Consider the following 72089-nt stretch of genomic DNA (forward strand, 5'->3'; position numbering starts at 1 on the left):
ATTTTGTTTGATTGTCTGTTCATTCACTTCATGAAGTCTTCTGATTATTCAGAAGGTTATTTTTATGTGCAGTATATATTACTTTAATGGAATTCCATGGTGCACAGAGAAAAGAAAAGTTTATTACCTTGGGAAATTTATCAAAATGACCAGGAAATTATATATTTACATAGAAGATATCAATTCGTCATTTTGCAGGGAAATTTTTCACAAGTAACTTATTCCTGCTAATGTCAAAAAAAAAAATGCATTTGACTTTTTATCCCTTTTCACTCTGTCATGTTAGCATGGACAGAGTAGTTCATTGAGATTTTGAAAAAATTTCCTAACCTTTTTTAAGCCATGCCTTAAGTCTAAGAAACGACCTTCTGAAAAATTTCTGTCAGTCACTAAGTGGGCAGCATCTTCTTCCTGTTAGGGGTGAAGATCACAAGATATTTCATCCCTTCCAGCTGCAATTATCATTGAGTCTTGGAATTGGCATGTGTCCAGGACTAATTCTTGCTTAATTAATACACTGTGATTTTCCCCAACGTTTTAAAGGAAGTCTATATGTAAAGTTATTAATAGGCCAAATCACAAAATTAGTGTCAGAAAGGTGCAACGTGGACAAAGAGCTCCAGAATCATGAAATGACTACAAATCAAGAATGAAATATCAGCTCAGTCATTTAGCTTTAGTGAAATTATTTGTTATGTGTTTCCCTACCAGCCATAGCAAGATTGTTCCCTTTACAATATCCAATTTAATTATCTTAAATTTACTTTAATATATTATATAAAATATCCAAAAACACAATTGAATGTATTAAAATTTTATATATAGTAAATAATCCAATTATTAATTTTTCAAAAAGTTGATGATACCCACTTTTGACCAGCAACAATGCTATAAGTGAGGATACAAGAATTAATAAAATCAGGGGGAAATCATGTAAAAGTGTCCCCTGTGTGGATCTTATTTTGTTATAATAAAATCATATAAAAAAGGAGACAATTTTAAGAAAGAAGTTGCAGTTTCATTCCCTGCTTAAAAGACAAGAAGTGGGGTATAGTGACAGAAAATAAGAGGGAAAATTCAACTGTGGATAAAGTAATCCAACATGAGCTTTCTTAAGGTGATGCTCAAGCTGAGTTCGAAAGTATAGGAAGTGAGTTTCATCAGAGACACTGTTACAGAAATTATACAAATGACCTTATTTATGAAACAGAGCCTGGAAAATTCCATGGACAGAGGAGTATGGAGGGCTGCAGGCCATGGGACACGACCCACCACACACACAACATGCTCACAGACTCAGAGAATAAACTTATGCTTGTTAGGCTGGAAGAACTTGGGGAAGAGACAGTTAGGGATTTTGGAGTTGACATGTACACACTGCAACATTTAAATTCAATAATCTGCAAGGTCTTATTGTAGAGCACCAGGAACTCTGCACAGTGTTACGTGGTAACCTGGGTGAAAGGGGAGTCTGGTGGAGAATGGATGCTTGTGTACATAGGCTGAGCTCTTTGCTTTGCTATCACATGAAACTATCACAACATTGCTTATTGGCTACCCTCCAATATAAAAATAAGTTGTCGGGTTGTTTTAATAAACCCTGTTACAGCAATTGAAAGTATATAAAAATTAATAAAATTATTTCACTTCAGAGATGAGAGGAGCTATACTTAACACAACTTTAAAATTTTCACAGGAATTTTTATGGCAGTACTATGTTAAAAAGACTTGTGCCTTCTTGTCTATTCCAGATTTTAATGGGGCAGCTTTTAAACTTTCCATGTTGAGGATGATGTTAGCTGTGCATCTGTCATATTTGGACTTTATTATGTCAAGCTACATTCTTTCTATTTCCAGTTTGTTGAGGGATTTTTATGAAAAGATGTTGAACGTCTACACGATCATGAAAAACCCAAGAATAAATTAAGAAAATAATTAAACTTACAAGAACACCAAAAGGAATAAAATATTTAGGAATAAATTTAACCAAGGAGACAGTCTTGTAAACTGAAAACTACAAAATGTATCTGAGTGATATTATCAAATGCACACATACATGGAAAGATATTTATGATCTGCGATATTTAACAGTATTAAAATGTTGATAATACCTCTACATACTATTAAGATGTTAATAACACCTTCAGATTCAGTGCAATCCTTATCAAAATCCCAGAATCATTTTTATAGAAGCAGAATAATTCATACAGAATCTCAAGGACTCCAAATTGCTGAAATAATTTTGAAAGGAAATAAAAAGTTGTAGGTCTTACACTACCTGATCCTAAAACATATTATACAAAGTTATGGTAATCCCAGCATGACCATTGAAATAAAGATGGACAACATATTAATGGAATAAAATAGATGATCTAGAAATAAAGCTTTATATACATCCTAGATAATTTTCAACAAGAGTGTCAAGAGGATTTAATGGAGAAAGGATAGTATATTGATGCAAAGGAAAAAGGAAGTCACACAGAAAAACTAATTTTGTATGACTACATTTGATTGACGCACTTAACTAGTCAAGTTTATAGACAGAAAATAGAATGATAGTTGTATGGTGCTTGGTAAGTGGAAATGGGAAATTTTGTTTAATGGTTGTGAAATTGCAGTTTGACAAGTTGGAAACATTTTGGAGATGACAACCATAATGTTGGCACAACAATATGAATTAAGGTAGTGACACTTTAAAATGGTTAAAACTGTATATTTTGTTATGTGTATTTGACCACAATTTTTAAAAGAAATTGAAGAACTCAGGTGACCTCATTAATTGGTTTATGATATGAACATAAACTATAGCATGAAAGCCCAAACTGTCTGCAAATATTATTAGCTTTAGATGCACCTGGGCTTAAGAGGTAAATATGTCAATCTAATGACAAAACAACTAAATTAAAAGCTCTATTTTTAAATAATTTTATTTTTTGATTTATTTATTTACTTCAATTGGGGGACAATTCTTTTACAATATTGTGATAGCCTCTGCTGCATACTTGTGTCCCCTCCCTCCAGAACCCCCCACCCTCTCCCCCCCATCCATCCAGGTTCACACAGAGCACTGGCTTGGGTTCCCTGTGTCATACATTAGACTCCCTCTGGTTATCATTTTACATATGGTAAGGCATGTGTCTCAATGCTGTTCTCTCAAGTCATCCCGCTCTTTCCTTCTTCCACTGAGTCCAAACATCCGTTCTTTATGACTGTCTCCATTGCTGCCCTTCACACAGGACCATCAGTCCTATCTTTCTAGATTCCATATATACACTTTAATACACGATATCTATTTTGCCTTACGTCACTCTTATAATGGGTTCTAGGTTAATCCACCTCATTAGAACTGATTTAAATGTGTTCCTTTTTATAACTGAGTGATTACTCTGTTGGGCATATATACTACAACTTTCTTATCCATTCATCTGCCAATGGACATCTAGGAATCCAATGACAAAACTAGTAAATTAAAACTTCTGTTTTTTTAATAATTACTATCTATTTTATATTGGACCATAGCTGACTAACAATATCAGCTTCAGGTGGTCAGCAGAGTGAGGGAGCTGTATGTGTATGTGTGTCTATTCTCTTTCAATGCTTTTCCCAGTTAGGTTATTATAAGATGTTTAATAGAGTTCCCCGTGCTATATATGGTAGATCTTTGTTGGTTATCAATTTTAAACATACTAGTGTGTATTGTCAATACCCAAATATTAGGTAATCAACTCAACCAACATTGAGCATCTACCATAGGCCAGGCATTGTTCTAAATACTCAGGATTCACCAATAAACAAAGCACACCAGATAAAGAGAGTTTGGAGTCTCAAAATCAGATTTTAGGTGCAAGATAGGAAATATTTTTGAAGTATTTTGTGCTCCTCCAGAATAGTTCAGATTGACTGGTTATGGAAGGGAAGAGGGTATTTTATAATGTGAAACTTTCTCCCTACAAAGCAGTGGGAATATACACCCAGATTACACACCACAGATTGGACTTCGACTCCACTCTGCAGAGACACCAAAGTGACTGGTGAAACACTGGGTGAGATGGGTTTACGCTCAGAGTGGCAGGGAATAATTATGCGACATGGAAGCATGAAGACTTAAAAGAAACTGTAATGAGTCATAGTAAAATAAACGTTTGCATTTCAAAAAACTTTTAGAACTATGTTATAACAAACTCTTTTTTTCAATATTCCTTGCCTAGGTTTTTTGTTTACTTCTTTGTTTATTATTGGTGTGGCTTTTTATGTGTGTGCCTGTGTGGTGTATCCTGTGGGACTCTAGTTCGCCTAGCAGGGACTGAACACAGGCCCTTGGCAATGAAAGTATGTAGTCCCAACTTCTGGACTGGCAGGGAATTTCCAAACTCTAACTAATTCTGACAAGAAATAAAATTTAGCTACCAACTGGTAATATGTAAAACTAAGTACAATTTTATAATGGTAATAATTCTCTATCTGGAACTCGCCTCTGAGTGGCCATATGTCAAAATCAGCATGCTATTGCTAAGTAGTGTGCAGTTGTCTTCAATCATAAGATTCTATTTTCTCTTGTCCCATTTTAAAGACAAACTCAATTTTTACTACTATGATCTTTTCCCAAAGGCACTTTTTCCTCCCAGAACTTCCTCATAGCATTTTCAAGTCTAAATTTCTGAAGGTAAAGTGTAAGTTTAACAAGGGACTTATTATGATATAAAATGTAGCCAAGGCTTGCACACAAATGCATAAATAAGCAGGGCACAAACACTAAGGTGACCACAGAGATATGAGAGACACGGGTGGGGAGGACTCTGTATGGAGCAAACTGTTCTTAGCAGCACGGCTGTATAATAATGAACTGTAATTGCAATGATCATAAACTCTTGGAAGAAATAGGATTTTTTTTTCCTTTTAAAGAAAGAATTTACAACCCAAAGCCTATGGGACACTGTAAAAGCAGTGCTAAGGGGAAGGTTCATAGCATTACAGGCTTACATCAAGAAACAAGAAAAAGGCCAAATAAATAACTTAACTCTACACCTAACACAATTAGAGAAGGAAGAAATGAAGAATCACAGGGTTAGTAGAAGGAAAGTAATCTTAAAATTTAGGGCAGAAATAAATGCAAAAGAAACTAAAGAGACCATAGCAAAAATCAACAAAGCTAAAAGCTGGTTTTTTGAAAAAATAAACAAAATTGACAAACCATTAGCAAGACTCATTGAGAAACAAAGAGAGAAGAACCAAATTAACAAAATTAGAAATGAAAATGCAGAGATCACAGCAGACAACTCTGAAATAAAAAGGATCATAAGAGACTACTATGAGCAGCTCTATGCCAATAAAATGGACAACTTGGAAGAAATGGACAAATTTTTAGAAAAGTATAACTTTCCAAAACTGAACCAGGAAGAAATAGAAGACCTTAACAGACCCACCACAAGCAAGGAAATCGAATCTGTAATCAGAAATCTTCCAGCAAACAAAAGCCCAGGACCAGATGGCTTCACAGCTAAATTCTACCAAAAATTTAGAGAAGAGCTAACACCTATCTTCCTCAAACTCTTCCAGAAAATTGCAGAAGAAGGTAAACTTCCAAACTCATTCTATGAAGCCACCATCACCCTAATTCCAAAACCAGACAAAGATGCCACCAAAAAAGAAAACTACAACCAATATCACTGATGAACATAGACGCAAAAATTCTTAACAAAATTCTAGCAAACAGAATACAACAACACATGAAAAAAATCATACACCATGACCAAGTGAGCTTTATCCCAGAAATGCAAGGATTCTTTAATATCAGCAAATCAATCAATGTAATACACCACATTAACAAATTGAAAGGTAAAAACCATATGATTATCTCAATAGATGCAGAGAAAGTCTTTGACAGAATTCAACACTCATTTATGATTAAAAGTCTCCAGAAAACAAGAATAGAAGGAACATACCTCAACATAATAAAAGCTATATATGACAAACCCACAGCAAGCATTACCATCAATGGAGAAAAATTGAAAGCTTTTCTCCTAAAATCAGGAACAAGATAAGGGTGCCCACTCTCACCACTACTATTCAACATAGTGTTGGAAGTTTTGGCCACAGCAATCAGAGCAGAAAAAGAAGTAAAAGGAATCCAGATAGGAAAAGAAGAATTAAAACTCTTGCTGTGTGCAGATGACATGATCCTCTACACAGAAAACCCTAAAGACTACCAGAAAATTACTAGAGCTAATCAATCAATATAGCAAAGTTGCAGGATATAAAATTAACACACAGAAATCTCTTGGATTCCTATACGCTAACAATGAGAAAACAGAAAGAGAAATTAAGGAAGCAATACCATTCACCATTGCAACATAAAGAATAAAATATTTAAGAGTATATCTACCTAAAGAAACAAAAGACCTATACATAGAAAACTATAAAATACTGATGAAAGAAATCAAAGAGGACACAAACAGATGGAAAAACATACCGTGTTCATGGATTGGAAGAATCAATATTGTCAAAATGGCTATTCTACCCAAAGCAATCTATAGATTCAATGCAATCCCTATCAAGCTACCAACGGTATTTTTCACAGAACTAGAATAAATAATTTCACACTTTGTATGAAAATACAAAAAACTTCGAATAGCCAAAGCAGTCTTGAGAAAGAAGAATGGAACTGGAGGAATCAACCTGCCTGACTTCAGACCCTACTACAAAGCCACAGTCATCAAGACAGTATGGTACTAGCAAAAAGACAGAAATATAAATAAATGGAACAGAATAGAAAGCCCAGAGATAAATCCACGAACCTATGGACATCTTATCTTCGACAAAGGAGGCAAGGATATACAATGGAAAAAAGACAACCTCTTTAACAAGTGGTACTGGGAAAACTGGTCAACCACTTGTAAAAGAATGAAACTAGAACACTTTCTAACACCATACACAAAAATAAACTGAAAATGGATTAAAGATCTAAATGTAAGACCAGAAGTTATTAAACTCCTAGAGGAGAACATAGGCAAAACACTCTCTGACATGAATCACAGCAGGATCCTCTTTGACCCTCCTCCCAGAATTTTGGAAATAAAAACAAAAAGAAACAAATGGGGCCTAATGAAACTTAAAAGCTTCTACACAACAAAGGAAACTATAAGTAAGGTGAAAAGACAGCCCTCAGATTGGGAGAAAATAATAGCAAATGAAGCAACAGACAAATGATTAATCTCAAAAATATACAAGCAACTCCTGAAGCTCAAATCTAGAAAAATAAATGACCCAATCATAAAATGGGCCAAAGAACTAAACAGACTTGTCTCCAAAGAAGACATACAGATGGCTAACAAACACATGAAAAGATGCTCAACATCACTCATTATCAGAGAAAGGCAAATCAAAACCACAATGAGGTACCAATACACGCCAGTCAGGATGGCTGCTATCCAAAAGTCTACAAGCAATAAATGCTGCAGAGGGTGTGGAGAAAAGGGAACCCTCTTACACTGTTGGTGGCAAAGCAAACTAGGACAGCCACTATGGAAAACAGTGTGGAAATTTCTTAAAAAACTGGAAATAGAACTGCCTTATGACTGAGCAATCCCACTCCTGGGCATACACACTAGGAAACCAGATCTGAAAGAGACACATGCACCCCAATGTTCATCACAGCACTGTTTATAATAGCCAGGACATGGAAGCAACCTAGATACCCATCATCAGACGAATGGATAGGGAAGCTGTGGTACATATACACCATGGAATATTACTCAGCCGTTAAAAAGAATTCATTTGAATCAGTTCTAATGAGATGGATGAAACTGGAGCTCATTATACAGAGTGAAGTAAGCCAGAAAGATAAGGAATATTACAGCATGCTAACACATATATATGGAATTTAGAAAGATGGTAATGATAACCCTATATGCAAAACAGAAAAAGAGACACAGATGTACAGAACAGACTTTTGGACTTTGTGGGAGAAGGCGAGGGTGGGATGTTTCGAGAGAACAGCATGTATATTATCTACAGTGAAACAGATCACCAGCCCAGGTTGGATGCATGAGACAAGTGCTCAGGCCTGGTGCACTGGAAAGACCCAGAGGGATGGGGTGGAGAGCGAGGTGAGAGGGGGAATCGGGATGGGGAATACATGTAACTCCGTGTCTGATTCATGTCAATGTATGACAAAACCCACTGCAATGTTGTGAAGTAATTAGCCTCCAACTAATAAAAATAAATGGAAAAAAAAAAGGAAAGGGGAAAAAATAAAATAAAGAAAGAATTTAAAATCAGAATCAAATTTTAAAATGACTTCTGCACTCTAAGGAAATGAAACCTGCTGTCAAATGATTCCCTTCGTGCAAGATGATGCACTTATTTAATATGAGATATGATGTTTCTTCTCCACAGCTTCTTCATAGCATAAGTTAGCTCAGAACTTCTTAGACTGTAGATTAGTGGGTTCAGAATTGGGGTTATGACGGTGAAAAACACGCTCAATAATTTGTCGAGAGGGAACGTCTTAGCAGGTCTCACATACATGAAAATGCAGGGAACAAAGAAGCAGACAACCACAGTGATGTGGGAGCCACAGGTCTGGAGGGCTTTCCGCCTCCCTTCCTGACTCAGGTTCTTCAGAGAGTGTAGGATGACTCCGTAGGAGACGAGTAAGAGCAGAAACACAAGAGTGCAGATCAGTCCTCCATTGGCCAACACTAAGATGCCGATGATATAGGTGTCAGTACAGACGAGTTCCAATAAGGGGTACATATCACAGAGAAAGTGATCAATGATGTTGGGACCACAGAATGGGAGCCCGTAAATAGTAGTAAGTTGAATAATTGAGTGCAGAAAACCTCCAACCCAGGACAGCACCAGCAGTAAAACACACACCCTCTGCCTCATGATCACCAAATAATGCAAGGGCTTACAGATGGCCACATAGCGGTCATAGGCCATCACCAACAGAAGGAAGACCCCGGATCCAGCAAAAAAGTGCTCTGCAAACAGTTGGGTCATACAGGATTCAAATGATATGTTTTTCCCCCCAAATAACAACTCTGAAATCAATCTGGGAGTGATAGAAGTGGAGTAAGTGACATCCATACATGATAAGCTAGCAAGAAAAAAGTACATCGGTGAGTTCAGGGTCTTACTGACAGTTATAGTCACTATAATAAGAAGGTTGCCCACCAGAGTCAAAAAGTAGATGAACAGGAACAAAACAAAAAGGACTTTCTGCTCCTTTGGATTCTGTGTGAGACCCAGAAGGACAAAGTAGGTTACATTGTTTCTTGATTCCATCTAATCTGGACAGGAGCTGACTTCACATATTAAAGCAGTTTACTTAAAAAAAAAAAAAAAAAAAACAAGGGGGATAACACTTAAAGGGGAAAAATGCTCAAATGTATAAGAATTTTTTAAATTTATTCATTCATTGGAAGAACGTCAATAGAACATCTATTAGTGTCTAAATTGTCATAGAAATTTTGATTACCAAGTTGAATAAGGCTTAGTTTTTTTTGTTTGTTTGTTGTTTAACCTCAGTGATATGACACAGAACCAAAAAAAACCAAACAATTCCTGACACCTGTATGAAGTTAAATTCACACATTAAATTCACAGAGTCCTGAGGAGTCAGAATATAGGAGTATATCAAATGAGTATCACAGAAGACTTTCAAGAGGAAGTAATGCTTCAGCTGAGGGTAAAAAATAATTGAAAGTATAAAGAAATAAAGAAAGCTATGAAAAGGTGCAGCATTTATAGAGAAACAAATTATAATACATGAAACACTCAAGGTAATACACAAAATCAGTGTGGGTAGATGAATGTGTGAATAGATGAATTCCTTATCCTGAATTGTCTCTAACCTCCCTGACACTTCTTTGGTCTGTAGGTGGATATTTCCCTTTGTCGATCAATAAATTAGAATGCAGAAGTCTAATTTTGTATCTCCAGTCCTTACCTTTCCCCTAAAGTTCAAATGTTTATTTGCAATATCTCTAGTTTTGAAATCCAACTGAATAGCACTTTGATATTTATAAAACATAACTTCTAAACTTTCCACAATAAACATGTGCATTTTCTAAATAAAATTTAAAGAGCATTCCTTATTTATTTCATTAAATACTATAATTTAGAAAGATGGTAACGATGGTCCTATATGCAGGGCAGAAAAAGAGATGCAGAAGTACAGAACAGACTTTTGAACTCTGTGGGAGAAGGTGAGGGTGGGATGTTTCGAAAGAACAGCATGTATATTATCTGTGGTGAAACAGACCACCAGCCCAGGTGGGAGGCATGAGTCAAGTGCTCGGGCCTGGTGGGCTGGGAAGACCCAGAGGAATCGGGTGGAGAGGGAGGTGGGATGGGGGACCGGGATGGGGAATACGTGTAACTCTATGGCTGATTCATATCAATGTATGACAAAACCCACTGAAAAATAAAAAAATAAAAAATAAAATGTAAAAAAAAAAAAACTATAATTTTCATGTTAGTGTTCAGAAATAAAATTTCAGTGCTTTTTACTCATTTGTCACTCATGAAACTTACATAAATCCTACTAACTCTACTTTAAGAATATATCACAAATTTGATCATTCCCTACTTGTTCCTGTTCCACGCTAACAGCCTCCTGCTGTCTCTCCACATTTATACTGGCCTCAAAAGTCAGTTCTCTGCTCTAGCCCAAACTGTCCTTTTTAACCTTCTTCTGATAACATCACTCTACTTCTCCAAGCTCCTACAATATCCCAATCACTCACTCATAGTTTAATATAACACATTTTATATTTACAGTAGCAAGAGCCATAATCCTTATTTCACAAGTGAAGAACTTAAGGTTCAGATATCTAATTCATTTTCTCAAGTACACATTTTAAGTCATATACCTAGAATTGAATTTGTCTGATTGATTTTAAAGTCACTTATTTTCTTATATAATAAAGAAAGTCTCACAACTGTGAGCTTGGTACCAACTATTTAATGTTAGTCTTACCTTCTGGAGGCTTGTTCAGAACCTAAAGAATAACCTGAAGTTACTCATCAACACTTGGAATTATTTTTCATCCAGTTTGACAAAGAGGACAAAAGGCCACTTTATTACTTGAGCATATAGTTTATTTGACTGTCAGTCCATTTGCTTCATGGAGTCTTCTGATTATTCACGTAATTTTTAACTGCAATGTAGATTATTTGAAAGCAATGCCATGGTGCACACACTGAAAAAAAAGTTTGTTGCATTAGAAAATATATCAAAATGACCAGCCAATACTACATACACATAGAAGAAATCAACTAGTTATTTGGCAGGGAAATTTTTCACAGGTAACTTCTTTCCTCCTAACTTCAAAAATACAAATAGCATTTGACTGTCCAGTTCTTTTCACTCTGTCATATTAACATGACCAAACTAGTTGAGATTTTGAAAGATATTCCTGTGATTCTTTCTAAGTCATGCTATCAGTTTAAGAATGGACCTCCTGAAATTTTTATGGCAGCTGCTAAGTGAATAGCATCTTCTTCCTATTAGGGGTGAAGATCACAGGATACTTCATCCCTTCCAGCTGCAATTATCACTGGGTCTTGGAATGTGTCCAAGGCTGATTCTTGTTTAATTAATTCACTGGGGTATTCCACAAAGGTTTTAAAGAACATCTATAGGGGGTTCATCGAAAAAGCAAGAGAATTCCAGAAAAACTTCTATGTCTTCATTATTCACTATGCCAAAGCCATTGACTGTGTGGATCACAATAAACTGTGGAATATTCTGAAAGAGATGGGAATATCAGACCACCTGACCTGCTTCTTGAGAAACCTGGATGCAGGTCAGGATGCAACAGTTAGAACTGAACATGGAACAACAGACTGGTTCCAAATAGGAAAAGGAGTACGTCAAGGCTGTATATTGTCACCCTGGCTATTTAATTTATATGCAGAGTACATCATGAGAAACACCGGGCTGGATGAAGCATAAGATAGAATCAAGATTGCTGGGAGAAATATCAGTAACCTCACTATGCAGATGACACCACCCTTATGGCAAAAAGTGAAGAAGAACTAAAGAGCCTCTTGAAGAAAGTGAAAGAGGAGAGTGAAAAAGTTGGCTTAAAGCTGAACATTCAGAAAACTAAGATCATGGCATTTGGTCCCATCACTTCATGGCAAATAGAAGCAGAAACAGTGTCAGACTTTATTTTTCTGGCTCCAAAATCACTGCAGATGGTGTTTGCAGCCATGAAATTAAAAGATGCTTAATCCTTGGAAGGAAAATTATGACCAACCTAGACAGCATATTAAAAAGCAGAGACATTATTTGTCAACAAACGTCCATCTGGTTAAGGCTATGGTTTTCCAGTGGTCATGTATGGATTTGAGCATTGGACCATAAAGAAAGCTGACCACCGAAGAATTGATGCTTTTGAACTGTGGTGTTGGAGAAGACTCTTGAGAGTTCCTTGGGATGCAATGAGATCCAACCAGTTCATCCTAAAGGAGATCAGTCCTGGGTGTTCATTGAAAGGACTGATGCTGAAGCTAAAATTCCAATACTTTGGCCATGTGCTGTGAAGAGTTAACTCATTGGAAAAGACCCTGATGCTGGGAAAGATTGAGGGCAGGAGGAGAAGGGCAGGAGGAGAAGGGATGATAGAGGATGAGATGTTTGGATGACATCACCAACTCAGATGGACATGAGTTTGGGGGCCTCCGGGAGTTGGTGATGGACAGGGAGGCCTGGGGTGCTGCAGTTCATTGGGTCGCAAAGAGTCGGATGCCTGAGCGACTGAACTGAACTGAACTGATGGGGGCTTTCCTGTTGGCTCAGTGATGAAGAATTCACTTGCCAATGCATAAGGTGCAGGTTTGTCCCCTGGTGTGGTTTATGATATGAACATTAACTCTAGCATGATAGCCAAAATGTCTGCAACTATCATTAGCTTAATTACACCTGGGTTTAAGAGGTAAATATGTCAATCTAATGACAAAACAACTAAATTATAATCTTTATTTTTGGGTAAATTTATTTTTAAATTTATTTATTAACTTCAATTGGAGGATAATTCTTTTACACTATTGTGATAGCCTCTGCTGCATACTTGAATCCCGCAACCTCTCCCTTCCCATCCCACCCTTCCAGCTTGGCACAGAGCACTGGCTTGGGTTCCCTGTGTCTTACATCAAACTCCCTCTGGTCATCTGTTTTACATATGGTAAGGTATGTTTTTCAATGCTATTCTCTCAAATCATCCCACTCTCTCCTTCCACTGAGTCCAAGCATCTGTCCTCTTTGACTGTCTCCTTTACTGCCCTTCACATAGGATCATCAGTACTATCTTTCTAGATTCCATATATATACTTCAATACACGATATCTATTCTGCCTTACATCACACTTATAATCGACTGTAGGTTAATCCTCATCATTAGAACTGACTTAAATGTGTTCCTTTCTATAACTGAATAATTATTCCATTGGTCATATATACTACAATTTTCTATCCATTCATCTGCCAATGGACATCTAGGAATCCAATGACAAAACTAGTAAATTAAAACTTCTGTTTTTTAATAATTACTATCTATTTTGTGTTGGATTTTAGCTGACCAACAATATCAGCTTCAGGTGTTCAGCAGAGTGAGGGAGCTGTATGTGTATGTGTGCCTATTCTCTTTCAATGCTTTTCCCAGTTAGGTTATTATAAGATGCTGAATAGAGTTCCCTGTGCTATATATGGTAGATCTTTGTTGGTTACTAATTTTAAATATAGTAGTGTGTATTGTCAATACCCAAGTATTATGTAATCAACTCAACCAACATTGAGTATCTACCATAGGCCAGGCATTGTTCTAAATACTCACGATTCACCAATAAACAAAGCAGACCAGATAAAGGGAGAGTTTGGAGTCTCAAAATCAGATTTTAGGTGCAAGATAGCAAATATTTTTGAAGTATTTTGTGCTCCTCCAGAATAGTTCAGATTGACTGATTATGCAGGGGAAGAGACTATTTTATAATGTGAAACTTTCTCCCTACAAAGCAGTGGGAATATAAACCCAGATTACACACCACAAATTGGACTTCGGCTCCACTCTGCCGAGACACCAAAGTGACTGACGAAACACCGGGTGAGATAGGTTTACGCTCAGAGTAGCAGGGAATAATTATGCTACATGGAAGCGTGATGACTTAAATAGAAACTGTAATGAGTCATAGTAAAACAAACATTTGCATTTCAAAAAATTTTTAGAACTGTATTATCGCAAACTCTTTTTTTCAATATTCGTTGCCTAGGTTTTTTGTTTATTTGTTTGTTTGTTTTTGGTTTGTTTTTTTTTTTTTTTTTTCTATGTGTGACTGTGTGGTGTAGCCTGTGGACTCTAGTTCTCCTATCAGGGACTGAACACAGGCACTTGGAAATGAAATTATGTAGTCCCAATTTCTGGACTGGCAGGGAATTTCCAAACTCTAAATATTTCTGACAGGAAGTAAAATTTAACTACCAACTGGATAATACGTAAAACAAAGTACAATTTTATAATGGTAAATAATTCTCTATCTGGAACTTACCCCTGTGTGGCCATATGTCAAAATCAGCATGCTATTGTTAAGTAGTGTGCGGTTGTCTTCAATCATAAGATTCTATTTTCTCTCTTCCATTTTATTTTTTTCATTTATTTTTATTAGTTGGAGGCTAATTACTTTACAATACTGTAGTGGTTTTTGCCATAGATTGACATGAATCAGCTATGGATTTACATGTGCTCCCAATCCCGAACTCCACTCACGCCTCCCTCCCAATCCCATCCCTCTGGGTCTTCCCAGTGCACCAGCCCTGAGCACTTGTCTCAAGCATTTCAGCCTGGGTTGGTGATCTCTTTCACCCTTGATAGTATACTTGTTTCAGTGGTATTCTCTCAGAACATCCCACCCTTGCCTTCTCCCAGAGTCCCAAAGTCTGTTATGTACATCTGTGTCTCTTTTTCTGTTTTGCATATAGTGTTATTGTTACTATCTTTTTAAATTTCATATATATGCATTAGTATACTGTATTGGTCTTTATCTTTCTGGCTTATTTCACTCTGTATAAAGGGCTCCAGTTTCATCCACCTCATTACACCTGATTCAAATGAATTCTTTTTAAAGGCTGAGTAATATTCCATGGTGTATATGTACCACAGTTTCCTTATCCATTCATCTGCTGATGGGCATCTAGGTTGCTTCCATGTCCTGGCTATTATAAACAGTACTGAGATGAATATTGGGGTGCATGTGTCTCTTTCAGATCTGGTTCCTCGGTGTGTATGCCCAGGAGTGGGATTGCTCAGTCATAAGGCAGTTCTATTTCCAGTTTTTTAAGAAATTTCCACACTGTTTTCCATAGTGGCTGTACTAGTTTGCATTCCCACCAAAAGTGTAAGAGGGTTCCCTTTTCTCCACACCCTCTGCAGCATTTATTGCTTGTAGACTTTTGGATAGCAGCCATCCTGACTGGCGTGTAATGGTACCTCGTTGTAGTTTTGATTTGCATTTCTCTGATAATGAGTGATGTTGAGCATCTTTTCATGTGTTTGTTAGCCATCTGTATGTCTTCTTTGGAGACTAGTCTGTTTAGTTCTTTGGCCCATTTTATGATTGGGTCATTTATTTTTCTGGATTTGAGCTTCAGGAGTTGCTTGTATATTTTTGAGATTAATCATTTGTCTGTTGCTTCATTTGCTATTATTTTCTCCCAATCTGAGGGCTGTCTTTTCACCTTACTTATAGTTTCCTTTGTTGTGTAAAAACTTTTAAGTTTCATTAAGTCTCATTTGTTTCTTTTTGTTTTTATTTCCAAAATTCTGGGAGGAGGGTCAAAGAGGATCCTGCTGTGATACATGTCAGAGAGTGTTTTCCCTATGTTCTCCTCTAGGAGTTTAATAACTTCTGGTCTTACATTTAGATCTTTAATCCATTTTCAGTTTATTTTTGTGTATGGTGTTAGAAAGTGTTCTAGTTTCATTCTTTTACAAGTGGTTGACCAGTTTTCCCAGCACCACTTGTTAAAGAGGTTATCTTTTTTCCATTGTATATCCTTGCCTCCTTTGTCGAAGATAAGGTGTCCTTAGGTTCGTGGATTAATCTCTGGGCTTTCTATTTTGTTCCTTTGATCTATATTTCTGTCTTTGTGCCAGTACCATACTGTCTTGATGACTGTGGCTTTGTAGTAGAGTCTGAAGTCAGGCAGGTTGATTCCGTCAGTTCCATTCTTCTTTCTCAAGACTGCTTTGGCTATTCGAGGTTTTTTGTATTTCCATACAAATTGTGAAGTTATTTATTCTAGTTCTGTGATAAATACTGTTGGTAGCTTGATAGAGACTGCATTGAATCTATAGATTGCTTTGGGTAGAATAGCCATTTTGACAATATTGATTCTTCTTATTCATGAACAGGTATATTTCCCCATCTCTTTGTGTCCTCTTTGATTTCTTTCATCAGTGTTTTATAGTATTCTATATATAGGTCTTTTGTTTCTTTAGGTAGATATACTCCTAAGTGTTTTATTCTTTTTGTTGCAGCAGTGAATCGTATTGTTTCCTTAATTTCTCTTTCTGATTTCTCATTGTTAGCGTATAGGAATGCAAGGGATTTCTGTGTGTTAATTTTATATCCTGCAACATTACTGTATTCATTGATTATCTGTAGTAATTTTCTGGTAGAGTCTTTAGGGTTTTCTATGTAGAGGATCATGTCATCTGCAAACGGTGAGAGTTTTACTTCTTCTTTTCCTATCTGCATTCTTTTTATTTCTTTTTCTGCTCTGAACTTGCCTCTGTGTGGCTTTATGTCAATATCAGCTTACACTTTTGTTAAGTGCGGTTGTCTTCAATCATAAAATTCTATTTTCTCTTTTCCCTCTTACACTTTTGGTGGGCATGCAAACTATTACAGCCACTATGGAGAACAGTGTGGAGATTCCATTAAAAACTGGAAAAAGAACTGCCATATGACCCAGCAACCCCACTGCTGGGCATACACATCGAGGAATCCAGAATTGAAAGAGACACATGCACCCCAATATTCACCACAGCACTGTTTATAATAGCCAGGACATGGAAGCAACCTCGATGCTCAGCAGCAGACGAATAGATAAGGAAGATGTGGTACATATACACCCTGGAATATTTCTCAGCCATTAAAAAGAATACATTTGAATCGGTTCTAATGAGATGGATGAAACTGGAGCCTATTATACAGAGTGAAGTAAGCCAGAAAGAGAAACACCAATACAGTGTACTAATGCATATATATGGAATTTAGAAATATGGTAACAATAACCCTATATGCAAGACAGCAAAAGAGACACAAATGTATAGAACAGTCTTTTGGACTGTTTTGGAGAAGGCGAGGGTGGGATGATCTGAGATAATAGGATTAAAACATATATTATCTTATGTGAACCAGATCCTCAGTCCAGGTTCCATGCATGAGACAGGGTGCTCAGGGCTAGTGCACTGGGATGACGCAGAGGGATGGGATGGGGAACACAAGTACACCCATGGCTGACTCATGTCAATGTATGGCAAAACCACTACAGTATTGTAAAGTGATTAGTTTCCAACTAAAAAAATTAATTAAAAAAATTAAACACCAATATTCACTCTATTATATTTGGTTATTTCAGTGGGCCAAGAATTTGATCCATTCAGCTGAATACTTCTGTCTCCACCTCTCTCATGACTGCAATTAGAAATTGTCAGACTGAGGTCATCTAAAAAGTTTATTCACTCCTACGTCTTGTACCTAGGCTTGGAAACCTTGAAATGGGGGCTGAAATAGCTGGTACTTCTTGAGATCATAAGGGTGGGTCCTAATCTGATAGAACTGCCATCCTTATAAGAAGTGGAAGGGGCAAAGAGCTTTCTCTTGCACAAGTGCACAGAAGAAAGGCCATGCAAGAACAGAGTGAAAAGGTGACCAATGCAAGGGAGGAAGAGAGGATTCACTAGAAACCAACCTAGCTATCAGCTTGATCTTGGATATCAGCTTGCAGAACTCTGGGCAAATAAATGTCTGTTGTCTAAGCTCTGCAGTCTGTAGTATTTTGTTATGGCAACCCATGCAGACTACAGTGACAATGATAATGTTAAGAAAAAAAAAAAAAAATCTAGGTCTGGTGAACAGACTCCTGAAGTGAACAACCAGAATTCAGCTCAAGAAAATCATGTGACCTCATTCAATTACTAGATGCAAATATTTTTTCAAACCTAGAGATTTTTGAATTCACATATTCTTGAAAAAGATGTATGCAATATCACCACAAAGAGGTGGCATAAATCTTTATTCCAACCTTTCTCTGATGGATCTGATACCATTTAGTTTGTTGAAAGAAATTCTCAATTCTCTGAAGATACAAATGATTTCTAAATCAAATATTACTCAAAACACTAACTCAATGTAGTTTTTACCAGACTAGCTTATTGAAATTTAATTTTTAAATGCAGATATGCAAAAATAGATATAGTTCTGAAAAAATTAGCAATGAAGTAATCCTAGGCTTTTCAGACAGTAAAGTACATTCTATATCAAATGTACACAATTACATTGTGTGTTAAATAGTACATGAATAAAGACATTAATGGAAGCTAGTGGAGGAATGAATTTCATGCAAACACATGCCATATTTTGGAATACAAAGCTAGGATAACAAAGCCATGGGGAAAAATAATTATGCATCTACAATAATGACAATCTAGAAAAATAATTAAAATATAATCCCTAATTATCTCATTATATCAAAGGAAAATGTAAGCATACAATGTAAAGACAAAAAATTGAATGCTGAAAAACGTGAAGAACATTTTGATAACACTGAGTTAAACAAATTTAAGACATAGAAGTAAAAATTACTGATAGATAATTATGCAAATGTATAAATATTTTTACATGCCCCAAAATATTCTTCACTGTATTAAAAAAATTAAAAAATAAATCACAAGCAAGAAAAATAATAATTCAAACACAGGGTAATAGGGATAATTAGTGTATAATTCAATCATTAAAATCAGTATTGAAAAGTGTCAGCAACCAAATACACACAAAAATTCATTAATAGGCAGCTCATGATAAAGAACTACAAATCCTTTAAACATGGATGATACTCAAATTCAATTATGTTTATTGAATATCAACTAAAGTATACAAATGAAACAATTTGTTTAATCACATTTTCATATACCATAAGTGTTTATCAAGCCCTAGTCGTTCAGCATGTTGTCAAATGCATTTTCCAAAGTGAGGAGAGTAGTAAGTTTGTTCAAGCTCATAATGGCATTTTTGCAATAACTATGAATATCAACATTTTAAATACATACACCACTTAACTCAACAATTCCACTTCTAGAAACTCATACTGAGAAAATTTTAAAAAGACTTCTTTGCAGAATTATTTATTGTAGAAAAAGAGAACAAACTTGAGAAAAACTGGATACCTAAATTTTGGAGACTTTTAAAGAAGTTGAGCAGTATGAGAAAACTAGAATGAGTTAGATCTGTGAAGACTGTATGGAAAGATCTTCAGAAAACTGAGCTGCAAAATGCAAGTTTATACACAGAGACATACAGGCAAACACACATGAAAATATGCTTCTTTTGCAAAAATTATTATTTGAGTAATCTTAGAAACAGTATAGTGACTGCATCTGGAAAAACTGGGAAACTCTGATATTGGTTGGACAGGAGGGACATTTTGCACGATTCTATTTCTGTAGGGATTCTATTTTTTAGCATTTACTATTATCCATCATACATTCAATTTCCTATATAAAGGAAACTGTTACACTAAATTTTCATATGTAGCAAATAAAAGTAAATGAAGAGGATAGAACGTACAGTATAAAATATTTTAATTAGTACAATAACAAGTGAGGATAAAAGGTAAAAATCTGGTTACAAAAAATGAGAAAGTAATAAAAGTAATGCATATTAGTTAATTACTTTTGTAATTCTGACCAACACATTATATATGACTTATTGACTCTGTTTTAAATGCATTTCACCTTTCCAGTTGTAGTGATAAACTAGACATTGATGTTTACATTCAAGGAGGGAAACTACTATTAATAACATAAACAAATATTCTATTCTTTAATAAAACTCATGATAAATTCTTCAGAGAAAAGAAAAGTTTTCATCAAAACAATAAACTTTGATATTTGAAATAAATTCCTAGTGTTAAACTACTTTCTCTGTAAAGCACAATGCACTTATTTGCTACTTGATCTCACTTTTTTTGTCCAGAGCTTCTTTATAGCATTCATGATCTCAGAACTTCTTAGACTATAAATAAATGGGTTCAGCATGGGGCTTATGACTGTATAAAACACACTCAATGATTTGTCAATAGGGAAGGTCTTAGCAACTCTTGCATACATGAAAATGCAGGGAACAAAGAAGCAGACAACCACGGTGATGTGGGAGCCACAGGTCTGGAGGGCTTTCCGCCTCCCTTCCTGACTCAGGTTCTTCAGAGAGCGCAGGATGACTCCGTAGGAGACGAGTAAGAGCAGAAACAAAAGAGTGCAGATCAGTCCTCCATTGGCCACCTCTAAAATGCCGATGACAAAGATGTCAGTACAGACGAGTTTCAACAAGGGGAACATGTCACAGATAAAGTGGTCAATGACATTGGGGCAACAGAATGGGAGCCCATAAACAGTGCCAACTTGAATAATTGAGTGCAGAAAACCTCCAACAAAGGATGCCAGCAGCAGCGCAACACACACCCTCTGCCTCATGATCACCAGATAATGCAAGGGCTTACAGATGGCCACATAGCGGTCATAGGCCATCACCAGCAGAAGGGATATCTCAGATCCACCTAAAAAGTGCTCTGTAAACAGCTGGGTCATACAGGATTCAAAGGATATGGTATTCTCCCCAAAGAACAAGTCTGAAATCAATCTGGGGGAAGCAGAAAAGGAATAAACTAGATCTATAAATGATAAACTAGCAAGAAAAAAGTACATCGGTGAGTTCAGGGTCTTACTGACAGCTACAGTCGCAACGATGAGCAGGTTGCCCACTACAGTGAAGACGTAGAAGAACAAGAACAGAACAAAGAGGACTTTCTGCTCCTTCGGGTCCTGTGTGAGGCCCAAGAGGATGAAGTAAGTCACATTGCTCCTCGGTTCCATCTAGTCTGTGTAGGTGCCGTGTTCACATGTTAGAGGCAGTGAGCCTACAGAACAAGGGGGAGGTTTTTAAGTGAATTATAATTTTCATCCTTCGTTACAAATTCAATTATAAGAACGAGTGTGGAGAATCTTTTCATGTCCAATATGTTATTGAGATTTTAATTGCCAAGTTGAATAATGTAGAGTTCCTTGACCTCATGATATAACACACGACTAGGGATCAGATAATTCCAGACCCATGCATTAAGTTATAAGGATATTCACAGAAGTTAAGAGTCACATTACAGGGATATATCAATCAAAAGAGAATCAGAGAAGAATTTCCAGAAGAATTAATGCTTCAGCTGAATTTTTTTTAAGTGAATTAGCAAGAAAAGACAGAAATGGACTTCAGTGAAGTCACAAAGTGTAAAAGTGAGACTCACTCAAGGTAATTTACATGATCAATGTGAGTAGATCAAATCATGAAAAGAAGGTTTCTATCCTGAATTGCCCCAGACCTCACTGATACTTCTTAGGTCTTTAAGTGAATATTTCCCTTTTCCTGACCAATAAACACTGCAACAGTCTAATTTTGTGCCTCCAGACCCTGTGTCTCTCCTAATTTTCAAACTATATATCTCTAATTGTGGACATCCAATTGAACGCAATTTAATATTTGTAAACTCCAGGAGTTGGTGATGGACACGGAGGCCTGGCATGCTGTGGTTCTTGGGATCACAAAGAGTCTGAACTGAACTGAACTAATATTTATAAAACAAACTTTTTTATTTTCCACAATAAACATAGGCATTACCTATACAAAATTTAAAGAATTATTACCTATTTATCTTGCTAAATGGTATAATTTTCCATGTTATTGTTCAGATAAAAAATTTCAGTGCTCTTCACTTAATTTTCACTCATAAAAATTAAAAAAATCCTATTGATGCTACTTTCAAAATATATCACAAATTGCAATCCCTTCTATTTTTTTTCTGGTATACTTTTTTTTTCTGGTCCACTGTGATAACCTCCTACCAAATCTCTCCATGTTTATTCTGGCCTCCAAAATTGGTTCTCCTGAGCAGCCCAAATTGTCCTTTTCAGTCTTATTCTGAAGATATCACTCTGCTGCTCAAAAGAATTACAGTATATCCTAATCATGCAGTCATAGTTTAATGTATCACATTTAATATTAACAGTAACATAGACTATAATCCCTGTTTCATAACTGAAAAAACTAAAGCTGAGAACATCTATATCTTGTTCTCAAAGTCACACATTTTTAAGTGCTATATCTGCAATTGAATCTAAGTTTCATTTATTTCAAAGTAAGTTAATTTCTTCCATAATAAATAAAGTCACTCAATTGTTAAGCTGTCTCCCAGTATTCTCCATTAGTCTTACCTTGTGGAGGCTTGTCCACAATCTGAAGAATGAGGTCTAACTCAATGTAAGCCCTGGAATTCTTTCATCCAGTATGACAGTATAGGGCAAAGGATGCCTTTTTACTTTAGGATAAAATTATGTCATTTGACTGTCTATTTTCTAAATGGATTCTTCTCATTATTCAGAAGGTCATTTTTATATGAAGTGTAGATTGTTTGAAAAGAATTCCATGGTGTACACAGAAAAACAAAGGTTTATCACATTAGGAAATTTATCAGAATGGCCAACAAATCCTATATAAACATAGGAAGATAGCAACTAGTCATTTCCCAGGGAAATTTTTCATAAGCAACCTCTTTCCTAATAGCATTAAAAAGAAAAATAGCATTTGATTGCTTAGCCCTTCTCACTCTGTCACATTGACTTGGCCAGATTGTATTTTTTAAGCCTAAGAAAGGACCTCCTGAAGAGTTGATGCCAGTTACTAAGTGGGTAGCATTTTCTTCGACTTAAGAATGATGATCATGAAACACCCCATCCCTTCCAGGTGCAATTATTATTGAATCTTAGATTTGGAATGTGTCCAAGACTGATTCTTGCTTAATTAATTCAGTGGGATTTTCCACAAAATTTTTAAAGAACATCTATATGTAAATATATTAATAAGCCAAATCACACAATTCATGTCAGAAAAGTGCAACACGGGGGAAAAAAATAGTATTTTAGATCTCTATCAGACTGCTGCCAATCAAGAATAAAATATCAACCCAGTCATTTTGCTTCAGTGAACTTACTTGTTGTGTATCTCCCCACCTGCAATAGCAAGATTTTCTTTACTTTTATTTAATACTCAATTTAGTCACCATAAAATTTGGTACAAATATGAAAATCATATCAAAAGACACAATTAAATATATTAAAGCTAATAATTTCAACAATTAGTAATTTTTTTAAAAAAGTAGGGCACCTCTGTAAATGTCAGCAACTGTACTATAAGTAAGGACACAGCAATTAATAAACCTGGGCTAAATGAGGTAAAGATTTCTTTTTCCTGCATACCTTTATTATTTTCTCATAATAAAGTTAGACAATAAAGAAGGAGATATTAATTGTAGTTGTATTCATGGCGTGTAATATAAGAAATAGAGTACAGGATAGAAAATAAAAGAAAGAATTCTCCTGTGGGTAATGTAATCAGAGAAGTTCTTTCTTAAAAAGTGATGCTTAAAATGAGATTAAAAGGAAAGGAAATGGCTACCATTAGAAGCACTGCTACAGACAGCAAAACTAAATTAAAATTAATAACAAATTATCTCACTTCAGAAAACAGGAGCTATACTTAGGAAAATCTAAAATTTCCACAGGAATTTTTATGTTAACACTATGTTACAAAGGACTTGTGAGACTGTGATCATTTGTCTTCTTCCAGATTTTAATGTGGAAGCTTTAAAGCTTTAATGTTGAGGAAGATGTTAGCAATCGGTTTGTCACATGCTGACTTTATCATGTCAAGATACATTCCTTCTCATGACTTTATACAGGGGACAGTGATAAAGAGCATCCACAAGCAAAAGAAATGCAAAAAAGCAAAATGGCTGTCTGAGGAGGCCTTAAGAATAGCCGTGAATAAGTACCACAGCTTCCTTATCCACTCGTCTGTTGATGGGCATCTAGGTTGCTTCCATGTCCTGGCTATTATAAACAGTGCTGCGATGAACATTGGGGTGCACGTGTCTCTTTCAGATCTGGATTCCTCAGTGTGTATGCCCAGAAGTGGGATTGCTGGGTCATATGGCACTTCTATTTCCAGTTTTTTAAGGAATCTCCACACTGTTCTCCATAGTGGCTGTACTAGTTTGCATTCCCAACAACAATGTAAGAGGGTTCCATTTTCTCCACACCCTCTCCAGCATTTATTGCTTGTAGACTTTTGGATAGCAGCCATCCTGACTGGCGTGTAATGGTACCTCATTGTGGTTTTGATTTGCATTTCTCTGATAATGAGTGATGTTGAGCATCTTTTCATGTGTTTGTTAGCCATCTGTATGTCTTCTGTGGCAAAATGTCTGTTTAGTTCTTTGGCCCATTTTATGATTGGGTCATTTATTTTTCAGGAATTGAGCTGCAGGAATTGCTTATATATTTTGAAGCTGTGGTACATATATACCATGGAATATTACTCAGCCATTAAGAATACATTTGAATCAATTCTAATGAGATGGATGAAACTGGAGCCCATTATACAAAGTGAAGTAAGCCAGAAAGATAAAGACCAATACAGTATACTAATGCATATATATGGAATTTAGAAAGATGGTAACGATAACCCTATATGCAAAACAGAAAAAGAGACACAGATGTACAGAACAGACATTTGGACTCTGTGGGAGAAGGCGAAGGTGAGATGTTTTGAAAGAACAGCATCAAAACATGTATATTATCGAGGGTGAAACAGATCACCAGCCCAGGTTGGATGCATGAGACAAGTGCTCGGGCCTGGTGCACTGGGAAGACCCAGAGGGATCGGGTAGAGAGGGAGGTGGGAGGGGGGATTGGGATGGGGAACACATGTAAATCCATGGCTGATTCATGCCAATGTATGCCAAAAACCACTACAATATTGTAAAGTAATTTTTATTAGTTGGAGGCTAATTACTTTACAATATTGTAGTGGGTTTTGCCATACATTGACATGAATCAGCCATGGATTTACATGTGTTCCCCATCCCAATCCCCCCTCCCACTTCCCTCTCTACCCGATCCCTCTGGGTCTTCCCAGTGCACCAGCCCCGAGCACTTGTCTCATGCATCCAACCTGGGCTGGTGATCTGTTTCACCCTCGATAATATATTCGTGTAACTCTACGGCTGGTTCATATCAATGTATGACAAAACCCACTGAAAAATAAAAAATTTTTAAAAAAATAAATGGAAAAATAAAAAGAATAGCTGTGAAAAGAAGCGAAGCAAAAAGCAAAGGATAAAAGGAAGGATAATCCTATTTGAATGCAGAGTTCCAAAGAATGGCAAGAAGAGATAAGAAAGCCTTCCTCAGTGATCAGTGCAAAGAAATAGAGGAAAACAATAGAATGGGAAAGACTAGAGATCTCTTCAAGAAAATTAGAGATATCAAGGGCATCCTGGTATACATACAAAGATGAGCACAATAAAGGACAGAAATGGTATGGACCTAAGAGAAGCAGAAAATATTAAGAAGAGGTGGCAAGAATACACAGAAGAACTGTACAGAAAAGATCTTCATGACCCAGATAATCACGATGGTATGAACACTCAGCTAGAGCCAGATTTCCCAGAATGTGAAGTTAAGTGGGCCTTAGGAAGTATCACTACAAACAAAGCTAGTGGAGGTGATGAAATCCTAAAAGATGATGCTGTGAAAGTCCTGCACTTAATATGCCAGCAAATTTGGAATACTCAGGAGTGGCCACAGAACTGGAAAAGCTCAGTTTTCATTCCAATTCCAAAGAAAGGCAATGCCAAAGAATGCTCAAACTACCGCACAATTGCACTCATCTCACATGCTAGTAAAGTAAGGCTCAAAATTCTCCAAGCCAGGTTTCAGTGATACGTGAACCATAAACTTCCAGATGTTCAAGCTGGTTTTAGAAAGGGTAGACCTACCAGAGATCAAATTGTCAACATCTGCTGGATGATCAGAAAGGCAAGAGAGTTCCAGAAAAACATTTATCTATGTTTTATTGACTATGCCAAAGCCTTTGACTGTGTGGATCACAAAAAATTGTGGAAAATTCTTCAAGAGATGGGAATACCAGACCACCTGACCTGCCTCTTGAGAAACCTATATGCAGGTCAGGAAGCAACAGTTAGAACTGGACATGGAATAACAGACTGGTTCCAAATAGGAAAAGGAGTACGTCAAGGCTGTATATTGTCACCCTGCTTATTTAACTTATATGCAGAGTACATCACGAGAAATGCTGGGCTGGAGGAAGCACAAGCTGGAATCAAGATTGCTGGGGGAAATATCAATAACCTCAGATATACAGATGACACCACTCTTATGGCAGAATTAGAAGAAGAACTAAGGATCCTCTTGATGAAAGTGAAAGAGGAGAGTGAAAAAATTGACTTAAATCTCAACATTCAGAAAACTTAGCATCTGGTCCCATCATTCCATGGCAAATATATGGATAAACAGTGGAAATAGTGGCAGGCTTTAGTTTTTTATGCTCCCAAATCACTGTAGATGGCGATTACAGCCATGAAATAAAAGGAAATAAAAGGACGCTTACTCCTTGGAAGAAAAGCTATGACCAACCTACACAGCATATTAAAAAGCAGAAACATTATTTTGCCAACAAATTCCATCTAGTCAAAGCTATGGTTTTTCCAGTGGTCATGTATGGATGTGAGAGTTGAACTAAAAAGCAAGCTGAGTGCTGAAGAATTGAGGCTTTTGAACTGTGGTGTTGGAGAAGACTCTTGAGAGTCCCTTGGACTGCAAGGAGATCCAACCAGTCCCTCCTAAAGGACATCAGTCCTGGGTGTTCATTGGAAGGACTGATGTTGAAGCTGAAACTCCAATACTTTGGCCACCTGATGCGAATAACTGACTCATTGGAGAAGACCTTGATGCTGGAAGGGATTGACAGGAGGAGAAGGGGATGATAGAGGATGAGATGGTTGAATGGCATCACTGACTCGATGGACATGAGTTTGAGTAAGCTCTGGGAGTTGATGATGGACAGGGAGGCCTGGCGTGCTGCGATTCATGGGATCACAAACAGTAGGACATGACTGAGCAACTGAACTGGACTAACCTGACATCCCTTTTATTTCCAACTTGCTAAGAGTTGCTTTTGAAAAGATGTATAGTTTTTAAATGGTTGTAATCACATCAAGGAGAAATTAAGAAATTAATTTCAGTTAAAAATCACCAAAAAGAACAAAATATTAACAGCAAACTTAACCAATGAGGCAAAAGTCTTGTAAACTGAAAATCACAAAATGTTAAAGTATTTCTAGAACATGCACATATATGGGAAAACATTTAACAACTAGAATATTTAATAGTATTTAGATGTTAATATTACTTCAAGTGATCTAAAGATTCAGGACATTCTCTATCAAAACTCAAAAATGTTTTTTGCAGAAGTAAAAAATTCATGATAAAATTCATATGGAATATCAAGGACTTCAAAATTGTCAAAACAGTTTTGAAAATGAAGAAAGTTGGAGGTTTCATAATTCCTGATTCTAAAACATACTACAAAGCTACAGTAACACAGCACTAGTATTGGGATAAAGATGAACAACAGACTAATGGAGTAAAAAGAGTCTAGAAATAAGCTTTTGTATTTGTCCCAGATAATTTTCAATCACCAAGAGTATTTTATGGAAAAAGGATATAATATGACATTAAGTGAAAAAAAAAAGGCAGTCACAAAAAAACAAATATTGTATGATTCCACATGACCGAGACACTTAATCAAATCATCGACCAAAAGTCGAATGGTGGCCGCCCACAGGTCAGTGAGGGGAAATGGAGAATTTTCTTTAATGGTTTTAGCATTTCAGTTTGAGAAGTTGGAAAAGTTCTGGATATAGACAGTGGTAATAATTGCATAACAATGAGAATTAACTTAATGCCACTTTAAAATGATTAAAGTTATGAATTTATTATGGATATTCAGCCATAATTTAATAAGTAAATTTAAGAACTAAGATGACCTCATGACCTTATGATATGAACATAGAGTATATAGCATGATAGCCCAAAGTAAAGGCAAATATCATTGGCTTCAGATACATCTGGGTAATTTAAGAGGTAAATATGTCAATACAGTGGCAAAACTACTGAAGTAAAATTGTTACTTTTAAATTTTTATTTTAATTTGGAGCATGCCTGCTTGCGTGCTCAGTGGCTCAGTCATGTCCCACTCTTTGTAAACCTGTGGACTGCAGCCCGCTGACTCCTCTGTCCGTGGGATGCTCCTGACGAGGATACTGGATTGGGATGCGTGCCCCCCTCCATGGGATCTGCCCCATCCGGGGATCCAGCCCGCCTCTCCTGCAGCTCTTGCATGGCGGGCGGGTTCTCTCCCACAGAGCCAGCCGGAAGCCCTGTTAGAGTCCGGGGTTAACAGCGTGCTGGCTTGCGGTCTACAGCAGTGACTGGGTTAAGCACACGCATGTGACTACTCTCTCTCAATTTCTTTCCCATTTAGTTTATTACAAAATATTGGGTAGAGTTCCCTGTGCTACACAGTAGGACTTGTCATAATCTCTGTTAAATATGTGGTGATTCAGCTGCTCAGTCGTGTCTGACTCTTGGGGTATCATGGACTGCAGCCCGCTAGGCTCCTCTGTCCATGGGGTTTTCCAGGCAAGAATACTGAAGTGATTTGCCATTCCCTTCTCCAGGGGAACTTCCCGACTCAGGGATCGAACCCAGGTCTCCCGCATTGCAAGCAGACATTTTAACATCTGAGCCACCAAGGACGTCCGACCTCATTTAAATTTCTTTTAACTTAATTTTAACTTTAGTTTTAACCTACATCATTTATTTTAATTACATTAAATTTATCATTAATTTTTTAATAATTTTGAAATAGAAATATCTAAGTCTAGACATATCTGTGAGAAAGAACAGTAATGAGAGACTGCGAGTCTCCTCACAGATCAAGATATCTTACATATTATGGCGATTATGTGTCAGCCTGCACATGAATAGAGAGATTAGTGAAGCAGAAGAGTGTCAAGCTGGATCCAAATACGTTGGGATTTCAGGATATAATAATCATGATTTCAAATTAATGGCCAAAAGATAATCATGCAACTATTTTTTAAAAACCAAAAAATATAGAGAAACCACCAAAATTTCAATCCCCATTTAACTCCTAAACCAAAATAAATTTGAGAAGAATCAAAATTTTTAACATAAGATATAAAAATGCTTTTAAAATTAAACTCTGAAAAAAATTTAAGAATATTTGACACAAGTGGAATGGCGAAAATCTTTCTAAGCAAGGTAAAAAAATGTTAAAAATTGAATACCAAATGTAAAACAATTACATGCAAAAAGCATTCTACAGAGTTTAAAAACTTAAAAACATATAACCAGAAAATATTAACTATACACGCAGTGGTAAAAAGTGATCGTTTCTTTAGTATATAAATATTTCATAAAATTTAGTATGGAAAAGATTAACCATTGAGTGAAATAGATAAAATTTGAATGAATATATGTATATAATTCTGTATATTTATATACACATAAATTCACACAAAAATAATACAAATAAAAATAAACATATGGAAAGATAATCAAATTCAATTATATCAAAAGGGTTGTGGATAAAGTATGAGTTACTTTAATCAAATGTCATAAATACTTACCAGGTACTGGTCATTGAGATGTGGACAAAAGAATTCTCATAGAGTGGACAAGACTGTAACTATTTAAACAACCTCAAGTATGGTAGTTTGGCAAGAGCTATCAATATCAACATCTTAAATTCATATATTACCTGATCATTGGTTCAAATATCATAGGAACAATCCTATGCCTATGAACTCATACTTTCACATATATAAAGCTTGTATTTATTGGAATATTATTTGTTATAAAAACATTTAGCAACCACATGAAGAGAAATGTGCATGTTAATTTTTGTATAAATTTATAAGGAGAACTTTGTACCATAAGAAAATTAAGATATATATATATATATATGTTAAATAAGATATATATATATATATATTTGGACTTGGGCTTCCCAGGTGGCACATTGGTAAATGCAGGAGATGCAGAAGACACAAGTTTGATCCTGGATTGGGAAGATCACCGGGAGTAGGAAATGGCAACCCACTCCAAAATTCTTGCCTGGGAAATTCCGTGGACAGAGGGGCCTGGCAGTCTACAGTCCACGGTAACTCAAGCAGTCAGAAACTACAAGCAACTGAGCGTGCATGTATGAAATATATGGACTGAAATGGAAACATTTTCAAGACGTTGAATAGTAAAAGCAAGTGTTACATATATAGAAAGAAAAAAATACCTGTATGTTAATTACATTTGCATTTGCAAAGATTATTACCAGATGAAAAGAAACAGATTTAGGGCCAACAATTAGGGCTGGAAAATGCTGAGAAAAAAATAGCAAATTCATTTGACACTTCATGTCATATTGTTTGGTTTCCATCACTGCAGTTTATTAATACCTGTTTTACTTCAAATTTTCTTGTAAACAGGAAAAGCATTAAGTTAAAAATTTTGTGTATAATGCAACTGAAATTTAGTACAGAAGGCAATATATATAGACTTAAATACTTTAAATTATATAAATTAAAATTTCATTTACATGATAAGAATCTAAATAAAAATGGATCTGTCCTGAAAAAGAGTTGTTGTTGCTTTCAGTCTGTAAGTCGTGTCCAACTCTTTGCTACCCCATGAACTGCAGCATCATTTTTACTTTTTCTTTCATGAAAACGAGTAAAAAATATATATCCATAAATGGTTGGGCTTCCGAGGTGACTCTTTGCTATGTAGGCATTATATCATTCTAGGTACAGAGATGGACAAATAATTATAGACTTTACATTCTAGTAGGGAGAAAAGCTGTTATTGATAGCAGAGTTGTACAATTGTAATCTCTAATTATAATTATCATAAATTAGTTGAAGAAAGAGAAACAAGAATCAAACTGCAAAATGCCTTCACTGGTGGCTCAGATGGTAAAGAATCTGCCAGCAAAGTGGGGGACCTGGGTTTGATCCATGGGTTGGGAAGATCCCCTGGAGGAGGACATGGCAGCCCACTCTAGTGTTCTTCTCTGGAGAATCCCATGGACAGAGAAGCCTAGCGGGCTACAGTTCACGGGGTCGCAGATAGTTGGACACAACTGAGGGGCTAAACACAAAATGACTTTTGCATTCAAAGGAAATGGCCGCTGATGTCAAACGACTCCTTTCATAGTAACTGATGCACTTAGTTAAAATGAGCTATGATGTTCCTTCTCCAGACGTTCTTCATGGAATTACTTAACTCAGAATTTCTTAGACTGTAGGTTAATGGGTTCAGCATGGGACTGATGACTGTATAAAACACACTCAATGATTTGTCAATGGGGAAGGTCTTAGCAGGTCTTGCATTTACAAATATGCAGGGAACAAAGAAGCAGACAACCACAGTGATGTGGGAGCCACAGGTCTGGAGGGCTTTCCGCCTCCCTTCCTGACTCAGGTTCTTCAGAGAGTGCAGGATGACTCCGTAGGAGACGAGTAAGAGCAGAAACCCAACCGTGCAGATCAGTCCTCCATTGGCCAACACTAAGATGCCAGTGACATAGGTGTCAGTACAGACGAGTTTCAATAAAGGGAACATGTCACTGATGAAGTGATCAATGACATTGGGGCAACAGAATGGGAGCCCGTAAACAGTGCTGAGTTGAATCACTGAGTGCAGAAAACCTCCAACCCAGGACACCACCAGCAGTAAAACACACACCCTCTGCCTCATGATCACCAGATAATGCAAGGGCTTACAGATGGCCACATAGTGGTCATAGGCCATCACCAGCAGAAGCACAATCTCTGAAGCACCAAAGAAGTGCTCTGTAAAGAGTTGGGTCATGCAAGATTCAAATGATATGATTTTTTCCCCTAAGAACAAGTCTGAAATCATTCTAGGGGTAATACAAGAAGAATAAGTGACATCCATAAACGATAAGCTAGCAAGAAAAAAATACATTGGTGAGTTCAGGGTCTTACTGACAGTTATAGTCATAATAATGAGCAGGTTGCCTACCAGGGTCAAAATATAGAAGATCAAGAACATAACAGAAAGGACTTTCTGTTCCTTTGGATTCTGAGTGAGACCCAGGAGGACAAAGTAAGTTACATTGTTCCTTGGTTCCATCCAGTCTGGACAGAAGCTGAGTTCAGTTATTAGAAGCAGTTGATCTAAAAGACAAGGGAAAAACAAAAACACACTTAAACTGGGGGAAAAAAAAAAAAAACACTTGAAGGGGAAAACACTTCCATGTATAATTGTTTATTTACCCATTCATTAGAGGGATGTATATAGAACATCTATTTGTGTCTTATATGTCATGGCCATTTGATTACCAAGTTGAATAAGGTAGTTTCTTTCCCTCAATGATATGGTACATAACGAGGAATTAGGCAATTCCAAATCCAAGTTATAAGTGCCACTAATATTTGGCTTCTCTGGTGCTCAAATGGTAAAGAATCCGCCCACAGTGCAGGAGACCCAGGTTTGATTCCTGGGTTGTTAAGATCCATTGGAGGCAGGAAGGGCAACCCACTCTATTATTCTTGCCTGGAAAATTCCACAGAGTGAGGAGCCTGGTGAACTATAGTCCAAGCAGTCAGAGAGTTGGACACGGCTGAGAGACTGCTTCTTTAAAATGCATATTTACACAGTGCTTAGGGTCACAGTATAGGAGTACTGCAAACTATAATCAAAGAAGGTTTCCTGGAGGAAGAAATGCTATGGCTGAGATTAAAAAGAAAAATTGAAAGAATAAAAAAGATGGGAAGAGAACTCCATAAAAAGGTGCATCATTTACAGAGTCAGAAATCATAGTAAATGAAACCCAGTTAAGGTAATTTACATAATCAGTGTAGGGAGGTCAAACAGTGAATAGAAGATCCTTTCCCCTCTCTGTCTAGTCGCTCAGTCGTGTCCTACTCTTTGCAACCCATAGACTGTAGCCCGCCAGGCTCCTGTGTCCATGGGATTTTTCAGTGTAGGGAGATCAAACTGTGAACAGAAGATCCTTGTCCTGAATTGTCTCAAACCTCACTGACACTTCTTAGGTCTTTAGTTGGATATTTCCCTTCTCCTGACCAATAAATGCTACAGTCTCATTTTGTATCAGTCCCTATTTCTCCTCTAATTTTCAAACGCATATATGCAACATATCTAATTCTGACATACAATTTAATGACAGTGTAGTATTTATAAAACCAACTTTTAAAAGTTCTACTATAAACATTTCCTATACAAAACTTAAACAGGTGTTCCATGTTTATGTATTAAATCCTATTATTTTCCATGCTCTTATTCAGACAAAAAAAAAATTCAGTGCTCTTCACTCACTGATAGTCTCATAAAACTTTAATTCCTCTTTCCTCTACTTTCAAAATATATCACAAGTTTGATCATATCCTATTTCTTACTTTCTTCCTGGTCTACTGCAGTAGCCTACTGCCAAACCTCCCCATGTTTATTCTGGCCTCCAAAACCTGATTCTCCCAAAGCAACCCAAATTGTCCTTTCAAATTTTATTCTGATGACATCATGCTGCTGCTGAAAATTCTTAACCTTATACTGCAATCACACACTCATAATTTAATGTATCACATTAAATATTTAGAGTAACAAGAACTGGAATTCCCATTTTATAATGGAAGAAACTAGTACTCAGAATATCTCTTTCATTTTCCTCAAATAACAAATTTTAAGTGGTATATCTAGAATTGAACCTAAGTTTAATTGATTTCAAAGTAATATAGCTTCTTATACAACAAAGAAAGTCCCACACTTATGATTCTGGTTCCCACGACTGACCACTAGTCTTACCTTTGGAGACTTGTTCAAAATCTGAATGATGACTTTAAGTTACACATATACACTAGGAATTATTTTTCATCCAGTGTAATGACAGATGGCAAAAGGTTGCCTTATTATTTGAGAATATATTTTATTTCATTTGACTTTACATTTTCTTCATGGAGTCTTATAATTATTCAAGTCATTTTTACGTGCACTATAGATTATTTGAAAGGAATTTCAAATAAGGTACATACAGAAAAACAAAAGTTTATCATGTTAGGAAATTTATCAAAATGACCAAGAAATCCTATATATACATAGAAGATATCAAGTAGCCATTTCCCAGGGAGATTTTTTCACAAGTAATTTCTTTCTACTAACTTGAAAAAGAAAAATAGCATTTGGCTATTTAGCCTTTCTCACTCTGTCAAGTTAACATGGTCAGATTAGTTAATCTAAGATTTTGAAAGATATTGCCATGAATTGTCATACTTACAAGCTTTTGGAAAAATCAATGCCAGTTACTAAGCGATTATCATCTTCTTCTTAGGAGTGAAGATCACGGGATATTTTATCCCTTCCAGCTGCAATTATTATTGAGTTTTGGAACTGGAATGTTATTTAATTAGCTCACTTGGATTTTCCCCAAAGTTTTTAAAGGTCGTCTATATGTAAAGATGTAACACACCAAGTCACATAATTCATGTCAGAAAGGTCCAACTTGGGGGAAAAAAAAGGTCCAACATTCTCAAAAGTGATTTAGAATCCTTTTGAGACTAAAGGCAATCAAATTTTTCTCATTATCAGAGAAATGCAAATCAAAACCACAATGAGGTACCATTACACGCCAGTCAGGATGGCTGCTATTCAAAAGTCTACAAGCAATAAATGCTGGAGAGGGTGTGGAGAAAAGGGAACCCTCTTACACTGTTGGTGGGAATGCAAACTAGTACAGCCACTATGGAAAACAGTGTGGAGATTTCTTAAAAAACTGGAAACAGAACGGCCATATGACCCACCAATCCCACTCCTGGGCATACACACAGAGGAAACCAGATCTGAAAGAGACACGTGCACCCCAATGTTTATCGCAGCACTGTTTATAATAGCCGGGACATGGAAGCAACCTAGATGCCCATCCGCAGATGAATGGATAAGGAAGCTGTGGTATATACACCATGGAATATTACTCAGCCATTAAAAAGAATGCATTTGGATCAGTTCTAATGAGATGGATGAAAGTGGAGCCCATTATACAGAGTAAAGTAAGCCAGAAAGATAAAGACCAATACAGTATACTAATGCATATAGATGGAATTTAAAATGATGGTAACGATAACCCTATATGTGAGAGAGAAAAAGAGACACAGATGTACAGAACAGACTTTTGGACTCTGTGGGAGAAGGCGAGGGTGGGGTGTTCTGAGAGAACAGCATCGAAACATGTATATTATTAAGGGTGAAACAGATCACCAGCCCAGGTTGGATGCATGAGACAAGTGCTCAGGGCTGGTGCACTGGGAAGACCCAAAGGGATGGGGTGGAGAGGGAGGTGGGAGGGGGGATCGGGATGGGGAACACATTAAATCCATGGCTAATTCATGTCAACGTATGGCAAAAACCACTACAATATTGTAAAGTAATTAGCCTCCAACTAATAAAAATAAATGAAAAAAATAAAGAATTTCAAACAGTAAAAAAAATAAATAAATAAATAAATAAAGGCAATCAAGAATAATATATAAACCCAGTCATTTATCTTCAGTGAACTTGTCATGTATTTCCCCACCTGCTATAGCATCAATTTCTTTCCATTTATTTAATATGCAATTTAATCATGTTAAATTTTGTTTAGACATATAAAAGTTATATCAAAAAACAGAATTAAACACCTTAAAATAAAATAACTAATAGCTAATTATATATCCAGTTATTAATTTTTTAAATGTTAAGCCACCTCTTTCACGCCTGCAATTTTGCTATGCATAAGGATACAGCAATTAGCAAAACCTGGGGGAAAATCATGTAAAAATTTTTCTTGCAAGAATCTTATTTTCTTATATAGGAGTCAAAAAAAAAGAAGGAAACATTTAATAAAAAAATAAAGAAGGAGACATTTAATAAAATACTTGTGTTCTTATTTATGCCTTGCAATATAAGAACTAGAGTACTGCGACAAAACAGAGGAAGAATTTGACTGATGCTGAAGCTGAAACTCCAATACTTTCGCGACCTGATGCGAAGAACCGACTCATTGGAAAAAACCATGATGCTGGGAAATATTGAAGGCGGAAGGAGCAGGGGATGACAGAGGGTGAGACGGGTGGCATCACCGACGCATGGGCCTGAGTTTGAGTAGATTCTGGGAGTTGGTGATGGACAGGGAAGCCTGGCATGCTTGCAGTCCATGGGGTCGCAAAGAGGCGGACACGACTGAGCGACTGAACCGAACTGAAGTCCTCCCTTAGGAGAGGATATTTAATCTGTGATTTAAAGGAGAGGAAGTGGCTCTGTGGGAGAGCCACTTAGAGAGAGCCACTTAGAGAGCCATTAGAGAGAGTGTTACAGGACGGAAAGCTAAATAAAAATTAATAAATAAAATTATCTCACTTCGGAGGTGACAGTAGCTTTACATAGAAAGCCCTGAATTTTTCACAGGAATTTTTATGGCAGTACTGTGTTTAAAAAGCTTTCTCAGCATGAGCCCTCTTGTCCTCTTTCTGATATTAAAGGGAAGGTTTAAATCTTTCAATGGTGAGGATGATGTTAGCTGTGGATCTGTCAAACGTGGACTTCATTAGGTCGAGGTACTCTCCTTCTATTTCAAACTTGCTGAGAGTTTTTGTAAATGTTGAATTTTCGTATGATCATGAACCAACCAAGGAGAAATTAAGAAAATAATTCCATTCCATTTACAACAGCACCAAAATGAATAAAATAATTAAGAATAAACACCACCATAGAACAATAGTCGTATAAACTAAAAACAGCAAAACATTAGTCAGAGATATTGCAGAATGCACACATATATGGGAAGATATTTATAAGCTAGAATATTTAATAATATTAAGATGTTAATGCTACCTCCAGTGATCTACAGGTTTAGTACAAACCCTGTCAAACTTCCAACCTATTTTTCCCTGAAATAGAATAATTCATGACAAAATTCATAAGAATCTCAAGACTCCAAATTGTCAAAACAATTTTGAAAAATAAGAAGGTTTGAAGTCTCATACTTCCAGATTGCAAAGCATACTACAAAGCTATAGTAATCAACACTAGTGTTAGAATAAATATGGACAACAGACTAATGGAGTAAAACACAGAGTCTAGAAATAAACCTTTGCATGTGTCTTTAGGATATTATATGACATTAAGTGACAAAATCAGTCACAAAAAATCTAAATATTGTTTGATTCCACTTGACTGAGACACTTAGAAAGGCAAATCATAAACAGAAAGTAGAAACGTGTTTGCCTGGGGCTCAGTGACTGAAATTGGAAAGTTTTGTTTGATGATTGCAGAATTTTAGTCTGAGAAGCTGGAAAAGTTCTGGATACAGACATGGTAATGCTTGCATAACATTGTGAATTAAACTAATGCTGCTTTAATATGGTTAAAATTGTACATTTTATTATGCACATTTGATCATAAATTAAAAAATAAATTTAAAAACTAAGGTGACTTCATTAATAGGTTTATGATGCAGACATAAACTATGTAGCATGATAGTCCAAAATATATGCAAATATCATGGGATTAGGATTGTTCTGGTTCAGTCTCTGAGTCGTGTCCAACTCTTTGTGACCCCATGGACAGCAGCATGTCAGGCTTCCCTGTCTTTCAGTATCTCCTGGAGTTTGTTCAAACTCATGTCCATTGAGTTGGTGATGCCATCCAATCATCTCATCCTCTACTGCCCTCTTCTACTCTTTTCCTCAATCTTTCTCAGCATCAAGATTTTTTCAATGAGTTGGTTCTTTGCATGAAGTGACCAAAGTATTGAGCTTCAGCTTCAGCATTAGTCCTTCCAAAGAATATTCAGAGTTGAATATTCCTTTAGGATTTCCATTAGGATTGACTGATTTGATCTCCTTGCAGTCTGAGGGCTTCTCAGGAGTTTTCTCCAACACCACATTTCAAAAGCATCAATTCTTCAACACTCAACCTTCTTTGTGGTCCCAATCTCACAACAGTCCATGACTACTGGAAAATCCATAGCTTTCACTATATAGACCTTTGTCAGCAAAGTGATGTCTCTGCTTTTAAATAAATTGTCTAGGTTTGTAATTGTCTTTCTTCCAAGGAGTAAGTATCTTTTAATTTGATGGATGCAGTCACAGGCCACAGCAGTTTTGAAGACCAAGAAAATTAAGGAAAATTAGTGGTAAAGAACCCACCTGCCGACACAGGAGACATAAGAAATGCAGTTTCAATCCCTGGGTTAGGAAGATCCCCTGGAGGAGATGATGACAATCTTGCCTGGAGAATCCCATGGATGGAGGAGCCTGGCAGGCTACAGTCCCTGGGGTCAAAAAGGGTCAGGCACAACTGAAGTGAATTAACATGCACACAAGAAAATTAAATCTGCCACTGTTTCCACCTGTCCCCCTTTTAATTGCCAGGAAGTGACAGAATTGGATTCCATTATCTTATTTTTTCCTGAATGTTGAGTTTTAAGCCAGCTTTTTCACTCTCATCTTTCACCTCCATCAAGAGGTTCTTTAATTCCTTTTTACTTTCTGCCTTTAAGGTTGTGTCATCTGCATACCTGAGATTGTTATTTCTACTGGCAATCTTGACTCCAGCTTGCGAGTCATCTAGCTCAGCATTTAGCATCATGTACTCTGTGGAGTGAAGGAGGAGAGTGAAAGAGCTGGCTTAAGACCAAATATCAAAAGAAACTAAGATCATGGGATCTGGCCCCATTACTGCATGGCAAATAGAAGGGGAGAAGTTGGAAAGTAGTGACAGATTTCCCCTTCCTGGGCTTCAAAATCACTGCAGATGGTGACTGCTGCCATGGTGAGGGCTGATGATTGCTTCTTGGCAGGAAAGTGATGATAAACCTATCCAGTGTGTTGAAATACAAAGACATTACTCTGCCAACAAAGGTCTGGATAGTCAAGACTACGGTCTTCCCAGTGGTTACATATGGTTGTGAAAGCTGGACAGTAAAGGATGCATAATGCCAAAGAATTGATCCCTTCAAACTGTGGTGCTGGAGAAGACTCCTGAAAGTCTGTTGGACAAGAAGAAGATCACCAGTCAGTCTAAGGGGAGATCAATCCTGAATATTCACTGGAAGGACTAATGCTGAAGCCGAAACCCCAGGATTTTGGTCATCTGATGCAAACAGACGACTCATTGGAAAGTCCCTGATGCTGGGAAAGATAGAGGGCAGAAGAAGAAATGGACATCAGAGGATGAGATTGCTGGATGGCATCACGGTTGCAATAAACATGAACTTGGGCAAACTCCAAGAGAATGTGAGGGACAGGGAGGCTTTAGCATGCTGCAGCCCACAGAGTCACAAAGAGCCGGACATGACTGGGTGACTGACAGCAACAACACCACTCTGCATAGAAGTTAAAAGGCAGGGTGACAATATGCAGTCTTTGCACACTCCTTGCCCAGTTTGGAGCCAGTCCACTGTTTCGTGTTCAATTCTAACTGCTGCTTCTTGACCTGCAAACAGCTTTCTCAGAAGACAGGTAAGGTGGCCTGGTATTCCCATCTCTTTAAGAATTTTCCATAGTTTGCTGTGATCTACACCATCAAAGGCTATAGTGTAGTCAATGAAGCAGATGTTTGCCTGAATTTCTTGCCTTTTCTATGATGGGATGTATGGAGGCAATTTGATCACTAGTTCTTTAGCCTTTTCTAAATCCATGTTGTGTTTCTGAAATTTCTTGTTTCACATACTGTTGAAGCCTAGCTTGAAGGATTTTGAGCATTGCCTTGCTAGAAGGTGAAATGAGTGCAATCATAAAGTAGCTTGAACATCTTTGGCACTGTCCTTCTTTGGGATTGAAATGAAAACTGACCCTTTCCAGTTCTGTGGCCATTGCTGAGTTTTCCAAATTTGTTGGCTTATTGAATACAGCACTTTAATACCATCATTTTTTAGGATGTGAAGTAGCTCAACTGGAATTTTATGACTTCCCCCAGCTCTGTTCATAGTAGAGCTTCCTAAGGCCCACTTGACTTCATACACCAGATATCTGCTTCTAGGTGAGTGACAAGACCATCATGGTTATCTGGGTCATGAAAATCTTTTATATATATATATATTTTTTTTTGCCACCTGTTTTAAAATCTTCTGCTTCTGTTAGGTCCATACCGTTTCTGTCCTTTATTGTGCCTGTGTTTGCATGCAATATTCCTTTGGTATCTCAAATTTTCTAGAAGAAATATCTAGTCTCTCCTACTCTATTGTTTTCATCTATTTCTTTGCATTGTTCACTTAAGAAGGCTTTCTTATCTCTTGTTGCTGTTCTCTAGAAATCTGCATTCAGGTGGTATATCTTTCCCTTTCTCCTTTGCTTTTCACTTCCCTTCTTCTCTCAGCTATTTATAAGGCCTCCTCAGACAACCATTTTGCTTTGTTGCATTCATTTTGGGGGGGACGGTTTTGGTCACCACCTCATGGACAATGTTACAAAGTTCTGTCCGCTTCAGACACTCTATCTATCAGATCTAATCCCTCGAATATATTTGCACCTCCACTGTATAATCATAAGTAATTTGACTTAGATCAAACCTGAATGGTCTAGTGGTATTTCCTACTTTCTTCATTTTAAGTATGAACTTTGCAATAAGGAGCTCATGATCTGAGCCACAGTCAGCTCCTGCTCTTTTTTTGCTGACTATATGGAGTGTTTCCATTGTTGGCTGCAAAGAATATAATCAATCTGATTTTGGTATTGACCATCAGGTGATGTCCATATTAGAGTCGTCTCTTGTATTGTTGAAGAGAGTGTTTGCTATTACCAATTGGTTCTCTTGGCAAAACTCTGCTGGCCTTTGCCCTGCTTCATTTTGTACTCAAAGATCAAACTTAACTGTTACTCCAGGTATCTCTTGACTTCCTACTTTTGCATTCCAATCCCCTATAATGAAAAAGAAATCTTTTTTTGTTTGTTTGTTTGTTTTTGGTGTTAATTCCAGAAGTTCTTGTAAGGCTTCATAGAGCCATTCAAACTCAACTTCTTCAGCATTAGTGGTTGGGGCATAGGTTTGGATTGTTGTGATATTGAATGGTTTGCCTTGGAAATGAACTGAGATCATTCTGTCTTTTTTGAGATTGCACTCAAATAGTTCATTTCAGACTCTTTTGATGACTATGAGAGCCACTCCATTTCCTCTAAGGAATTTTTGCCAATATTAGTAGATATAATGGTCATATTAATTAAATTTGTCCGTTCTCATCCATTTAGTTCACTGATTCCTAAGATGTCAGTGTTCACTCTTGTCACCTCCTGCTTGACCATGCCCAATTTGCCTTGATTCATGGACCTAACACTCCAGAATTTTATGGAATATGATACACCTGCGTAGTTTGTTTAAGAGGTAAATATGTCAATCCAATGACAGAATTAGCAAATTAAAATCTCTATATTTAAATTTTTATTTTATATTGAAGTATAGTGGTTAACAACATGTTAGTTTTAACTGTACAGCTGTCCTGAATCGTACACAGTATATGCATGTGTCTATTCTTTTTCAAATTCTTTTCACATTAATTTATTACAAAATATTGCATAGAGTTCCCTCTGTAATACCGTAGGCCTTGTTGATTATTTTAAATATACTAGTGCTATTTGTCAGTCTAAATATTTATGTAAACAGTTTAACAAATGTTGAGTACATACCATGGGCCAGGAATTGCTCTAAGTACTCAGAATGCATGAAGAAAACAAACAAACTAAAAGGAAAAAAAGGAATAAAAAAGGAGGGCAGGAGAAAGAAGGAACAAAACCCAAACTCTTTATTTTGGAGTTCAAAACTAGATTTTAAGTGCACGCTACTAAACACCTTAAAGCTCAACGTTCAGAAAGCTAAGATCATGGCATCTGGTCCCATCACCTCATGGGAAATAGATGGGGAAACAGTGGAAGCAGTGTCAGACTTTATTTTTGGGGGCTCCAAAATCACTGCAGATGGTGATTGCAGCCATGAAATTAAAAGACGCTTATTCCTTGGAAGGAAAGTTATGACGAACCTAGATAGCACATTAAAAAGCAGAGACATTACTTTGCCAACAAAGGTTCGTCTAGTCAAGGCTATGGTTTTCCCAGTGGTCATGTATGGATGTGAGATTTGGATGCTGAAGAAAGCTGAGCACCGAAGAATTGATGTTTTTGAACTGTGGTGTTGGAGAAGACTCTTGAGAGTCCCTTGGACTTCAAGGAGATCGAACCAGTCCATCCTAAAGGAGATCAGTCCTGGGTGTTCATTGGATGCTGAAGCTGAAACTCCAATATTTTGGCCACCTCAATCGAAGAGTTGACACATTTGAAAAGACCTTGATGTTGGGAGGGATTGGGGGCAGGAGGAGAAGGGGACGACAGAGGATGAGGTGGTTGGATGGCATCACCGACTCGATGGACATGAGTTTGAGTAGACCCCGGGAGTTGGTGATGGACAGGGAGGCCTGGCGTGCTGTGATTCATGGGGTCGCAAAGAGTCAGACACAACTGACCAACTGAACTGAACTGAAACACATTTGAACAATTTTGTTCTCTTCTGGACTACTCAGATTGCCTGGCTATGCAAGGGGAAGAGGGGCTTGATAATGTGACACTTTCCTCTCTGCAAATCAGTGTCAATATATAGCACACAGTTTACAAACCACAAACTGTACTACATCTCCACCTTCCAAAAGAGTCACCAAAATTACTGATGAACCCTAAGTGGGAAGAGCTTACTCTCAGAGCTACAGGGAATATCTATGTATGTGGCAGTGTCACAACATAAATAAAAAATTGTAATGAGTAATAATAAATACAAACATTTGCATTTCAAAAATTAAAAACAAAATCCCTAGAACTACATAATAACAACTGCTCTCTCGTTTGTTTGTTTTTAAATATTGTTAACTAGGTTCTGTTTGTTTGTCTGTTTTGTTGTTGGCGTTTGTTTTGGATGTGCCATGTGGATTGTGGTAAAGTAATGTTCAAAATGCTTCAAGCTAGGCTTCAACAGTATGTGAACTGAGAACTTCCAGATGTAAAATCTGTATTTAGAAAAGACTGAGGAATCAGAGATCCAATTGCCAACATCCTGCCTGACTTTAGTCTCTACTACAAAGACACAGTCATCAAGACAGTTGGTACTGGCACAAAGACAGAAATATAGATCAATGGAACAGAATAGAAAGCCCAGAGATAAATCCATGCACCTATGGACACCTTATCTTCGACAAAGGAGGCAAGAATATACAATGGAGAAAAGACAATCTCTTCAACAAGTGGTGCTGGGAAAACTGGTCAACCACTTGTATGAAACTAGAACACTTTCTAACACCATACACAAAAATAAATTCAAAATGGATTAAGATCTAAATGTAAGACCAGAAACTTTAAAATTCCTAGAGGAAAGCATAGGCAGAACAGTCTCTGACATAAATCACAGCAGGATCCTCTATGACATACCTCTCAGAGTAATGGAAATAAAGGGAAAAATAAACAAATGGAACCTAATTAAACTTAAAAGCTTTTGCACAATGAAGGAAACTATAAACAAGGTGAAAAGACAGCCTTAAGAATAGGAGAAAATAATAGCAAATGAAGCTATGGACAAAGAATTAATCTCAAAAGTATACAAACAGCTCATGCATCTCAATACCAGAAAAAAAATGACCTAATCAAAATTGGGCCAAAGAACTAAATAGACATTTCTCCAAAGAAGATATAAAAATGGCTAGCAAGCACATGAAAAGATGCACAATATCACTTATTATCAGAGGAAAGCAAATCAAAACCACAATGAGGTACCATCTCACATGGGTCAGAATGGCTGCTGTTAAAAGTCTACAAACAATAAATGCTGGAGAGGGTGTGGAGAAAAGGGAACCCTCTTACACTGTTTGTGGGAATGCAAACTAGTACAGACACTATGGAGAACAGTGTGGAGATTTCTTAAAAAACTGGAAATAGAACTGCCATATGACCCAGCAACCCCGCTGCTGGGCACACACACTGAGGAAATCAGATCTGAAAGAGACACGTGCACCCCAGTGTTCATCGCAGCACTGTTTATAATAGCCAGGACATGGAAGCAACCTAGATGTCCATTGGCAGACAAATGGATAAGGAGGTTGTGGTACGTATACACAATGGAATATTGTTCAGCCATTAAAAGGAATGCATTTGAATCAGTTCTAATGAGATGCAAGGAACCCATTATACAGAGCGAAGTAAGTCAGGAAGAAAAACACCAATATAGTATTTTAGAACATATAGATGGAATTTAGAAAGATGGTAATGACAACCCTAAAGTAAGACAGCAAAAGAGACACAGATATAAAGACAGACTCTTGGACTCTGTGGGAGAAGGTGAGGTGGGATGATTTGTGAGAACAGCATTGAAGCATGTTTATTACCATATGTGAAATAGATCGCCAGTCCAAGTGCCAGGCATGAGACAGGGCACTAAAGCTGGTGCACTGGGACAACCCAGAGGGATGGGATGGGGAGGGAGGTGAGAGGGGCGTTTGAGATGGGAGACCCACCTACACCTGTGGCTGACTTATGCCAATGTATGGCAAAAACCACCACAATATATTCTAAAGTAAGTAGCCTCCAATTAAAATAAATAAATAAATTTATTTTATAAAAAAAAAAAAAAAGATGCTTGCACCTTGGAAGAAAAACAATGACCAACCTAGACAGCATATTAAAAAGAAGAGACATTACTTTGCCTACAAAGTCCATACAGACAAAGCAGTGGTTTTTCCAGTAGTCATGTATGGATGTGAGAGCTGGACAATAAAAAAGACTGAGCACCAGCAAATTGATGCCTTTCAACTGCGCTGCTGGAAAAGACTCTTTAGAGCCCCTTGGACTGCAAGGAAACCAAACTGTCAATCCTAAAGGAAATCAACCCTCAATATTCACTGGGAGGACTGATGCTGAAGCTAAAGCTTCAATACTTTGGCCAGCTGATGTGAAGAGCTGAAATGACCCAAATTGGAAGGGGTCCTTGGAAAAGACCGTAACGCTGGGAGAGATTGAAGGCAGGAGGAAAAAGGACAACAGAGGATGAGATGGTTGGAGGGTATCACCTACTCAATGGACTTGAATCTGAGCAAACTCCGGGAGGTGGTGAAGGACAGGGAAGCCTGTTGTGTGGCAGTGCATGGGACCACAAAGGGTCAAACAAGTCTGAGTGAGTGAAAAACAACAATGTGGACTGTGGAATCCCAGTTCCTTTACAAGGGACTGAACCCTGGCCCTTGGCAATGGAACCACATAGCCCCGACCATTGAACTGCTGGAGAATTCTCAAACCCTAATTCTGACAACAAATTAAAGTTTAAATAACAACTGGGCAATACCTAAATATAAATATAGTTTTATAATGGTAAAGAATTCTCTACCTGGAATTTGCCTCTGAGTGCCTACATTTCAAAATAAACATACTATTAATAAGTAGTGAAACAGATCACCAGCCCAGGCTGGATGCATGAGACAAGTGCTCGGGCCTGGTGCACTGGGAAGACCCAGAGGGATGGGATGGGGAGGGACGTGGGAGGGGGGATCGGGATGGGGAATACGTGTAAATCCATGGCTGATTCATGTCAATGTATGACAAAATCCACTACAATGTTGTAAAGTAATTAGCCTCCAACTAATAAAAATAAATGAAAAAAAAAAAGTAGTATTATTTTATGTCCCCAAACCATAAAATTATGTTTCCTTTCTACATTTAAAAGACAAAGTTGTTTTATATTTTTATACTTATTTTCCATACTCTGTTTTTTCCAGAACTTCCTCGTAGCATTTCTTTGCCTCTAAATTTCTGAGTGTGCAAGCCTGAGAGATTTAGCAAATGGCTTTTCGAAGTATAAAATGCAGCCGTGGTCTGCTTGCTGCAAACAAGCAGGGTACAAAGACTGAGAGAGCCACATGATGTGGGAGACACGGATGGAGAGGAACTGCCGTCTCTCCTCCAACCTGTACGCCTTTGGGGAGCACAGATGACCGCATAGGAGACCATTAAGGGAAAATATTTCACAGGCAGAAGAACCCCCTGCTGGGAGCAGCAGAGGTCAAGGCTGTGACTGCGCACGCAAACGAGCTTCCACACAGGGTTTGCATCACACATGAGCGTCTACGGCTCTGTGGCCACGGGCAGGCGCCCGCACCATGAAGAGAGCCTGGGTGGCAGCGGGTCCAGCCCTCTAGCTCATGCCGCTTGAAGGAAGAAGCCTCATCCCTGCCACTCATGGTGGTTTTGCAGCCCAGGTTTTGCAAACGGCCGCATAGCGCTCACTGGCAACCAGTGTGGGCAGAATTAGCACCAGTAGACTCTCAGCAAACATTTGAGACCTGAACTTGCTGAAAAGAGAAGATTTTTTTTTTTTCTTACAGCAAAAGTCAGCTAGCATTTTAGGTGTCATAGCTGAAGAACAACAGCTAGCCACAAGGTGTCAGAAACACAGACAGGAAACTCGGCTCTGCCCAAGCCTACAACAGGTGACGTGTTGGCTGAAGACACCTCCAGTGACGGCAATAGGTTTATAAGCTCTTCCTAAAGTGGCCTTCTTAAAATGACTCTCATTGAAAATAACACCTGAAAATTGTTTTGTGACTAGACTCTTTAAATATATTTAACTTAATTTTCATTCTAAACTATATTATTTATCTGATTTATATTCAAACTATTGCTTATTTTTTAATAATTTTGAAATAGAACTATGAAGATCTAGGCATATTTCTGAAAAACAATAGGAATAAAGAACTACCAGTCTCCTCACAGATCAAAATGTGTTACATATCATAGCAATTCTATGTCAACCTGCACATGAATAAGGAGATCATTGAAACAGAAGATTGTCTTGAATTGGACCCAAATACACTGGGATATAATAGTCAGGTTTCAAATTAATGACAAAAACATAACTATGAGACTATTTTTAAAAACCTCAAAATATCGTGAAAGCACTAAAATTTCAGTCCCTTTTCAACTCTTATACCAAAAATAAATTCAAGATGGATCCAGCTTTTTAATATAAGAGATAAAGAGGCTTTAAAAATTAAATACTGAAAGAGAATTGAGGAATATTTCGCCCAAGTGGAATGGGAAAATAATTTCCAAGTAGGATACAAAAAACAAAAAAAAATTGAATATAAAATGTAAAAAAAAAAATTACATGCAAGAAGCATTCTACATAGTTCAAAAAGTTAAGAACATATAACCAGAAAGCATTAACTACATATGCAGTGGTAAAAAAGATTATTTCTTTAGTTCATAAATATCTCATAAAAATCAGTATGAATAAGAGAACGAATTGAATGAAATGGGTAAAAGAAATATTATTTTCACAAAAAAATCAAATTAAATATGTGGAAAGATGATCAAACTAAATTATATAAAAACAGTCATTGCTAAAGTACAACTTGAATCAAATGTCATATTTATCAGGTACTGCTCATTGAGATGTGGACAAAAGTATTCTCACAGACAGCGGATAGGACTGTAACTATTAGAAGATGCTCAAGAATGGTAGTTTGGCTACAACTATCAATATCAACATTTTAAATGCATATACTACCTGACCATTGATTCAAATATTATAGCAATGATTCTATGCCAATGAACTCATATTTACCTATTTATAAGACCATATATTTTTGAATAACTCTTTGTCATAGAAAGGTTTAGCAATCAACTGGAGAGGAATGTACACATTAATTCTAGTAAAAATTTATAAAGAGTATTGCCGACCATATGAAAAATTAAGGTTATATATAAGGACTGGGCTTCCTAGGTAGCAGAGTGGTCAGGAATCTACCTGCGTATTCAGGAGATGCAAGAGAGGGGTGTTTGTCCCTGGGTCAGGAAAATCCCCTGGAGGAGGAAATGACAGCCCACTCCAGTAATCTTGCCTGTAAAATGTACACAATATATGGACTGGAATGAAAACATTTTCAAGATTTTGCATAGTAAAAGCGAGTGTTAAATATATATATAGAAACAAATATCCATATGTTAAATACACTTGCATGTACCAAGATTATTACCAGATGAAAACAAGCCAATTTAAGGCCAACCTCTAGCATCACTGACTCAATGGGCATGAATCTGAGCAAACTCCAGGAGAGAGTGACGGATGGGGGAGCCTGGCATGCTGCCGTCCATGGGGTCGCAGAGTCGGACACGACTTAGTGACCGAACAGCAGCTGAGGACGAGGGCTGGGAAATGCTGAGAGAAATAGGAAATTCATTTGAAACTCTATCCCATATTGTTTGGTTTCATTCATTCTGCTTGCTAATGCATGCTAAGTCACTTCAGTCATGTCTGACTCTTTGCAACCCACGAGCTGTAGCCCACAAAACTCCTCTGACAATGGTGATTCAAGAGTGGGTAGCCACGCACTCCTCCAGGGGATCATCCTGACCCTGGTCTCCTCCATTGGTAGATGGATTCTTTACCACAAGCATCACCAGGAAAATCTTGATTATTAATATCTTAGTTCAACATTACTTACAAACAAAAACATATGAAATTAAAAATTTTGTGTATAATTTTCCCACTATAAGTTTCATCACCATATATTATTAATTCTCACTATATAGGCATTATGCCTTTCTAGTACAGTGATAAACAAGGAGTTATAGACCTTCCATTATAGTAGGGAGGGAAACTGTTAATAACAGCACAGTTCTATAATTACATTAGTTAAAAATAATTCATATATATTCATTGGAGAAAGTGAATCTAGAAACAAATTTTAAAATGACTTCGGCATTCTAGGAAAATGAACTCTAATGTCAAATGTCTCCCTTCATAGTAAATGATGCACTTCTTTAATATGAGATAAAAATGTTTCTTCTCCAGAGCTTCTTCATAGCATTAGTCAACTCAGAATTTCTTAGACTGTAGATTAGTGGGTTCAGCATGGGGCTTATGACAGTATAAAACACAGTCACTGATTTGTCAATGGGAAAAGTCTTAGCCGGTCTTGCATTTATGAAAATACAGGGAACAAAGAAGCAGACAACCACAGTGATGTGGGAGCCACAGGTCTGGAGGGCTTTCCGCCTCCCTTCCTGACTCAGGTTCTTCAGAGAGCGCAGGATGACTCCGTAGGAGACGAGTAAGAGCAGAAACACAGCAGTGCAGATCAGTCCTCCATTGGCCAACACTAAGATGCCGATGATATAGGTGTCAGTACAGACGAGTTCCAGTAGAGGGAACATGTCACACATATAGTGATCGATGACATTGGGGCCACAGAATGGGAGCCCATAAACAGTGCTGAGTTGAATCACTGAGTGCAGAAAACCTCCAACCCAGGACACCACCAGCAACACAACACACACCCTCTGCCTCATGATCACCAGATAATGCAAAGGCTTGCAGATGGCCACATAGCGGTCATAGGCCATCACCAGCAAAAGTACGATCTCTGATCCACCAAAAAAGTGCTCTGTAAATAGCTGGGTCATGCAAGATTTAAAGGATACGATTTTTTCCTCAAAGAACAAGTCTGAAATCAATCTAGGTGTAATACAAGAAGAGTACGTGACATCCATAAATGATAAGCTAGCAAGAAAAAAGTACATCGGTGAGTTCAGGTTCCTACTGACAGTTATAGTCACAACTATGAGCAGGTTTCCCACCACAGTCAAGATATAGAAGAGTAAGAATGTAACAAAAAGGACTTTCTGCTCCTTTGGATTCTGTGTGAGACCCAAGAGGATGAAGTAAGTTACATTGCTCCTTGTTTCCATCTAGTCAGTCTAAATTCTATGCTCACTTGTTAGAAGCAGTGTACCTACAAAACAAGGGGAAAACTTTTAAATGAATTAAATTTCCATCTACTGTTATATATTCAATTAAAAGAATGTATGTGGACAGTCTTTTCATGTCCAATGTGTCATTGATAGTGCATCTCCAAGTTGAATAAGGTAGAGTTACTTGCCCTCATGATATAATACAGGAATAGGGATAAGATAATTCCAGATCCGTATAATAAGCTATAAGAAAATTCACAAATCATGGTGAATCATGGTACAGTTATGTATCAATAATAATTAAATCAGAGAAGATTTTCCAGAGGAATTAGTGCTTTAGCTGAATTTTTTTTTAAGTGAAACAAGAACGGACTGGAAGGGAATTCAGTGAAGTCACAAAACTGTAAAAATGAGGTTCATGGTAATTTACATAATCAACGTGAGTAGATGGAAGCATGAATAGAAGGTTTCTCTCCTGAATTGTCCCAGATCTCACTGATACTTCTTAGGTCTTTAAGTGGATATTTACCTTTTCCTGACCAGTAAACAATGCAACAGTCTAATTGTGTGCCTCCAAACCCTGTGTTTCCCCTAATTTTAAAATATGTCTATGCAGCATCTCTAAATGTGGACAAGCAACTGAATGGCAATTTAGTATTTACAAAACTAACATTTTTATTTTCCACAATATGTAGCACTTCCTATACAAAATTTGACGTGTTGCCTTTTACCTTGCCAAATGATATAATTTTTCATGCTTTTGTGCAGACATAAAATTTCAGTGCTCTTCACTTATTTTTTACTCTTATATAAATTAAATATATCCTATTGACTCTACTTCCAAAATATATCACAAATTGGAATATTCTCATCTATTTTTTTCTGCTATACTTTTTTTTTTAAGTTTCTTCATAGTCCACTGTGATAGCCTCCTCCCAAGTCTCTCCGTGTTTATTCTGGCCTCCAAAAACTGGTTTTCCTGAAGCAGCTCAAATTGTCCTTCTCATTCTTATTCTGATGATATCACCACTCTGCTGCTCGAAAGGCTTACAGTATATTCCAATCATGCAGTCATAGTTTAATGTGTCACATTTAATATTTATAGTAACATATACTACAATCCCTGTTTCATCACTAACAAATACTAAGGCTCAGAACATCTATTTCATTTTCCCAAAGTCACACATTTTTGAGTGCTATACTTAGAATTGAATCTAAGTTTGGTTTATTTCAAAAGTAAGTTAATTTCTTTCATAACAAAGAAGGTCTCTCAATTGTTAACCTGTTTCCCCGTATTTTCCATTAGTCTTACCTTGCAGAGGCTTGTTCACAAATTGATGAATGAGTTTTAACACAATGTAAGTCCTGGAATTCTTTCATCCAATATGACAGTAGAGAGCAAAAGGGTGCCTTATTATCTGAGGATATAAATTTGTACAGTCATTTGACCATCCAGTTTCTAAATGAATTCTTCTCATTATTCAGAGGGTCATTTTTATGTGCTGGATTATTTGAAAGGAATTCCTTGGTGTACACAGAAAAGAAAAACCTTAATCACATTAGGAAATTTATCAAAATGGCCAACAAATTCTATATAAACATAGGAAGATAGCAACTAGTCATTTTCCAGGGAACTTTTTCATAAGTAACCTCTTCCCTAATAACATTAAAAAGAAAAATAGCATTGATTGTTTAGCCCATCTCACTCTGTCACGTTGACACGGCCAGACTAGTTCAAACTGAAATTTTGAAATATATTTCTATGATATTTTTTAAGTCTAAGAAAGGACCTCCTGAAAAGTTGGTGCAAGTTACTAAGTGGATAGCATTTTCTTCCTGTTAAGAATGAAGATCATGGAGTATTTCATCCCCTCTGGTTGCAATTATTATTGAATCTTAGAGTTGGAATGTGTCCAAGACTGATTCTTGCTTAATTAATTCAGTGGGATTTTCCACAAACTTTTTAAATAACATCTGTATGTAAAGATATTAATAGGCCAAATCACATAGTTCATGTCAGAACAAATAGTACTTTAGAATCTCTATAAGACTGCTGCCAATCAAGAATAAAATATCAACCCAGTCATTATGCTCCAGTGAACTTATTTGTTATATATTTCCCCACCTGAAATAGCAAGATTTTCTTTCCTTTTATTTCATACTCAGCTTAATCACCATAAAATTTGGTTAGAAATATGAAAATTATATCAAAAGACACAACTAAATATATCAAAATTGTAGATATAAGAGCTAATAGTTTAAACAATTAGCAACTTTTTAAAAAGTAGGATGCCTCTGTTAGGCCAGCAACTGTGCTATAAGTAAGGACACAACAATTAATAAAACCAGGGTTAAATCATGTAAAAATTTTTTTCTTGCATTCCTGTGTTATTTTCTCAGAATAAAGTCAGACAATAAAGAAGGAGACATTCAGTAATTGTAGTTGTATTAATGGCTTGTAATATAAGAAATAGTTTACTGTGACAGAAAATAAGAGGAAGTTCTACTGTGGATAATGTAATCAGAGAAGGCCTTTCTTAAAAAGTGATATTTAAACTCAGATTAAAAAGATAGGAAGTGACTACCATAGAGGTACTGTTACAGAAAGCAAAGCTAAGTAAAAATTTAAAAATGAAATTATTTCACTTCAGAGAATAGGCGCTACACTTAGAAAAAATCTGAGTAACATGGAAACTTCCATTACCATATGTAAGACAGATAGACAATGGGAATTTGCTGTGTGATTCAGGAAACTCAAACAGGGGCTCTGTATCACCCTAGAGGAGTGGGATGGGAGGGGATATGTGTATATTTATGGCTGATTCATGTTGGGGTTTGACAGTTCACAACAACATTCTGTACAGCAATTATCTTTCAATAAAAAATAAATTAATTTTTTATTAAGGACTTGTGAAAGTGTGCCCACTGTCTTCTTTCAGATTTTAACGTGGAAGTTTCAAGCTTTAGTGCTGAGGGTGATGTTTGCGGTGGAGCAGTCACATGTGGACTTTATTATGTCCAGGCACATTCCTTCTATTTCAAACTTGCTGAGAGTATTTTGTGAAATGTTGTTGAAGTTTTATGTGGTCATGAACAAGCCAAGCAGAAATTAAGAAAATAATTCCACTTACAAGAGCACCAAAACGAAGAAAATAGTTAAGAGAAAACTTAATCAATGAGACAAAAGCATTTTAAACTGAACATCACAAAACTTTATTCAGAGATATTATGGAACACATAGATATATGGGAAAACATTTATGAACTAGAATATTTAATAGTATTTAGATGTTACTATCGCTTCAAGTGATCTAAAGATTCTGTTCACTTCCTATCAAAACTATAAAAATGTTTTTTGCAGAAGTAGAAAAATTCATGATAAAATTCGTATGGACTATTAAGGACTTCAAAATTGCCAAAACAGTTTTGAAAAGGAGGAAAGTTGGAGGTCTCACACTTCCTTGCTCTAAAACATACTACAAAGCTACAGTAACCGCAGCACTAGTATTGAGATAAAGATGGACAACAGAATAATGGAGTAAACAGACTCTAGAAATAAACCTTTGTGTATGTCCCAGATAATTTTCAACAAGACTGCCAAGAGCATTTTATGGAAAAAAAAGATATAATATGGAATTAAGTGAAAAAAGACAGTCACAAAAAACAAATACTGTATGATTCCACTTGACTGAGACACTTAAAGAGTCAAATTATGGAGAAAATGTAGAATGGTGGCTGCCCACAGGTCAGTGAGGGAAAATGGGGAATTTTGTTTAACGGTTTTAGAATTTCAGCTTGAGATGTTGGGAAAGTTCTGGATATAGACAGTGGTCATAGTTGCATAACTTAATATCACTTTAAGATGATTAAAGTTATGAATTTTGTCATGTATACTTGGCCATAATTTTAAAAGTAAATATAAGATCTAAGGTGACCTCATTAATTGATTTATGACATGAATATAGAGTATAGCTTGGTAGCCCAAAGTAAAGGCAAATATCATCGGCTTCAGATACATCTGGGGAATTTAAGAGGCAAATATGTCTATCCAATGACAAAACTACTAAATTAAAATCTCTATCTTTAAGTTTTTATTTTAATTTGGAACGTGTATGCCTGTGTGCTGTGGTTTCAGTCGCGTCTGACTCTGTAAACGTGTGGACTGCAGCCCGCAGACTCCTCTGTCCATGGGATGATCCTGACAAGAGCAGTGGAGTGCAGCGCCTCGCCCCCCTCCATGGGGTCTTCCCGGCCCAAGCCTGCATCTGCTGTGGCCCCTGAGTTACAGGCGGATTACCACCGAGCCACCGGGAAACCCACAGTAGACTGCAGTGATTTACAGCGTGCCAGTTTCAGATCTACAGCAAAGGACTGAGTTATACAAATACACGCATCTACCTTTTCTCCATTTCTTTTCCCACTTAGTTTATTACAAAGTGTGAGCAGAGTTCCCTGTGCTGTACAGTAGGACTTGTTATAATCCATGTTAAACATGTGGTGCCTTAGTCCAACTCTTGCGGTACCAGGGACAGCAGCCTGCTAGGCTCCTCTGTCCATGGGATTTTCCTGCAAGAATACTGGAGAGGGATGCCATGCCCGCCTCCACGAGGTCTCCTGACCCAGGGATCCAGCCCACATCTCCTCTAGCTCTTGCCTTGCAGGTGGATTCTTTACCACAGAGCCAGCGGGAAAGCCATGTTAGAGTATAGTGATTAGCCTGTCTACATTGCTGCAATTGTCTACATTGCTAAAAAATGTCTACAGCAAAGTGACTGACTTACACATATACATGTATCTACTCTTTTTCAAATTCTGTTCCCATTTAGTTTATTACAAAATATGGAGCAGAGTTCCCTTGTGCTAGACACTAGGCCCTGCTATAATCTATTTTAAATATAGCAGTGCATATCGGTGGAGAAGGAAATGGCAGTCCACTCCAGTGCTCTTGCCTGGAGAATCCCAGGGACAGAGGAGCCTGGGGGGCGGCCGTCTATGGGGTCGCACAGAGTCGGACACGACTGAAGTGACTCAGCAGCAGCAGCAGTGTGTACTGGGCGCTTCTCTGGTGGGTCACTGGTCAGGAACCCACCTGTAACGCGGAAGACACCAGAGACCTGGGTTCCATCACTGGGTTGAGACGATCCCTGGAGGAGGGCATCGCAGCCCGCAAGCCTAGGTGTATTTCTGAGAAACAATAAGAAGGAGAGACTGCTAGTCTCCTCACAGACCAAAATGTGTTACATATAATGGCAATTATGTGTCAACCTGCACATGAAAAAAGAGATTAGTGAAGCAGAAGAGTGTCTTGAATTGGATCCAAATACACCGGGATTTCAGGAAACAAAAATCAGGATTTCAAGTTAATGGCAAAAAGATAGCTATGCAACTATTTTTAAAAACCATAAAATATAGAGAAACCACTAAAATTTCAATCCCTCTTTAACTCCTATAGCAAAATAAATTCAAGATTAATCAAAAGTTTTAATATAAGATATAAAAATGCTTTGTAAAAAAAAGCACTGGAAAAGAATTGAAGGCTATTTCGCACAAGTGGAATGGGAAAATGTATCTTTCTAAGCAAGATACACAAATGAAAAAAATTGAATATAAAATGTAAAAATAAAAAATTTACATGCAAAAATCATTTTACATAGTTTATAAGGTTAAAACCATGTAACCAGGAAATGGAGAAGAAAATGGCAACCCACTCCAGTAATCTTGCCTGGAAATCCCATGGACAGAGAAGCCTGGCGGGCTACAGTCCATAGGGTAGAAAAAGAGTCAGACACAACTTAGCAAGTAAAGAACAAGAAATATAATTTTTAAATCTAATTTGATGTCATATCGTGTGTGCATTTTTATCATCCCTTTTGAACTAATATTATATCATGCACTTTTTCTCATGTCTTCAAATTTTCTTTGAAAACACAAGTTTTAATAGCTGCATGATAATCCATCTTATGAATAGATTGCATTCATTTACTTGTCAAATATTTTTGGTTGTTTAGGTTTTTGCTTTTCACTGCAGTGAGTGGTACCGCAGTCCTGTGTTCTTATTCTATTTGTTTAGCAGCTGGTGGCTCAGACGGTAAAGAATCCACCTGCAATGCAGGAGACCTTGGTTCAGTCCCTGGGATGGGAAGATCCCCGGGAGAAGGGCATGGCTACCCACCTCAATCTTCTGGCCTGGAGAGTGCCATGGACAGAGAGCCTGGCAGGTCCCAGTCCTTGGGGTCACAACAAGCAGGACACAGCTGAGATACTTTCACACAACCAGAAAGCATAAACTACTCACGCAGTGGTGAAAGTGATTGTTTCTTACTATATAAACATCTCATAAAAATCAGTATGGAAAAGACTAACCATTAAATAGGTAAAATTTAAATGAATATATATATATAAATTTGTTTATTTTTATATACATATAAACTCACAGAAAATACAAATCAAATTGAACATGTGGAAAGATTATGGAAATCAATTATATCAAAAGGGTTGTGGTTAAAGAATAAGACTAACTTTAATCAGATGTCATATATATTTATCAGGTACTGATGATTGAATTGTGGACAAAAGAATTCTCATAGAGTGGACAGGACTATAACTACTTAACCTCAAGTGTGGTAATGTGGCAATAACTATCAATATCAACATTTAAATGCATATATTATCTGACCATTCATTCAAATATCATAGGAACAATGCTATCCCTATAAAATTATATTTATTATACATAAAACATATATTAATCAGACTATTATTTGCCTTATGAAAAGTTTAGCAATCACATTAATAGAAATGTACACATTAATTTCACTATAAATTTATAAGGAGAACTGTGCACCATAAGAAAAATTATATATGACTCGGCTTCTGACTGGGCTTCCCAGGTGGCACAGTGGGAATCTGGCTGCCAGTGCAGGAGACGCAGAAGACACGAGCTTGATCCTGGGTCAGGAAGATCCCCTGGAGTATGAAATGGCAACCCACTCCAGCATTCTTGCCTGGGAAATTCCTAGGACAGAGGGGACTGGCAGGCTATAATATATGGGATCTCAAAGAGTCAGAAACTACAAGCAACTGATCATGTATGTACAAAATATATGGACTTGTATGGAAACATCTTCAAGATGCTGCATAGTAAAAGCAAGTGTTACATATATAGAAAGAAGCAAATATATGTATGTTAATTACACTTGCTTTTGCAAAGATTATTACCAGATGAAAAGAAACAAATTTAGGGCCAACAACTAGGGCTGGAAAATGCTGAGAAAAAAATAGGAAATTCATGTGATCCTGCATACCATATGGTTTGGTTTACATTTACGCTGTTTATTGATATCTCTTTTACTTCAAATCTTCTTGTAAATGGGAGAGTATTAAGTTAAAGATTTTGTGCATAATGCCACAGAAGTATAATAAAAAAAGAAGATATATATAAATAAATATTTTAAATTTTATAAATAAAAAAGTTCATTTAAATGATGAGTCTAAATAAAAATCATCCTGTCCTGAAAAAGAGTTGTTGTTATTCAACCTCTAAGTCCAACTCTGTGCTTCTCCATGAACTGCAATATCGTTTTTGCTCTTTTTTTTCATGAAACGGAGTGAAAAATATGAATCCGTAAATTGGTTGGGCTTTCCAGGTGGCTCTAGTGGTAAAGAACTCAGCAGCCAATGCAGGAGACATAAGAGATGCCAGTTCATTCCCTGGGTCAGGAAGATCCCCTGGAGGAGGGCATGGCAACCCACTCTAGTATTCTTGCCTGGAGACTCCCATGGACAGAGAAGCCTGGTGGGCTACAGTCCCTAGGGTCACATAGACTCGGACAAGACTGAAGCGACTGAGCACACATAACTTAGTTAAAAATCAGTGCAATAATATTCTCATGAATTCATTATACATTTTTTTTTTGGCTATATAGGTTTTATGCCATTCTGGGTACAGTTATAAACAAGTAATTATAGACCTTACATTCTAGTAAGCAGAAAAACTGTTATTAATAGCACAGGTGTATAATTGCAATCTTTAATGATAATTATCATAAATTTGTTCAAGAAAAAGAAATCAGAATCAAATTTTAAAATGGCTTCCCTGGTAGCTAATATTGTAAAGAATCTTCCTGCAATGGGGGAGACCTGGATTCGATCGCTGGGTTGAGAAGATCACATGGAGGAGAGTGTGGCAATTCACTCCAGTATCCTTGTCTGGAGAATCCCCATGGACAGAGGGGCCTGGCCGGCTACAGTCCATGCAGTTGCAAGCAGCTGACATGACTGAGTGACTGAGCACAAATGCTTCTGCATTCAAAGGAAATGTCCCCTGATGTCAAATGACACCTTTCATAGTAATCAGTGCACTTACTTAAAATGAGATATGATGTTCCTTCTCCAGACCTTCTTCATAGCACTAGTTAACTCAGAGTTTCTTAGGCTGTAGATTAATGGGTTCAGCATGGGGCTTATGACTGTATAAAACACACTCACAGATTTGTCAATGGGGAAGGTCTTAGCAGGTCTCGCATACATGAAAATGCAGGGAACAAAGAAGCAAATAACCACGGTGATGTGGGAGCCACAGGTCTGGAGGGCTTTCCGCCTCCCTTCCTGACTCAGGTTCTTCAGAGAGTGCAAGATGACTCCGTAGGAGACGAGTAAGAGCAGAAACACAGCAGTGCAGATCAGTCCTCCATTAGCTAGCACTAAGATGCCAGTGACATAGGTGTCAGTACAGACGAGTTTCAGTAAAGGGAACATGTCACACATAAAGTGATCAATGACATTGGGGCCACAGAATGGGAGCCTGTAAACAGTGCCAAGTTGAATAATTGAGTGCAGAAAACCTCCAACCCAGGACACCACCAGCAACACAACACACACCCTCTGCCTCATGATCACCAGATAATGCAAGGGCTTACAGATAGCCACGTAGCGGTCATAGGCCATCACCAGCAGAAGTAGGATCTCAGATCCACCAAAAAAGTGCTCTGTAAACAATTGAGTCATGCAAAATTCAAATGATATGATTTTTTCCCCTAAGAACAAGTCTGAAATCAGTCTAGGTGTAATACAAGAAGAATACGTGACATCCATAAATGATAAGCTAGCAAGAAAAAAGTACATTGGTGAGTTCAGGGTCTTACTGACAGTTATAGTCGCAATAATGACCAGGTTACCCATCAGGGTCAAAATGTAGAAGAAGAAGAACATAACAAAAATTACTTTCTGTTCCTTTGGATTCTGAGTGAGGCCCAGGAAGACAAAGTAAGTTACATTGTTCCTTGGTTCCATCCAGTCTGGACAGAAGCTGAGTTCAGGTATTAGAAGCAGTTAGTCTAAAAGACAAGGGGAAGAACATTTAAATTGAAAAAAAAAAAAAAAAACACTTCAAGGGGAAAACACTTAAATGCACAATTGTTTGTTTACACATTCACTTGAAGAATGTATGTAGAACGTCTATTTTTGTCTAATATGTCACGGACATTTTGATTACAAGTTGAGTAAGGCATAGTTTCTTTCCCTCAGTGATATGGTACATAACAAGGGATCAGGCAATTCCAGACCCAAGTTATATATGCCATTAATATTTGGTTTCCCTGGTGCTCAGATGGTGAAGAATCTGCCTGCAGTGCAGGAGACCTAGGTTTGATTCCAGGATTGTTAACATTCACTGGAGGAGGAAATGGCAACTCACTCCATTATCTTGCCTGGAAAATTCCATGGAGAGAGCAGCCTGGAAAATTATAGTCCAAGCAGTCACAAAGATCAGACATGACTGAGCAACTGTATTTTTTTTTTTTTTTAATGAATATCACACAGTGCTTAGGATCACAGGTCCTTCAGATGGTAAAAGCGTCTGCCTACAGTGAGGGAGACCCAGGTTTGATCCCTGGGTCAGGAAGATCCCCTGGAGAGGAAATAGCAACCCACTCCAGTACTCTTGCCTGGAAAACCCCATGGAAGAAGGAGCCTGGTAGGCTACAGTCCATGGGGTCACAAAGAGTTGGACATGAATGAATGACTTCACTTTCACTTTCCTTCACTTTAGGAGTATATCAAACTGTAATCAAAGAAGGCTTCCTGGAGGAAGCAATGCTTTGGTTGAGTTTTTTAAAAATTGAAAGCATAAAATAGATGGGAGAGAATTCCATGAAAAAGTGCATCACTTATAGAGTCAGAAAGTATAATAAATTAGATCCACTTAAGGTAATTTACAGTGTAGGTAGATCAAACTGAACAGAAGATCCTGTCATGAATTGTCTCAAACCTCACTGACACGTCTTAGGTCTTGAGGTAGATATTTCCCTTTTTCTGACCAGTAAATGATACCACAGTCTAATTTTGGGTCAGTCCCTGTTTCTCCCCTAATTTTCAAACATGTGTATGCAATAAGGCTGCATATTGTCACCCTGGTTATCTAACTTAGATGCAGAGTACATCATGAGGAACACTGGACTAGATGAAGCACAAACTGGAATCAAGTATTCCGGGAGAAATATCGATAACCTCAGATATGCAGATGACACCACCCTTATAGCAGAGAGTGAAGAAGAATTATAGAGCCTCTTGATGAAAGTGAAAGGAGTGGAAAAGTTGACTTAAACCTCAACATTCAGAAAACTAAGATCCTGGCATCTGGCCCCATCACTTCATGGCAAATAGATGGGGAAACAGTGGAAACATTGATAATCTTTATTTTGGGGGCTCCAATATCACTGTAAATGATGACTGCAGTCATGAAATTAAAAGGCATTTGCTCCTTGGAAGAAAACTTGTGACCAAAATAGACAGCATATTAAAAAGCAGAGACAATAAATTTGCCAACAAACTGATCCATCTAGTCAAAGGTATGGTTTTTCCAGTGGTCATGTATGGATGTGAGAGTTGGACTATAAAGAAAGCTGAGCACTGAACAATAGATGCCTTTGAACTCTGGTGTTGGAGAAGACTCTTGAGAGTCCATTGGACTGCAAGGAGATCCAAACAGTCCATCCTAAAGGATGTCAGTTCTGAATATTCACTGGAAGGATTGATGCTGAAGCTGAAACTCCAATGCTTTGGCCACCTGATGTGAAGAAGTGACTCATTAGAAAAGACCCTGATGCTGGGAAAGATTGAAGGTGGGAGGAGAAGGGGACAACAGAGGATGAAATGGTTGGATAGCATCACCAACTCAATGGACATCAATTTGAATAAACTCCGGGAGTTGGTGATGGACAGGGAGGCCTGGCATGTTGCAGTCCATGGGATCACAGTGTGGGACACAACTGAGCAACTGAACTGATATGCAACATCTCTAATTTTGGCATAGTTTACTGGCAATGTAGTATTTACAAAGCTAACTTTTAAAAGTTCTACTATAAATATAAGCATTCTCTATACAAAATTTCAACAGGTGCTCCCTATTTATCTATTAAATCCTATTATATTCCACACTATTATTCAAACAAAAAAATTCAATGCTCTTCACTCTTTGATACTCATAAAAATTTAATAATTCTTATTTACCCTATTTTCAAAATGTATCACAAGTTTGATCATATCCTACTTCTTAATTTCTTCCTGGTCTACTGCTGTAGCCTCCTGTCAAATCTCTCCATGTTTATTCTGGCCTCCAAAAACTGATTCCCTTGAAGCAGCCCAAATTGTCCTTTTAAATTTTATTCTGATGACATCATCCTGCCGCTGAAAAGTCTTAACTGTATATTCCAATCGCAGACCCATAGTTTAATGTATCACATTTAATGTTTAGAGTAAGAAGAATGGTAATTCCCATTTTATAATGGAAGAAACTAATGCTCAGGATATCCCATTCATTTCCCTCAAAATCACATATTTTTAAGGTTTACATCTAGAACTGAATCTAAGTCTGATTGATTTCAAAGTATTATTATTTCTTTTACAATAAAGAACATTCCACGCTTGTGAGTTTGGTTCTTATGATTTACCATTAGTCTTACCTTTAGAGGCTTCTTCAGAATCTAAATGATGCCTTTAAGTTACTCGTAAACACTAAGAATTATTTTTCATCCAGTTTGACAACAGAGGGCAAAAGGCTGCTTTATTATTTGAGGATCAATTTGATTTCATTTGGCTGTCTGTCCATTTTCCTCATGGAGTCTCATGATTATTCAAGTCATTTTTATGTGCAGTGTAGATTATTTGAAAGGAATTCCAGGGTGCATACAGAAAAACAAAAGTTTATCAAATTAGAAATTTATCAAAATGACCAAGAAATTCTGTATATACATAAAAGATATCAAGTAGCCATTCCCCAGGAAAATTTTTCACAAGTAACTTCTTTCTACTAACTTGAAAAAGAAAAATAACATTTGGTTGTTTAGCCCTTCTCATTCTGTCATGCTAGCTGGCCAGTTAGTTGACCTAAGATTTTGAAAGATATTCGTGTGATTTTTTTTAAGTCATACTTTAAGCCTAAGAAAAGACCTCAGGAAAACTCAATGCCAGTTACTAAGTGGATAGCATCTTCTTACACTTAGGCGTGAAGATTACGGGCTATTTCATCCCTTCCAGCTGCAATTATCCTTGAGTCTTAGAATTGGAATATGTCCAAGACTGATTCCTATTTAATTAATTCACTGGGATTTTCCCCAAAGTTTTTAAAGATCATCTATATGCAAAGTTTTTATTGGACAAGTCACATAATTCATGTCAGAAAGGTCCAACATGGGAAAAACTCTTCATAAGAATGAGAACTTCACGAGAAAAAAAGAATCGTCATGAGACCAAAGACAACCAAAATTAATATATAAACCCAGTCATTTTACTCCAGTGAACAGATGTGTTATGTATTTCCCCACCTGCAATAGCATGATTTTCTATCCTTTTATTTAAGATGTAATTTAATCACCTTAAATTTTGGTTAGATATATGAAAGCTACATCAGAAAACACAGTTAAATGCCTTAAAGTAAAATATGTAGCAGCTAATTTTAAATTCACTGCTGCGAATAAAAAAACAAAAAAAAAATTCACCATCTTGGTTATCTGGTTTGTTAAGATCTTTTTTGTATAGATCTTATGTGCATTCTTGCCACATTTTCTTAATATCTTCTGCTTCTGTTAGGTCCATAATATTTCTGTCCTTTATTGTGCCCATCTTTTCAAGAAATATTCCCTTGGAATTTCTATTTTTTTTGAAGAGATCTCTAGTCATTCTCACACTATTATTCTCCTTTATTTCTTTGCATTGATCACTTAGGAAGGACTTATCTCTCCTTGCTATTGTTTGGAATTAAGAAAAGATGGCAAGAATACACAGAAGAACTGTTCAAAAAGATTTTCATGACCCAGATAACCACAATGGTGTGGTCACTCAGCTATAGGCAGACACCCTGGAGTCCAAAGTCAAGTGGGCCTTAGGAATCATCACTGCAAACAACGCTAGTGGAGGTGATGGAATGCCAGTTGAGCTATTTTAAGACCAAAAAGATGACACTGTTAAAGTGCTGCACTCGATATGCCAGCAAATTTGGAATACTCAGCAGTGGTCACAGGACTGGAAAACCTGTTTTCATTCCAATCCCAAAGAAAGGCAATGCCAAATAATGTCCAAACTACCATACACTTGACTCATCTCACACGCTAACAAAGTAATGCTCAAAATTCTGCAAGCCAGGCTTCAGCAATACATGAACCGAGAATGTCCAGATGTTCAAGCTGGATTTAGAAAAGGCAGAGGAACCAGAGATCAAATTGTCTACATCTGTTGGATCATCAAAAAAACCAAGAGAGTTCCAGAAAAAACATCTACTTCTGCTTTATTGACTATGGCAAAGACTATGTGCGGATCACAATAAACTGGGGAAAATTCTGAAAGAGATGGGAATACCAGACCACCTGACCCGCCTCCTGAGAAACCTGTATGCAGGTCAAGAAGCAACAGTTAGAACCGGACATGGAACAACAGACTGCCTCAAATTTGGGAGAGGAGAACATCAAGGCTGTATTTTGTAATGCTGCTTATATAACTTCTATGCAGAGTACATCATGCAAAAGGCCAGGCTGGATGAAGCACAAGGTGGAATCAAGATTTCCAGGAGAAATATATAAAACCTCAGACATGCAGATGACACCACCTTTATGGAAGAAAGCAAAGAGAAACTGAAGAGCCTCTTGATGAAAATGAAAGAGGAGAGTGAAAAAGCTGGCTTAAAACTAAACATTCAAAAAACCAATATCTTGGAATCTGGCCCCATCATTTCATGGCAAGTAGATGGGGAAACAATGGAATCAGTGACAGACTTTATTTTCTTGGTCTCCCAAATCACTGCAGATGGTGACTGCAGCAATGAAATTAAAATACACTTGCTTCTTGGAAGAAAAGCTATGACCAACCTAGACAGCAGATTAAAAAGCAGAGACATTACTTTGCCAACAAAGGTCTGTCTTGTCAAGGCTATGGTTTTTCCAGTAGTCATGTATGGATGTGAGACTTGGATTGTGAAGAAAGGTGAGCACTGATAAATTGATGCTTTTGAACTGTAGTGTTGGAGAAGACTCTTGAGAGTCCCTTGGACTGCAAGGAGATCCAACCAGTCCATCCTGAAGGAGATCAGTCCTGGGTGTTCATTGGAAGGACTGATGCTGAAGCTGAAACTCCAATAATTTGGCCACCTCATGCAAAGAGTTTGACTCATTGGAAAAGACCCTGATGCTGGGAGGGATTGGGGACAGGAGGAGAAGGGGACGACAGATGATGAGATGGCTGGATGGCATCACCGACTCAATGGACATGAGTTTGAGTAAACTCCAGGAGTTGGTGATGGACAGGGAGGCCTGTCATGCTGCGATTCATGGGGTCGCAAAGAGTCGGACACGACTGAGCAACTGAACTGAACTGAAGTGAACTGAGAACCACACAAGACTTACATTTGAAGAATAATACTTTATACTTAAGAAGTGCAAGAATACTGCGTATTTCTGGATAGGAAAATAATTGAAAAGATAACAATTTATTTCCCAACATTATCTATGAAGTCAATTCAATCCCAATAAATATCACCATCAAAGCCTAAAACAAAAGCAAAACAAAAGTAACTCACAAGAGCTCTACTTGGAAAAATCTAAATTTTCATAGAAAATTATATAGCTGCACTATATTTAAAAATGTGTGCCTGCTCCTCCTATTCCAGATTTTAATGGGAAGCTGTAAACTTTTAAATGTGAGTGTATTAGCTGTGGATCGCTCATATTTGGACAGTATCATGTTGAGTTGCATTCCTATTTGCAGCTTATTAAAAGTATTTTTATGAAATGATGTGAAAGTTTATATGATCATAAACAACTCAAGGAGAAATTAAGGAAATAATTCCACTACAACATCAAAAAGAATAAAATAGTTAAGAGTAAGCTTAACCAAGGAGACGATAGTCTTGTAAATTGAAAACTATAAGCATTACTCAGAGACATTATGGAACACACACATATATGGGAAGACATTTATTAACTGGGATATTTAACAGTATTAAGAAATTAATACCACCTCAAGTGATCTAAAATATAGTGCAATCGCTATCAAAACACCAAAAATATTTTTAGCAAAAATAGAAAAATCCATGCTAAAATTCATATGGAATCTCAAGGACTACAAACTGCCAAAGCAATATTGAAAAAGAAGTTAGAGATCTCATACTTCCACATGCTAAAAAACTGCAAAGCTATAGTAGTCACAGCACCCATATTGGAATAAAGATGAATGACAGATTAATGCAATATAATAGACAGCCTAGAAATAAATCTCTAAACATGTATTTAATAAATTTCAAAAAGGGTGTCAAGAACATTTAATGGAAAAAGGATTTAATATGACACTAGTTGAAAAAGGCAGTCACAAACACACACAAAAGCAGATTTTGTATGATTCCACTGACGGAGGCAAATAAAATAGATTCATAGACAAAGTAGAATAGAGGTTTCCTGGGTCTCTGTGAGTGAAAATGGGAAATTTTCTTTAGTAGTTCTGGACTTTCAGTTCGTGAAATTGGACTAGTTGTCTAGATAGACTTTAGTAACATTTACACAACAACATGAGTTAAATTAATACCACCTTAAGATGGTGAAAATTGTAAATTTTATTATGTAACAGTTCAGTCACGCAGTCATGTCCAACTCTTTGTAACCTCATGAAATGTGCCACACCAGACTTCCCTATCCATCACCCAATTCCTGTCCATTCCCAACTCCCAGAGCTTGCTCAAACTCATCTCCATTGAGTTGATAATGCCATTCAACCACCTCATCCTCTGTCGTCCCCTTCTCCTCTTGACTTCAATCTTTCCCAGCATCAGGGTTTTATCCAATGAGTCACTTCTTTGCATCAGGGAGTCAAAGTATTGGAGTTTCAGCTTCAGCATCTGTCCTTCCAATGAATATTCAAGACTGATTTCCTTTAGGATGGATTGGTTGGATCTCCTTGCAGTCCAAGGGACTCGCAAGAGTCTTCAACACCATAGTCCAAAAGCATCAATTGTTGACACTCAGCTTTCTTTATTGTCCAACTCTCACATCCATACATGACTACTGGAAAAACTATAGCTTTGACTAGATGGACCTTTGTTGGCAAAGTAATGTCACTGCATTTTAATATGCTGTCTATCTTGGTCATAGTTTTCTTCCAAAGAACAAGCGTCTTTTAATTTCAGGGCTGCAGTCACCATCTGCAGTGATTTTGGAGCCCAAAAAATTAAGTCTCTCCCTGTTTCTTTTGTTGCCCCATCCATTTGCCATGAAGTGATGGGATTGGATCCCATGATGTTAGTTTTTCAAATGTTGAGGTTTTTTATTGTTTTTTCTTTAAGCAGTTCTGTTTATTAGACATGTAGGTTTTTTCTACTCTTTTAACTCTTGTAAGTGGCACAACTGTGAACATCTTTTGTTTCATTAATTTTTATTTTTATTTTTTAATTAATTTGTTTGTTTTAATTGAGGCTAATTAATGTTGAGTTTTAAGCCAGCGTTTTCACTCTCCTTTTTCACTTTCACTCTTTAGTTCTTTTTCACTTTCTGCCATAAGTGTGGTGTCATCTGCATATCTGAGGTTATTAATATTTCTCCTGGAAATCTTGATTCCAGCTCGTGCTTCATCCAGCCCAGCATTTCTCATGATGTACTCTGCATAGAAGTTAAATAAGTGGGGGGACAATATATAGCCTTGATATTGTACTTTCCCAATTTGGAACCAGTTCTTTGTTCCATGTCTGGTTCTAACTGTTGCTTCTTGACCTGCATACAGATTTCTCAGAGACTAGGGTATTCCCATCTCTTGAAGAATTTTCCACAGTTTCTTGTGACCCACACAGTCAAAGACTTTGGCATTGTCAATAAAGCAGAAGGAGATGTTTTTATGGAACTCTCTCGCCTTTTCGATGATCCAGCAGATGTTGGCAATTTGATCTCTGCTTCCCCTGCCTTTTCTAAATCCAGCTTGAACATCTGGAATTTCACAGTTCACGGATTGTTGAAGCCTGGCTTGGAGAATTTTGAGGATTACTTTGCTAGCAGGTGAGATGAGCGCAATTGGGAGGTAGTTTGAACATTCTTTGGTATTGTCCTTCTTGGGGATTGGAATGAAAACTGACCTTTTCCAGTCCTGTGGATAATATAAGTTTATTATGCATACTTGAGCATAATTTAAAAAAAACAAATTTAAGAACTAAGGTCACCTCATTAATTGATTTATGATGTGAATCTGGACTAAAGTACAATAGTCTAATAACCCAATAGCCCCAAATATATGCAAATATCATTGGCTTCAGATACACATGGATAATTTATTTAAGAGACAAATACGTCAGTTCAATAGAGAAGTAAATGGCAATCCACTCCAGTATTCTTGCCTGGAAAAGTCCTTGGACAGAGCAGCCTGGTGGGCTACAGTCTATGAAGTCAGAAAGTCAGACATGACTAAGCAACTAACACTTTCATTTTCATGTCAATATAATGACAAACTACTAAATTAGAACCTCTAGTTTTAAATTTCTAGTTTATATTTCAGTATAGTTGATTAAAACGTGTTAGGTGCAGGTGTACTGCAAAGTGATTCAAACATATGTGTATATAAAAAGTTAGATAGATGTATATATATATACACACACCTGTATCAATTTTTTCTCAATTTTTTTTGTTTAAGTTTTTACAAAATAGTGAGTAGAGTTCCCTGTGTTGTATAGTATGTCTTGTTGACTATCTACATTAAATATAGTAGCAAATATTTGTCAATCTCAAATTTTTTATAATAAATTCAGCAAATATTAAGTACCTACCATGGACTAGGCATTGTTCTAAGTACTCAGGATGCATCAGAAGAAGAAACAAGGCCCCAAAAAAGCCTGGGTGAGAAAGAAAGAAATGAAATCCAAATTTTTTATTTTGAAGTTTCAAAATTAGGTTTTGGATATACGTTAGAAAACATATTTGAAGGATTTTATGCTCCTCCAGATGTGTTCAAATTGCCTCGTTATGCATGGGGAAGAGGGGATTTTATAAAGTAAACGTCCCTCTCTACAAAGCAGTGGAAATATACACAACACAGATTATACACCAGAGACTGGGCTTAAATTCTAACCTGCAAAGAAAGGCACCAAAGTGACTGATGTACCCCTGATTGGGAAGAGTTTACTCTCAGAGTGACAGGGAATAATCTGCGCTATGTGGAAGAGTGACAGCCTAAAGATAAATTGTGTTGAGTAATAATAAAATAAACATGTTTGCATTTCAAAAAGTAAAATCTCTATAACTGTATCCTAAAACTTCTCTTTTTTTCATTATTTGTTAGCTAGGTTTTCTTTGTATGTTTTTCTTGGTATTGTTTGTTTGTTTCTGGTCATGCCATGTGAATTGGGGGATCCTGCTTTTACCAGGGACTGAATCTAAGCCCTAGGCAATGAAAGTCTGTAGTCCCAACCACTGGAAACCCAGAGAATCTCAGAACCATAATGAATTCTGAACTGGGCAATATATAAATTTAAATACAATTTTCATAATGGTTAGTGATTTCCTGCCTGGACCTTACCCCTGAGTACTTATATGTCAAAATCAACATGCTTTTGATAAGCAATGTTCAGTTGGCCCTGAACCATAAAATTGTATTTATTTTCTATTCACCATTTAAAATACAAAGCCATTTCATATTGTTATGATTATTTCCCAAGCCCACATTTTCACTCCAAAAATTCCTCATAGCATTTTTTCACCTCTGGATTTCTGAGTAAGTTTAAGAAGTTTAACAAAGGAGTTATCATGATATAAAATGAGCCATGCCTTCAGGGCAAATAAGCAGGGCACAAAGATCACGATGCCCACAGTGATGTGGAAGACACAGGTGGAGAGGACTTTGCATCTCCCCTCCAACCTATAGGTCTCTATGCAGCACAAGCTGACCACATGGGAGACCATCAGGGGGAAAATATTTAACCGATAAATGAACCCACTGTTAGCAGCAAGAGAGACCAAGGGAGTGAGAGTCCATGCAGACAGGTTCCAGTAAAGGGTTTAATTCACACGTGGATGGTCGGTGACATGGGAGCCGCAGACACGCAGCAACACCATGAAGAGCATCTGGGTGATTGCAAGGGCAATCCTGTAGCTCCCATACCTGAAAGAGTCAGCCACGTCCCTTCCTGTTCTGTGAAACTGTCATGACACTCATGATATGATGGTTTTGAAATGTTGTTGCTACAAACTGGGAACAACACTGGGATTCGTGGCCTCCAGAGGAGAGGAATTCGATCCAGGGCCAGAGACAAGGCTTGATCACTCGGAGTTTTTTGTGTAGCAAGGTTTTATTAAAGTATAAAAAGACAGTGAAATCTTCTGACATAGACATCAGAAGGGGACAGATAGAGTGCCCCCTTGCTAGTTTTTAGCAAGAAGTTATATGCCTATTCAGTTCAGTTCAGTTGCTCAGTGGTGTCCGACTCTTTGCGACCCCATGAATCGCAGCACGCCAGGCCTCCCTGTCCATCACCAACTCCCGAAGTTTACTCAAACTCATCTCCATCAAGTCGGTGATGCCATCCAGCCATCTCATCCTCTGTCATCCCCTTCTTCTCCTGCCCCCAATCCCTCCCAGCATCAGGGTCTTTTCCAATGAGTCAACTCTTCACATGAGATGGCCAAAGTACTAGAGTTTCAGCTTCAGCATCAGTCCTTCCAATGAACACCCAGGACTGATCTCCTTTAGGATGGACTTGCTGGATCTCCTTGCAGTCCAAGGGACTCTCAAGAGTCTTCTCCAACACCACAGTTCAAAAGCATCAATTCTTTGGCTGTCAGCTTTCTTCACAGTCCAGCTCTCACATCCATATATGACCACTGGAAAAACCGCAGCCTTGACTATACAGACCTTTAGCAAGTTCCTAAATAGAGAAAGGAAATGCCTGAAAATTGAGAGAGTTGCAACAGGCCCCTAACCCACAACATGCATTTTGAGATAGCATTGGCTTTTTCACTCTCCTCTTTCACTTTCATCAAAATACTGCAAGTAGTTTAAAAAGGTAAAAACATATAACCAGAAAATATTAGTTACATATTCAATGGTAAAAAGATCTTTTTTTCTTCCTTCTATTTTATTTTTTAAATTAGGAAAGTAAGATAACACATTTACAGGAGACTTGGAAAATGCAGAACAAAGTTACACATACTTCCATTGTGTGCGTGCTGGTTGCTCACTCAGTCATGTCCAATTCTTTGTGACCTCATGGACTGTATCCCATGAAGCTCGTCTGTCCATGGGATTTTCCAGGCAAGAGCACTGTAGTGGGTTGCCATGCCCTCCTCCAAGGGATCTTCCAAACCCAGGGATGGAATCCACATCTCCTGTGTTTCCTGCATTGCAGGCAGAGTTCTTTACCTGCTGAGCCATCAGGGAAGTTCATAGTTCCACTATATACTACAATTATTGTTTAAGTACATAAATTAACATTGCTAGTTGGAATTTCAATATCAAAACTCAAAAATTAATAACACACTCTGGTGAGTGGGTTCTTCGTAGCAAGTGGCCAAAAGTATTGGAACTTCAGCTTCAGAATCAAAAAAAAAGAAAAAATACAAATCAAACAAAACATATGGAAAAATATCCAAACTCAATTATATCAAAAGGGTAGTGGTTAAAATGTAAAATGAACTTTAATCAGTTATCATAAACATTTATCAGGGACTGGTCTTGAGGAGGTGGACAGAAGACTTCTCATAGACAGTGTACAGGATAATAGCTCTTAGGACAATCTCAAGAACGGTAGTTTGCAATATCTATCAATGTCAGCACTCTAAATTCATGTACTACTCTACCACTGATTCAAATATCATAGCTACAGTTCTATGCCTATGAGCTAGATTTGTACATGCTCAAAACCATATGTTCATTGGAAAATTATTTGTCATAGAAAAATTTAGCAGCCACATGAAGAGAAATGGACATATTAATTTTAGTGTAAAATTATGAGGAGTATTGTGCAGCATAAGAAAGGTTATGAGATATATATGAACTCCTACAAAAACATTTTTTCAAGACATTGCATAGTAAAAGCAAGGATGATATATAGAGAGAGTAACAAATATCCATATGTTAAACACATTTGCATTTGCAAAGATTATTGTCAAATGAAAATTAAGAAACAAAATTAAGGGTTACATTTATGAAGACCAGAAAATGCTGAGAAAAAAATAGGAAATTTGGAAATTTATTTGAGACTTAATCCTATATTGTTAGGGCTTCATGGATAGGTCAGTTGTTAAAGAATCCACCTGCAATGTAGGAGACCTCGATTCAACTCCTGGGGTGGGAAGATCCGCTGTAGAAGGGATAGGATACCCACTCCAGTATTCTTGGGCTACACTTGTGTCTCAGCTGGTGAAGAATCTGCCTGCAATGCAGGAGACCTGGGTTCATCTCCTTGTTGGGAAGATCCCCTGGAGAAGGGAAAAGCTACCCACTCCAATATTTTGGCCTGGAGAATTCCATGGACTATACAGTCCATGGTGCTGCAATGAGTCGGTCACGACTAAGCAATT

The 72089-nt window shown here is 37.2% G+C and overlaps 3 protein-coding genes across 3 annotated transcripts; all 3 read right to left on the reverse strand.

Moving 5' to 3' along the window:
• Positions 1-21158: 21158 nt before the first annotated feature.
• Positions 21159-46545, reverse strand: LOC136175721 (olfactory receptor 4A47-like). The gene is made up of 4 exons (XM_065945963.1): positions 46464-46545; positions 31815-32476; positions 22548-22608; positions 21159-21202 (listed from the first exon to the last, which is right to left on the reverse strand). Exons 1-4 carry the CDS (start codon positions 46543-46545, stop codon positions 21159-21161), a joined length of 849 nt encoding a protein of 282 aa, XP_065802035.1.
• Positions 46546-49129: 2584 nt separating this feature from the next.
• On the reverse strand, positions 49130-50056 carry LOC136175172 (olfactory receptor 4A47-like). The gene has a single exon (XM_065945492.1). The coding sequence runs from the start codon at positions 50054-50056 to the stop codon at positions 49130-49132; it is 927 nt and encodes a 308-aa protein (XP_065801564.1).
• An 8363-nt stretch (positions 50057-58419) lies between these two features.
• LOC136175120 (olfactory receptor 4A47-like) lies at positions 58420-59349 on the reverse strand. The gene has a single exon (XM_065945429.1). The coding sequence runs from the start codon at positions 59347-59349 to the stop codon at positions 58420-58422; it is 930 nt and encodes a 309-aa protein (XP_065801501.1).
• Between the last annotated feature and the right edge of the window lie 12740 nt (positions 59350-72089).

This window comes from Muntiacus reevesi, chromosome 9 (genome assembly GCF_963930625.1).
Source record: "Muntiacus reevesi chromosome 9, mMunRee1.1, whole genome shotgun sequence".
NCBI lineage: Eukaryota > Metazoa > Chordata > Mammalia > Artiodactyla > Cervidae > Muntiacus > Muntiacus reevesi.

What these genes read in the sequence shown, in the direction of transcription:
- LOC136175721 (XM_065945963.1), bottom strand. Translation starts at nt 46,545, where the DNA reads ATGAGTGGCAGGGATGAGGCTTCTTCCTTCAAGCGGCATGAGCTAGAG. An exon ending in CCACCCAGGCTCTCTTCATG is followed by an intron (nt 32,477 to 46,463) that starts GTGCGGGCGCCT and finishes CTTGTCTTTTAG; the next exon opens with ATCAACTGCTTCTAATAACT. An exon ending in ATGGAGGACTGATCTGCACG is followed by an intron (nt 22,609 to 31,814) that starts GTTGGGTTTCTG and finishes ACTGGATGAAAG; the next exon opens with AATTCCAGGGCTTACATTGA.
- LOC136175172 (XM_065945492.1), bottom strand. Translation starts at nt 50,056, where the DNA reads ATGGAAACAAGGAGCAATGTAACTTACTTCATCCTCTTGGGTCTCACA.
- LOC136175120 (XM_065945429.1), bottom strand. Translation starts at nt 59,349, where the DNA reads ATGGAACCAAGGAACAATGTAACTTACTTTGTCTTCCTGGGCCTCACT.